Below are 68,789 nucleotides of genomic sequence, written 5' to 3'. Positions count from 1 at the left end.
ACACACACACACACACTCATACACACACAACACTCTCACACTTAGTCTCATAGACACACAACACTGTCTCTCTCACACACACACACACACACTCACAGTTGGAGATATTGTGCAGTGGGGGTTTCCAGAGGTGTAAAAAGTAGTCAGAAGTCATACTTGAGTAAAAGTTAAAATATTCTATCGAAACTTACTCCAGTGATAGTAAAGTCTCCCAAGAGTCTTTCAAGAGTACTCGAGTACCAAAAGTGAAAGTAAATTGTGATTTTAGTAATAAAGTGAATGTGCATGTGTTTGTGTGTGAGCCTAATGAAGAGGCACACAAGAAATTCATTTGAGATTTTAATCCAACATTTTATTTTCCATAAATTATCAAGGTATTTTATTTTTATGGTTTGTCAATTGTATCTTGAAGAAAACCACGTCCAACAAAAAAAAAAAAAGTTATTTTGGCACATATCTGGAAATTAATTTCATTTGTATTCAGTATTAACAAAGGGTAACATTGGGGGATTTATATAAGAGCCTATTTTGAGTTTTCTTAGCAAACTCACTGTTCACACACACACTAATGTTCAGACTGTACAATGCATTAGTAGAGCTCATCTGGATACTGTGGACAGTTCTGGGCTCCACACTTCAAGAAAGATATCGCTGCTCTAGAGGCAGTTCAGAGGAGAGCAACCAGACTTATTCCAGGTCTGAAGGGAAAGTCCTACTGAGAGACTGAGGAACTGAACCTTTTCACCCTGGAACAGAGGAGACTACGTGGGGACTTGATCCAAGTCTTCAAAATCATGAAAGGCATCGACCACATCAAACCAGAGGAGCTTTTCCAGATCAGCAGGGACACACGCACCCGGGGACACAAATGGAAATTGGGCTTCAAGGCATTCAAGACAGAAAACAGGAGACACTTCTTCACACAGAGAGGCGTCACAATCTGAACAAACTCCCCAGCGATGTGGCTGAAGAGACAATTTGGGAACATTCAAAAACAGACTGGATAGGATCCTTGATCACTTAGTTATTAATGGACACCAAACGAGCACGATGGGTCGAATGGCCTCCTCTCGATTGGACACTTTCTTATGTTCTTATGTTCTAGTTGTATGAAACTGTTGAGGTCGGAGACATGACCCACATTAGGGAGAGTGTAGCTAATCTCTTTTCGACAGGATGAACTAGCAAGGGGGCATCAGAGATGACTTAGGGGTCACAACTATTTTCGGTCGATGTTAGGATGTACAATAGTCGATATTACAATTACACACAATGTGTTTGCATAGCTCTCACATTTTCAAAACAATGCATGAGATTTGTCAACAATGTAAAACAATGTGGTGACTGATACTGTTGGCAAACAGGAGCCAGAGGAAGGTGGGCACAATTGTTTTGGGGGGGCAAATGCTTAAGATTTAAGGGGCAATGCGTGAGATTTGGAGCTATACCTGCCACAAGAACACAGGTCACTGCACCGCTTTACAACATGGACCATTCATTACCGGATTGAAAATACACATTATAACACGCTAAACAGCTACATGCACAACACCCATCGATCTAATGCGACACAAAACAGCTGCTAATTAGAACATAAGAACATAAGAAAGTTTACAAACGAGAGGAGGCCAATCGACCCATCGTGCTCGTTTAATTGCCACAATAACACTTCCCCATCCAACACAATGCATGTCCAATCCTGAAAAGCTAACCATACTGTCCACTGCACTACACGACTTACCGGAGCCCTGCAGCGCGGACGCAGTACGCATGCGCTGTCAGATCAACGCACCTCTGTGCTGTGCGGGCGGGTGTCCGTGTCCTGTTTCTCCCGCAACTCGTCAAACTCCGCAGTTTCCACGCACTTGTGAGCGCTGCTACACTATTCATTTTGCACCCATTATTAACGATATATTTTTTTTCTTGCTGCTGCGCTGTGAAAAGGCAAATAAATGGTCTAATTGACCCCGCCTTTCTTCTGTGTGAAGGCCAATCAAAATAGGTTTGTTGCACAACTGGTCAAATGTGTGTGACTGACGTGTGAATGGTGCGATGGAGCTGCAGAATGACACACAGCCGGGTTAATATTCGTATTAATGACCTACAGTAACGAGTCGTCTGTGGGAAATTAACTCGAGTGAAAAGTACATTATTTTGTTCATACAAAGTGGAGTAAAAGTAAAAGTAGCGACCAATAATAAATACTTAAGTGAGGTACAAATACTCGAAAAACGTACTTACAGGAACGAAGTATTTGTACTTCGTTACTTTACACCCCTGGGGGTTTCAGGGTTTCAACAAACTCACACACGCACATACTCTCACACACACATACAACACTCACACATACAACTCTCACACACACATACAACACACACACACATACAACTCTCACACACACATACAACACTCACACACACATACAACTCTCACACACACATACAACACTCACACACACATACAACACTCACACATACAACTCTCACACATACAACACTCACACACACATACAACTCTCACACATACAACACTCACACACACATACAACACTCACACACACATACAACACTCACACATACAACACTCACACACACATACAACTCTCACACACACATACAACACTCGCACACACATACAACTCTCACACATACAACACTCACACACACATACAACTCTCACACACATACAACACACACACACACATACAACTCTCACACATACAACACACACACACATACAACTCTCACACACACATACAACACACACACACACATACAACTCTCACACATACAACACTCACACACACATACAACTCTCACACACACATACAACACACACACATACAACACTCACACACACATACAACACTCACACACACATACAACTCTCACACACACATACAACACTCGCACACACATACAACTCTCACACATACAACACTCACACACACATACAACTCTCACACACACATACAACACTCACACACTGCAGGACACAGTATTGTCTCTGTATTGTTTGTCATATCGATCTATAGCCTTAAATGTACCGATACATTTCGCTAGGTCACATCTTTATATATATTATACAAGTCTAGGCTAAGTAATGAGTTATAATGATGTAAACAGTTCAAACTACTCGGTCGATTAAAATAAAAGTGTGTAGCTGGTAAACGTGCTATTGTTTGTTCTTTTACTAAGTATGATTGAAGTCTGAAATTTAACAGCATGCATTTTACACGTGAAAATTGCATTGTGAAATTATGAACGGGACCATAACTTTATTAATTATCCGAATTTTGCATTAAAACGATATCAATTTAACCGAAGCAGGTTTCCAGTCAAATCAGTGTATTTTAATACGAGACCGGTTATTTACTATGCAATCCGCAATGCGATTATATTGAGCTGAGCAGTACAGTCACAAATGCCGGCGTTAGAGGAGACAACTGGGCTGATGCAGAAATGAAAGCGCCGTTACAATGTGGATGAAGATGAAATTAAAACCGCAGGAGCGCAGCGCTGCTGTCTGACACTACAGACGCGTCACAGAGGCTGCTTTGCATGCACACGATTTCTTGTGATTTAATGCAGATGTGCTAATAAAGGTGCTTCTCTTTCCGGTGAATGTATAACAGCACTTTTAGAATTGCAGAACCGAAGATAGACATTTGAAAAGGGAAATATATGAATTAGATTCCCCATTGAACCAGCACATTTTAAATTATTTTAGAAAGCTTCAGCTGCAAAGGGTTAAGATTACTTTCAAATAAAATATAGAATCGATCAATAGCCAATCAATATTAATAAGTTGTGATTATAAATACAGCGCACACACCTGTAATCAGACCTAATGTCCTGCTTCACTGGATTGTTTGAGCAGATTTGTTTATTCCCGGCATGCATTTCGTTTAGGCCGCCTTTTCGCCCGCATATGTGGGGCACTGAAGTGTGAACAGGGTGTCTGAAAAAAGCCGGACTAAATTTGAGTCGCCCAGGGCCGGCCTAATAAGTGTGAACGGGGTTATATCACACACACAACACTCTCACACACACACTCACAGTTGGAGATATTGTGCAGTGGGGGTTTCCAGAGGTGTAAAAAGTAGTCAGAAGTCATACTTGAGTAAAAGTTAAAATATTCTATCGAAACTTACTCCAGTAGGTGCATTGCATTGTGTATAGGTGCACTATGTATACAGTATGTATAGGTGCAGTATGTATAGGTGCAGCATGTATACCATATGTTTATGTGCAATATGTATAAGTGCAGTAATGTATACAGTGAGGGAAAAAAGTATTTGATCCCCTGCTGATTTTGTACGTTTGCACACTGACAAAAAAATGATCAGTCTATAATTTTAATGGTAGGTGTGTTTTAACAGTGAGAGACAGAATAACAACAAAAAAATCCAGACAAACGCATTTAAAAAAAGTTATAAATTGATTTGCATGTTAATGAGGGAAATAAGTATTTGATCCCCTATCAATCAGCAAGATTTCTGGCTCCCAGGTGTCTTTTATACAGGTAACGAGCTGAGATTAGGGGCACTCTCTTAAAGGGAGTGCTCCTAATCTCAGCTCGTTACCTGTATAAAAGACACCTGTCCACAGAAGCAATCAATCAATCAGATTCCAAACTCTCCACCATGTCCAAGACCAAAGAGCTGTCCAAGGATGTCAGGGACAAGATTGTAGACCTACACAAGGCTGGAATGGGCTACAAGACCATCGCCAAGCAGCTTGGTGAGAAGGTGACAACAGTTGGTGCGATTATTCACAAATGGAAGAAACACAAAATAACTGTCAGTCTCCCTCGGTCTGGGGCTCCATGCAAGATCTCACCTCGTGGAGTTTCAATGATCATGTGAACGGTGAAGAATCAGCCCAGAACTACACGGGAGGATCTTGTTAATGATCTCAAGGCAGCTGGGATCATGGTCACCAAGAAAACAATTGGTAACACACTACGCCGTGAAGGACTGAAATCCTGCAGCCCCCGCAAGGTCCCCCTGCTCAAGAAAGCACATGTACAGACGTGTCTGAAGTTTGCCAATGAACATCTGAATGATTCAGGGGAGAACTGGGTGAAAGTGTTGTAGTCAGATGGGACCAAAATCGAGCTCTTTGGCATCAACTCAACTCGCCGTGTTTGGAGGAGGAGGAATGACCCCAAGAACACCATCCCCACCGTCAAACATGGAGGTGGAAACATTATGCTTTGGGGGTGTTTTTCTGCTAAGGGGACAGGACAATTGCACCGCAATCAAAGGGACGATGGACGGGGCCATGTACCGTCAAATCTTGGGTGAGAACCTCCTTCCCTCAGCCAGGGCATGGAAAATGGGTTGTGGGCCTAGCCAGTCTCCAGACCTTAATCCCTTAGAAAATCTGTGGAGGGAGCTGAAGGTTCGAGTTGCCAAACGTCAGCCTCGAAACCTTAATGACTTGGAGAGGATCTGCAAAGAGGAGTGGGACAACATCCCTCCTGAGATGTGTGCAAACCTGGTGGCCAACTACAAGAAACATCTGACCTCTGTGATTGCCAACAAGGGTTTTGCCACCAAGTACTAAGTCGAAGGGGTCAAATACTTATTTCACTCATTAACATGCAAATCAATTTATAACTTTTTTGAAATGTGTTTTTCTGGACTTTGTTGTTGTTATTCTGTCTCTCACTGTTAAAATACACCTACCATTAAAATTATAGACTGATCATTTCTTTGTCAGTGGGCAAACGTACAAAATCAGCAGGGGATCAAATACGTTTTTCCCTCACTGTAGGTATCTGGATAGAGACACGGATAAATAGTGTGTGTTAATTGTCTGAATTTAACTGAAATTATTTAATTGGACCTTTTGAATTATCACCAGCTGTAAATCCTTGACTGTGTCCAGATAGGAAATACACTGCTTAAAAAAAATAAGGGAACACGTAATCATCAACGTGTAACACCAAGTCAATTAAACTTCAGGGATATCAATCTGTCCAGTTAGGAAGCCTAAGAGATTGTGAATCAATGTCACCTGTTTTGGTGCAAATGAAAGTGACAACAGGTGCACTGCAGAGGCAACAGCAAGACAACCCCCAAAAAGATAATGGTTTTGCAGGTGGTGGCCACATACAATTGCTCTCTCATCCTTCCTGACTGATTCTTCTCTAGTTTTGCATTTTGCTAGTGTCCTTGTCACTAGTGATAGCATGAGGTGGTACCTGCAGCCCATTCAGGTTGCACAGGTAGTCCAGCTCCTCCAGGATGACACATCCATATGTGCCGTCGCAAGAAGGTTTGCTTTGTCTCCCAGTACAGTCTCAAGAGCATGGAGGAGATACCAAAAGATGGGCCGTTACACGATGAGAGCTGGACAGGGCTGTAGAAGGGCATCAACCCAGCAGCAGGACCGGTATCGATATGGTGCAGGACAATGCCCGGCCTCATGTGGCCAGAGAGTGTAGCCAGTTCCTGGATGACGAAGGCATTGATGCCATTGACTGGCCCTCATGTTCCACAGACCTGAATCCAATTGAGAACCTTTGGGACGTTATGTATCAGTGCATCCAAAGCCGCCACATAGCGCCATAGACTGTCCAGGAGCTCACTGATGCCCTGATCCAGGTCTGGGAGGATCCCCCAGGACACCATCCGCCGTCTCATCAGGAGCATGCCCAGACGTTGTTGGGAGTGCATACAGGCACGTGGGGGCCATACACACTACTGAGTCACATTATGAGTTGCCGTGATGAAATTCACACAAGTTGGAATAGCCTGTGATTTGTTTACTTTGATTTTCGGTGTGAGTTTGAATCCAGCCCTTAATCAGTTAGTGATTTTGGTTTCCATTGACCGTTGTTACGTCATTTCGTTCTCAACGAATTACACAATATACAGTAAAGATTTTGATCTTTAATATATTTCGTTCATCAAGATCCGATGTGTGGTTTAAGTATATATATATATATATATATAAATACAGTGTTCATGTCTTACTGATTCAACAGCTTTCTCTGGCTCTGACACACGACAAGGGAGGATGAGATTGAGAGATTTCACCAATATTCAACAACTGTTCATGTGACACACTGGGCATCTACGCCTCTTACTGGGCTGGATACAGACATCTGTGAGTCTGTGTGTGTGGCAATGTGTTTTGGGAAGTGAATCAAGTACAATTGATTAATTCATAAATATAATTGATTAATGCATTTAGGTATTTGAACAGCTCGGTCACTATAGTCCCTGTGCAGTCCAGTCCACTCACACTGCCGGTCACTATAGTCCTGTGTAGTCCAGTTCACTCACACTGCCGGTCACTATAGTCCCTGTGTAGTCCAGTCCACTCACACTGCCGGTCACTATAGACCCTGTGCGGTCCAGTCCACTCACACTGCCAGTCACTATAGTCCTGTGTGGTCCAGTCCACTCACACCACCGGTCACTATAGTCCATGTGCAGTCCAGTCCACTCACACTGACAGTCACTATATTCCTGTGCAGTCCAGTCCACTCACACTGCCGGTCACTATAATCCCTGTGCAGTCCAGTCCAGTCCATTTCCACAGTTCAGGTACCATACAGTATAATATATATTGTATATAGTGCAGGAAACTATGATGATGATGAGTATTTTTACAATACTATTTTTATTTTCTTAATCATTTTTGCCCGTGTTTCTGAGCTCTTCATATGTTTTAAGGAAGTGACAGGGCTGCGCCTAATCTGCCTGACCACAAACACTAGCACAGAGCTGCACATACACTTAGGGCTGAGCTGTGCACAGCCTTCGGTTTCAGCCACAGCTTCCAGTCACCCAGGTGCCTGAGGGGCCGGTGTGTGAGGCTGCGATTCCACCTGTATGTCAAGGGGAATCTGTAAGCTTTACCAGATTAAATGTACTCTGTTTTCTGCAGTCAATGTTGACCAGATTGATGAAACACACACAATGGGCTTGGGAAGAAAAAAAACACAAAGCAGTTCACAAACGTGTAATAACCAATCATTATTCTTTTAAACAGGACCTAAATAAAACAGGCCTGTGTGTTATAACAATGTAATGAATCACTAATACAGATCAGTTACTATGGGCTTACTGATGTACTCGGTCAGTAGACCCTCAGAAAACGACACAAACAGATTTGTACATCTGATGGAAACAGAGCTTTGTTATGTTTGTCTCTTCGGTTACTCATAGGATGTATACATTGTGTCCAAATTAACCTTGTTTTTATTTATTTCTCAGCAGGCGCTCTTCCCAGCAACAACTTACAGCCATCACAAAAATACACTTCACAAAACAATTTCAAATTATCACTTACTTAGCTAATGCAGTTCTGCCCAGATAAACTTATGTGCTTTAAACACTTTTAATAGCGTCTGTAACTGTAATTTTACCAACATCTTACAGTGTTTTCCAATGGGTTCAGCAGTCCTCAACGTGTGCTTTACTACACTGGACCATGGTAAAATCCAGAAATACCAAGATAAATATTTTTAAGACATATTTATTATATGTGACCATGTTTTCTTCATGATAGAGAGTATAAAAGTGAAATCCAGTCGGAAAACACTGCAAACACGTACAGAAATCCTATGGCACTTGAACAACCTTCCAGGCTAAACGTCCATGAGGGAATTCCTGACACCTGAGTCCTGACGCTCTCACTGACAGGTCCATTTCACATTGTTGAACTCCAGCAGTAGTAACCCTTTTCTCAGGGTTTGGCAATTAAACAACCCATTCTGTATCGTTCCTAATGCCGCAAGTATCACAGATCATGTCACTCACCCAGGCTGTCTCCCGTCTCACAGTACAGCAAGGTCAGCAGCAGAAGCAGAATGGGGAGAGAGCTGGCTCCTCTCATGCTGTCGGTGTCCAGTTCTCCCTTTTCTCTGCTGATATTGGACGGACACGCTGCTCCAAAATACTCTGCTGCTGCTGTACTAATACACTGTCGATAAGAGTGTCCCTATGCTGAAGTGTCACTGCCTGTACTGAGCTGACTCTCTGACACACAACTGACACTTCCGATTTCAAATCTCATAGGAGGAGGGGGTAGTTAGAGAGGGAGCTCAGAGACACACAAAGGGAAGACACACGGCCAGGAGCGAGCATTTCCTCTGTGCATCTGCGCAATCAAGCTTGTTTCCTGGTAACTTAAAAAATGAAGAAGTAGAAGAAGAAGAAGACTGATTTGATTGATTGATTGGATTGGAGGTGGAAATCAAACACTGGCAGGACTCAGGACTTCAAGGCATACACAACTACCTGCTACGAGAAGAACATTTGCCCTCTCGTGGGGCTGCAGAAAGGGGCTCTCCCTCAGCACCTCACTCCATTTGTGTGTGGAGCTGAAGTGCAGCTAAGGCTGAGGCACATGCAGAACAACTGACCCAGGCTGCCTTCTGCAGAAGAGTAAAAACTCTTGTGAGTTTGAGGAATTCATTTTCACCTTGACACTCCTCACAGTGCTTCTCCAGTGATGTGGGAGTACGGGAAATGGAAATATCACAACCATAGATTGATTGCAGATGGTGAGAGAGAGAGAGGTGAGGTGGGGTGAAAAGAGAGAGATGGGGAGTCTGTGGCATTGTGGGGAGGGGAAAAAAGAGAGAGACACACTGGGACTGACTGGACTGATTTTTCTTGTACACTATTTGACACAGTAATAATCACAATTCAGTAGCTCACAGTATGTATTGCAGCATCATTAAACCAGTAACTCAGCTCAACTTACAGCAAGAGTCTCCTCCTCACCTCAGGATGTCAGTATTACTCACTGTGTTCAACCCAACAAAACAGCAATGGTGCAAACCTAGACTGACCACAGAGGCTGAGAGAGAGTGAGAGAGAGAGAGAGAGAGAGAGAGGGTGTTGGGCTGTGGTGAGGGGGAATGGGGAAGTGGATGGTACTTAGTATTATTATTTATGTACAATAAATTATTAGTATTATTTCTTAGCAAATGCCCTGACCCAGACAGACACGTTGAGAAACCACATCACAGAGAGCAAGTAACTGCAATGCACCAATTCAGACGTCCTAATCAAAAAGCAAGATACAGTTGCTGACAAAACAGGGCTAATGGCCAATAGTGCAGATACAGCTAACAATGATGGATGGAATAAGTGCAGACACAGTGAGGAGCAGTCGTAGGGAGAAGCCAATCAGTATGAATGAAAAGTGCATGAAAGGTTAATTCTAGAAAAGGAGGGTTGAGGGGTTACAGGTCACAACAGGGAGAGACGGGAGAGTCTAGTGAGAGAGAGTTATGACGCAGTAGTTATTTTATCCTACTTTTCCACCTATATAATCACTTTATCATATTCTTCACTAACTCTGTACTTTTACTTAAATGTTTCTTTATTTTATTGTGTGGTTAAAATAGTTTTACTGAGGGGATAGAGATTCACTGAACGACAATCCTAGAAGCCATTTTCAGTGCTCTATAGCGCCCCTGCCTGTAGTGGGTGGTGGTGGTACTGCAGTCAAGATCATCATTGTCTATAAAATTGACTCTGATTCAGATTAAATCTTAGTGTACTAGAGGCACTTGTATTATAACAATAATAGCACTGTAACAATTTTTTTTTTTTGGTTCCTGGGTAGTAAGTGTTATTTCCTAATTGCTTATGCCTCAAAAGAATACAAAATGACTATTATTCCCCACAAACTTTGCTTTTGTGACCAGGACAGTGATATTTTGAAATTGTTGCTTGGAATTTTATATTATATATAATTTGTTGTTATTGAAAAAATATATCATATATAAAAAATGTTACGAGAATCTCTTACACATTAGTCATGGGTGAAATAAATGTATTTTTGTAGGATGGTACAGAGGGGAAAAGAGAGCCATGGAGTTCGCTATCCCAAGAATTTGGCGGGAACCCACTGACCACTCAAGCAACTGCTACTTCTGCATGGTGGACCCTTCCAAACGTCGGACTGGCAAGAATGCACCTGCTATCACGTATCTGGACCTTCCTTCATCCACCACCGCGAGGCCACACTGCCATGAGCTCCCCGTACCCACTCCTCTGGAGAGAGAGCAGCCATCTTTAGAAGACAACAGCAAGTCAGAGAGCAAGGAAGACGCTGTAGATCCAGATGACAATTTCAGAGGTGGATCTGAGGAGAGAAACCCATACTACCCCAACCACAAAGACCTCAACGACTTGATTAGAGATCTTGGTCTCACCAAGTTCAATGTTGAGCTTTTGATGTCTAGGCTCAAGCAGGGGAACTTGTTGGATGAAAGGCTGCAAGTCACAGATCAGAGGAAGCATCATCAACATTTTTCAAGCTTCTTCACCCGTCAAGTTGGGCTTCTGCCACAATGTGACTAGTCTGTTCAAGGCAATCGGAATCACCTGTAACCAGAATGAGTGCCGCCTCTTCATTGACAGCTCATCCAGGAGTCTCAAAGCTGTGCTGCTCCATAATGGAAAGAAGTACCAGTCTGGCTCACTCGGTGCACCTCAAAGAGGATTACAACAGCATCAAGACCTTGCTGGCCATCTTGAAGTATGATGAGTATGGCTGGGAGGTCATAAGAGACTTCAAAATGGTGGCATTCCTGATGGGTCTCCAAGGCAGTTTTACCAAGTTTCCCTGCTATGTTTGCCTTTGGGACAGCAGGGACACCAAGGTGCAATACCACAGGCGGGACTGGCCACAGCGGACCGAGTTCTCTGTGGGGAGGAACAACGTAAAGTAGGAGCCACTGGTGGACCCCCGGAAGGTGCTGATGCCACCACTGTACATCAAATTGGGCCTTATGAAAGAATTTGTCAGAGCTCTAGATAAGGAGTCAGCAGCCTTCACGTACCTTCAAGACTTCTTTCTTAAGCTGTCTGAGGCAAAGGTCAAAGTCGGTGTCTTTGTCTGACCACAGATGAAGAAGATCCTGGAGTGCAATGAATTCCCCAAGAAACTCACTAGTAAGGAGAAAGTGGCTTGGAACAGCTTTGTCGCAGTGGTTCGGGGCATTATGGGCAATCACAAGGCCATAAACTATGTGGAGCTGGTTGAGACTCTGGTGAAGAACTATGGCACAATGGGCTTTGATGCTCATCTTGATGAATTCAAGGAGAACATGGGAGCGTACTCGGAGTACCAAGGCGAGCACTTCCACCAGGATATACTGGACTTTGAACTCCGTCTACCAAGGACAGAATAACGAGAACATGATGGGAGACTACATTTGGGGGCTGATTTGTGAAAGTAATTTACAGTATAATTGTAAATCTTGAAAAACTACTCACTTCTAAATCTTTTGTAGTCATTTTTGTATTACTTTAATATAAATACATGTTAATTTGGATTTGTGGTAATAGCTTGTGGGGAATAATGGCCATTTTCTATACATAAAAGCAATAAGCAATTAGGAAATAACACTTACTACCCAGGAACAAACATTGTGTTACATAGTGTAATACTATACATGTAAGAGGACATTAAAAACCCACCTTCCACCTCTACCTGCACTCTCCAAATCCTACCATTTGATTAAAAAACAAAAAAACTAGGCTGCTTGATATTACAGAATAAAAGAGAAAGTGGAGGGTTTGGGGGTTGGGAGGGGAAGTATTTACAGGGACAGCGTTGCAGCATTGACCACAGGAAGTGAGCTATGAAAAGAGAAGGGTAGCAAAGTCTATATAATAATGAAGAAAGGAGAAGTGGTGAGATCAGGATGTGTGTTTGTCTGAAGATGGACACATATAAGGGCTGTACCTGCCACTGCCACGCTACCCTGCTGACACACATCATACCAGCCACATCGCGGGGGCTTGTAGTTTCAATAAACCCCTCCATAGATCAATCTGTATCTGAGTATGATTGTCAGACAGAACAACACAAACACTCACAGCAATTCTGTGTGTTTCCACAGGCCTATCTCTGGAACTTCAACACAAATCGAGGGCAATTGTATTAGTTTGCCAGGAGCAGCAGCCTGAATCACTGAGCACCAGGAAGAGGCAAGATATGTTGGCTATAACACTCTTATTCATGGTTTATTACACACTTCATTATTTTAAGGTGGTTATGGACTGGTTACAGTTCTTGTTTTCCTTTGAATACTTACACAAGTTATAGCCCAAGGGAACATGAAGCTTCAGAGCAGGAAGTGTTCAATTTATGTAGCGTTAACCTGCACTCCTACCTGACTCTCCCCTCCTGGCGTGACTTTGTACAAGCAAATGTGAACATAGCCTTTGACAGCAGAGCCTGGGCTTCAAAGCACACTATCAGCTCCACCACAACCTTCCTCATGACAACTCCACCACCCCCACCCCAACCCCTCCACATTAGGAAACACTAGTCTTGTGTCAGAGTCAGTTCAGTGCAGACCATCGGAACGGCGCCACAGAATAGGGCCACTCCTATAGACAGTGAATTAGCAGAACATCTAGTATCTAGGATTCATCTAATATCAGTAAGAACAGGGGAGAACTGGACACCAACACCATGAGAGGAGCCAGCTCCCTCTCCACTCTCCTTCTGCTGCTGACCTCACTGGGCTGTGAGAGGGGAGACAGCCAGGGTGAGAGACACTGTGATTAATACAGGAGTGTATATGTATTTTCATGTGTGTCTGATTTCCATGTTGCTCAAAGCCCAGCTGGGGAAAACTTCCCAGAACAAGGCTGTATGGACAGCAGTTTGTCCCACTCCTGCGTCAGCACTGAGCTGCATTATCAGTAAAGGAGTTTGATTCTGAAACTGGGCTGATCCAGGGAAACCAGTCATCAGCAATTAGTGCTCTGTATTATAAGGGCGGGGCTCAGCTGAGAAGAGGTAATTGATATTATATTCATGTGTGAGAAAATGGACACTAAGAAACTAACAAAATAAACATACATTTATATATATAAAACTTTTGTAGGTATTTTTGTGTAAGCTGTATTTGACTGGAAAAAAGTTTGATAAACTTGTCCATGCCTCAATGTTGAGAGCAGCCAGGTCGCTCAGTGTAATTGATGTTTGTGTGGTGTCTCTCACTCCACACTTTGCCAGCTTCCAAAGCCAGTGTGAATGGAGAGCAATAGGAAAAAAGCAGACAAACATTGCTTGCATTTTGCTGGCATTTCAGTGTGAATGGCGCTTTTGATGCGGGCAGCCTCAGTGACTTAGACTGTCCTTCTGAAAAGCTAACACTGAGATCTGTGTCCCTATTAATAAAACATCTCAGAGTTACTCCTAGGAATCATGCTAAAACTTAGTTTGGGTGTAAAATTCGTCCTCCCTAAGAGTAGGAGGTAGGAGTTACTTATAAAGTGTTTTACATCTACTTTTATCTGGCAGTAGAATCCAAATGTAGGAATAACTTTTTGCTAATTTTCACGACAGTTTAGGTGAGAAAATGTCTCACTGTGATGTATTTTCTTCATTTTTAAGAAAATAAAAAAGCATGATCACATGTATACAGGCACAAGAGAAAATATAAGTATATGAATAAGTTAAGGTAACTCAGGCTTTTATTTGTTTACAATTTGACACAAAATGAAAAGCTTTTCCCTCTCATTCCTTCATAGGACGTTAAGGTGCTACATGGAATTAAAATGCTAGATTCATAGCATTGCACACTCATAATCAAAATTAATAAATATACATAAAACATGTTAAAATGTAACTCTATTTATCCTTCCTTTGTACAAAGGAAATTGTCCACAGCTGGAAACACTGGGGTTTATTCATGAAGGATTTTACACAGGTTCGCCATTTCAGACACTTTTCCTGTATTGAATGAAATACAAGTTAAAGTTGGCCTGTCACTCAGGTATTCGTTTTGTTTTCCTGATTTCTATAAATAAACAGCTAAACTGCATTTGACAGGTGGACATATTTCAGCCTCACCTCCACAATATACAAGTGCATACACATGACCAGGCAGGGGGCTGGGGGGCTGTGGAGCGGTCATGGTGCCATATCTTGTATTCACCTAGAAACTCCTACATCAGCAGTGGAAATGGCTTATTTCCAATGAAGACGCATATTTCTAGCAACGCACAAATATAAAGTTGTGCATCCTCACTCGTTACAATCACAGAGCTCCACCAACACAGATCTGTGATTGACAAGCGCCGGAAACTGCGTCTAGTTTGCATGTATAATCTTGGTTGATATGTTATTTTTCGCTGCTGATATGTAGTTGTGAAGCAAAAATATGTTTGAGTCCAAATCTGCCTGATTTCATGGATTTCATGGAGATTTTGAGCTAAGTTGTTCGACTTTTAATGACTCATAATCACGCATTTCAGGTCTCCAGTATTCAAAATCGTCTGGGGGAGGACCCCCAGACCCCCCACCCTGAATTACTCAATCCTCTTTCCCCTCATTTTGCAACACTAATTTTCAACAGTGGACAGTGATGAAGGGACGTGATAAAGACTAGAATCTAATAAGCCACAAAATGCTTGAAAGTTTATATTATGTTGATCTATAACTACAATAATCTTTAACACATTAAAACAATTAAAAGTGGTGTGAAAGCGCTTTAATACTTATATTTACATGTATTTTAATGTTTTATTTTTGTACTTTGTCCAATGAGTGTACTAAATATAAGCTACGGGGTATATTACTAACTCACTACACTACACTTCACTACACTACACTACACTACACTACACTACACACTGCACTACCCTACACTACACTTCACTACACTTTTATGGTTTGATTCTGACACAGTGCTGGAGTTTCTAATCAGAGAACAACCCAGAAGACAATTACAAGTACTAATGAGAACTTTCTATAATAGCATTGTCTCCTACAGAGTGTGCAAATAGACGAGAGAGAGAGAGAAAGAGAGAGAGAGAGAAAGGGAGACACAGAGAGAGAGAGAGTTTGGATGAGTTAGAAAATAAAAATGTTCTAAGAACAGATCAGGGCTTTTGTTCCGTGAAACACTGTGTCTGTCTGTGTCCCCCTCTGAACTCAACTCTACCTGTCCTGCTTTCACTGTTTCAGATGTGTGTGTGAGTGTGTGTTTGTGATTGTGAGTGTGTGTCTATGTGAGTCTGTGTGTGTGTGTTGTCTCTGTCACTGTATTCACAGTCCAGCTCATGTCTTCTGCAGCTCTGAGCTCCACCCTCTCTGACTGAAATGGTTTTGTGTTTTGTTTTGCCATTTCAGCCACAACCTCCAGTTTTACTGAATCCCAGACTCCATCCTCCCCCAGCACCCGTGAGTATCACTGACTACACTGCACTAGACTTCGCTACACTACACTACACTACACTACACTACACTTCACTACACTGCACTACACTACACTACACTGCACTACACTGCACTACACTGCACTACACTACACTACACTGCACTACACTACACAACACTGCACTTCACTACACTTTTATGGTTTCATTCTAACACGGTGCTGGAGCTTCTAATCAGAGAACAACCCAGAACACAATTACAAGTACTAATGAGAACTTTCTGTAATAGCATTGTCTCCTACAGAGTGTGCAAATAGACGAGAGAGAGAGAGAGAGAGAGAGAGAGAGAGAGAGAGAGAGAGTTTGGATGAGTTAGAAAATAAAAATGTTCTAAGAACAGATCAGGGCTTTTGTTCTGTGAAACACTGTGTCTGTCTGTGTCCCCCTCTGAACTCAACTCTGCCTGTCCTGTTTTCACTGTTTCAGATGCAGCCACCAGGACTGCAGCCTCTTCCAGTACAGGTGAGTGAGACCCATCTGTGGCCCATTTTCCAGCTCCTGAGCCCAGAAAAGCTGCACCGATTCTCCTGCAGCTCCCAGTTCACTGAGATACTGTCAGTGCGGTCAGAGCCCCATTGTGTGTGTGTGTGTGTGTGTGTGTGTGTGTGTGTGAGAGAGAGAGAGAGAGAGACAGTGTGACTGTTTGCCTACATGTGTGTGAGTGTGTGTTTGTGATTGTGAGTGTGTGTCTATGTGAGTCTGTGTGTGCGTGTTGTCTCTGTCACTATATTCACAGTCCAGCTCATGTCTTCTGCAGCTCTGAGCTCCACCCTCTCTGACTGAAATGGTTTTGTGTTTTGTTTTGCCATTTCAGCCACAACCTCCAGTTCTACTGAATCCCAGACTCCATCCTCCCCCAGCACCCGTGAGTATCACCCCTCTCTAATGCTCAGAGGCTGGTCAATGTTGTGAAGCCCTTGGTTTCTGTCCCACACTGTGGCACTCTGAGTGCTGCACCCTCTGACTGCTCTGTCTCTCCTGTCTGTCTGTTAGCTCTGAGAAGTGCATCCAACAATTGTGTGGGTTTTGTTTTAGTTGGCGTTTTAATTTTGGTTTCCAATCCTTCAGGTCCAGTCATAATGAGCAGACTACACTATACTACACTAAACTACACTACACTACACTATACTACACTAAACTACACTACACTACACTATACTACACTAAACTACACTACACTACTCTGCACTACACTGCACTGCACTACACTACACTACACTGCACTGCACTACACTACACTAAACTGCACTGCACTGCACTTTTATGGTTTCATTCTAACACGGTGCTGGAGCTTCTAATAAGAGAACAACACAGAAGACAATTACAAGTACTAATGAGAACTTTCTATAATAGCATTGTCTCCTACAGAGTGTGCAAATAGACGAGAGAGAGAGAGAGAGAGAGAGAGAGAGAGAGAAAGGGAGACACAGAGAGAGAGAGAGTTTGGATGAGTTAGAAAATAAAAATGTTCTAAGAACAGATCGGGGCTTTTGTTCTGTGAAACACTGTGTCTGTCTGTGTCCCCCTCTGAACTCAACTCTGCCTGTCCTGCTTTCACTGTTTCAGATGTGTGTGTGAGTGTGTGTTTGTGATTGTGAGTGTGTGTCTATGTGAGTCTGTGTGTGTGTGTTGTCTGTGTCACTGTATTCACAGTCCAGCTCATGTCTTCTGCAGCTCTGAGCTCCACCCTCTCTGACTGAAATGGTTTTGTGTTTTGTTTTGCCATTTCAGCCACAACCTCCAGTTTTACTGAATCCCAGACTCCATCCTCCCCCATCACCCGTGAGTATCACCCCTCTCTAATGCTCAGAGGCTGGTCAATGTTGTGAAGCCCTTGGTTTCTGTCCCACACTGTGGCACTCTGAGTGCTGCACCCTCTGACTGCTCTGTCTCTCCTGTCTGTCTGTTAGCTCTGAGAAGTGCATCCAACAATTGTGTGGGTTTTGTTTTAGTTGGCGTTTTAATTTTGGTTTCCAATCCTTCAGGTCCAGACATAATGAGCAGACTACACTATACTACACTAAACTACACTACACTACACTATACTACACTAAACTACACTACACTACACTACACTGCACTTTTATGGTTTGATTCTAACACGGTGCTGGAGCTTCTAATAAGAGAACAACACAGAAGACAATTACAAGTACTAATGAGAACTTTCTGTAATAGCATTGCCCCCTACAGAGTAAGCAAATAGATGAGAGAGAGAGAGAGAGAGAGAGAGAGTTTGGATGAGTTAGAAAATAAAAATGTTCTAAGAACAGATCAGGGCTTTTGTTCTGTGAAACACTGTGTCTGTCTGTGTCCCCCTCTGAACTCAACTGCCTGTCCTGCTTTCACTGTTTCAGATGCAACCACCAGGACTGCAGCCTCTTCCAGTACAGGTGAGTGAGACCCATCTGTGGCCCATTTTCCAGCTCCTGAACCAAGAAAAGCTGCACCGATTCTCCTGCAGCTCCCAGTTCACTGAGATACTGTCAGTGCGGTCAGAGCCTCACTGTGTGTGTGTGTGTGTGTGTGTGTTGTCTCTCTCACTATATTCACAATGTTTAAATTCCTATCTGCTCACACAGAGACAGTGGGGGTTTGTCCGGCTCCCTCTGCTAATCCGCAAAGCCAATCAGTAGTCCCCTCCGCCCACTGTGGTCCAGTGATGTGGGGGAGGACACTGACTGATAGACTCTGGCAGGGCTGTCACTCAGCCACGTGTAAAGGGTGTTCAGCTGCACACTAGTCTATAGTTGAATTAAGAGTAGCGGTGTCTGCAGTCCAGTCCTGTCTGTCTGTCTGTCTCTGTCTGGCAGGAAGTCCTGGGAACCCCCGGAGAGAGAACTGCAACAGCCCTCTGTCCTGGAGTATCAGACTGACTCTCACCGCCGTCTTCAGCATCATGGTCACAGCGCTGCTGTACAGAGCGCACCGAGGTGAGAGGCTGTGTGCACCGTGCTGCAGCGCAGGGCTGTGCATTGTCGTACTGCACTCTGTTGTGTGTTGCATGTCGCATACTACACTGTGCTGTACAACAATGGAGTGAACCACACACTGAACCATTTCAGGCTCTCATGAGATGAAGAGAATCAGTCCACTCCCGGTTACGTATTTAGTAGACGTGCCAGTGTATACAGACAGTGCAGCCCTGGATGCGAATCGTGTTCGACAGCACCTCCCCTCTGTGAAGCGACGTATCGAAGTGGATTTAAGATCTCGCCCAGCTGGGCTGGCTGTATTTCCGTGGAGATTGAATATAGTGCTGGCTAGATTGACTCCATTCATCATCTCTGCATAGATCAGTGTAGAGTCCCTTTTTTAACTGTGTACCTAAAGTCTCCTATAATTTTACTTCTGAGACTACAGGAGATTTGTTTCAGGACTACTGTACCCTGTAGCATAGTGTCGAGTCATTGAATGCACTTTACTGTCCTGTAGAGAACTGCATTGTAGTGCACTGTGCTGCTCTCTGCTATAGAGATGTTTTACACTTTAGTCCTGCACTACATTTTACTGTTCTACTTGTTACTGAACCTTTCTACTCTAAACGGTATAGTGTACTCCACTTTGTGACTATTACCCATTTATACAGCTGCAGTTTTACTGGTGCATTCTGGGTACAGTGCCTTGCAGTACAGCAGCAGTGTCGCTCATCTGGGACTGACTCCACAACCCTCCACTCAAGTCCAGAGCTCCACACTGCTGTCTACTGCAGGACTATCGATTTAAAGTGTAATATACTGTACTGGAGATTACTACGCACCGGCTGCAGTGCATTGGGACAGAGTGTGTGTGTGTCAGAGCGCAGTGCTGTGGGTCAACAAGGGTCCAGTACTGACCGTCTCTGTTCCTCTTGCCTCACAGACGACATCCACCAGTGCAAGGGGAGGAAGCGTCCCCCAGACTCCAGCCTGGACTACGAGAACGTCAACCGAGCCTCTACAGCACTCTGAAACCCACCATCCGGGCCCCAGCCCACCCCAAATCACCAGAGCCCCCACAGTCCAGCCCATGAGACAAGAATCAGCCCGCTTACATTTGCATTATCTTTATCTTGAGTCTTGCTTTGGGGAAAATGGATTTTAAAATTAAAAATACTAGAATCATCGTTCGTCTGCAGAATTGCTTAATAACGTTAGAGGAGCTCCTGAAGACATCACATGCTCTCTATGATCTGCACTCCTGTACTCGCTGTAGCAGCGAGTGGGTTTGTTGAGAATTCCTCATCTGATGGAGATGCTTGCTCATGTTTGCGATGCCTCAGTTTGTAAGAGTGTTGTCCACTGCCAACACTTTTCCCTGGAAGATCATGGGATAGGAGAGTTGTGTGAAGTGTCTTAGGATCACTGTTTTCAAATGCTCATGTGTGTAAAACCCAGGAGTGTATCATTGAAATGCTCGTTGAAAATTGTAATACTGAAGACTAAATAAATACTCTGCAACCAATTCCTCTAGTCTTCTTCTGCACCACATGAGCAGCTTTCAGCGATGTAGTCGTCTGCTCCTATAACCCAGCCTCCCCACTGGTCTAACTTTCCACACAAAAAAGGTTCCATACGTCACAAACAAAGTTTCATCTTAAATTAATCTATAGAAGCAGACTGTTCTGTGGTGTGCATCATATTTTTATATGTGGAGTATATTGACAGCCTCAGAAGCCAGTGAGGAGCGTCTACAGTGGCTATGCGTTATAAATATTCCAATGAGAAACATACAAAAAGCTCTAACATTTTTTTTTGCCTATTTAGTTTTCCCAATTATGTCACCAAATCTGCCTACAGATACTGGTGCTGTATAGTACCCCCCACTACAGACAGGGGTGCTAGAGAGCACTAGAGGTGAGTACTGTAGTTCTCCCTAATAAACTAAAAATACAAAAGGCTGAGACAACTAAAATAAATAAAACCAGTTAAAAAATAAAAGCAATTAAAATAAATAAAAGCTGCTGCACTTTGGTTCCAGCCTGCCTGTCCACCGTCCTGACAGAGTTCAGTCCAATAATCTTTTCTTATGGCTTGCTCTTTCCACCATAGGGCATGGGTCAAAGTGGGATCAGCAAGACTCGGCACACATGTGAAGGCTCACAGTATAACAGCAACACAGCGACACAGCCAGGACAGGACAGGAACCAAGAACCTTCAATATAAAACATGCAGTCTCAGACAGGCAGCTTTCAAGTTATTTGTCAATTAAAACCCCCACAAAACCCTGTATAACCCCAAACCAACCTTCAATATAAAACATGCAGTCTCAGACAGGCAGCTTCTACTAACTGAACTGGATCTGCCTTTTTAAACCCTGCTAGGTGTGTTTAGGGGCGGAGCCAGTTCTTTTCAACCAATACTGTTCTTTCCAACTCATCAATAGAGTCAAATTGCTGTTCACAACTATCCCCAGGTGAACCCAATCCCCAATTCAAAAGTCTAACAAATTAAATAAAAACCAAATCAGTGAATAAAAGTGCAAAAATAAAATGAAGAATAACACAATAAATCAACAAAATGAACACTAAAAGTGACTGTGTTACACACACATGACTGCCAGACCAGGGTTACTGAGAGTAATATTCTCTCAGACCTGCTTGAGATTGTGCACAAGGAAATGGTCCAGACACCAATGTTTGTTTGCGATTGCTGAAGGGACATTCTGCAAGAACTGTCTATTGCAAATGAAGGCTGGATGGCATCTACACAACACTTATCCCATCCAACAAAGGCACTGTCCATGTTTGTGCTGCCTGATCCTGCCAACATGAACAGCAACGAGGTGTGCACATTTCTGAAAATATGTGAAAGAGTTGTATTTCCCATGACCAATGTAAAGTTAGCCCTTAGCTGGAGCTCTGATCTAAAGAAGACTTCTCACCCAAAGTTATCAGAATTCCTGAGCTCATCGGCCCATGAACTGTTCTACGTCAAAGTGACAGCCTTGGGAGTCAGCTGACCTAGAATGGGCCAAATGGCTTGGAATCCCTGCTGTGAAAATGTCTAGGGAATATGGCTTGGAAGTCATAAATCCCTTTGAAGCAGGAGCCGAAATCTTGAAACAGAGCTACAAACCGAGGCAAAACGGCATTTCCAAAAGATGGCATGGATTGACATCAGGCATAAGTCGAGCCTCCTCTAATAGGAGACTGGGGGCTGGCACTAGAATATTTCTCGGCACCCAAACGGAAATGAGACTGATATACACTCACCTAAAGGATTATTAGGAACACCATACTAATACTGTGTTTGACCCCCTTTCGCCTTCAGAACTGCCTTAATTCTACGTGGCATTGATTCAACAAGGTGCTGAAAGCATTCTTTAGAAATGTTGGCCCATATTGATAGGATAGCATCTTGCAGTTGATGGAGATTTGTGGGATGCACATCCAGGGCACGAAGCTCCCGTTCCACCACATCCCAAAGATGCTCTATTGGGTTGATATCTGGTGACTGTGGGGGCCAGTTTAGTACAGTGAACTCATTGTCATGTTCAAGAAACCAATTTGAAATGATTCGACCTTTGTGACATGGTGCATAATCCTGCTGGAAGTAGCCATCAGAGGATGGGTACATGGTGGTCATAAAGGGATGGACATGGTCAGAAACAATGCTCAGGTAGGCCGTGGCATTTAAACGATGCCCAATTGGCACTAAGGGGCCTAAAGTGTGCCAAGAAAACATCCCCCACACCATTACACCACCACCACCAGCCTGCACAGTGGTAACAAGGCATGATGGATCCATGTTCTCATTCTGTTTACGCCAAATTCTGACTCTACCATCTGAATGTCTCAACAGAAATCGAGACTCATCAGACCAGGCAACATTTTTCCAGTCTTCAACTGTCCAATTTTGGTGAGCTTGTGCAAATTGTAGCCTCTTTTTCCTATTTGTAGTGGAGATGAGTGGTACCCGGTGGGGTCTTCTGCTGTTGTAGCCCATCCGCCTCAAGGTTGTACGTGTTGTGGCTTCACAAATGCTTTGCTGCATACCTCGGTTGTAACGAGTGGTTATTTCAGTCAAAGTTGCTCTTCTATCAGCTGGAATCAGTCGGCCCATTCTCCTCTGACCTCTAGCATCAACAAGGCATTTTCGCCCACAGGACTGCCGCATACTGGATGGTTTTCCCTTTTCACACCATTCTTTGTAAACCCTAGAAATGGTTGTGCGTGAAAATCCCAGTAACTGAGCAGATTGTGAAATACTCAGACCGGCCCGTCTGGCACCAACAACCATGCCACGCTCAAAATTGCTTAAATTACCTTTCTTTCCCATTCAGACATTCAGTTTGGAGTTCAGGAGATTGTCTTGACCAGGACCACACCCCTAAATGCATTGAAGCAACTGCCATGTGATTGGTTGGTTAGATAATTGCATTAATGAGAAATTGAACAGGTGTTCCTAATAATCCTTTAGGTGAGTGTATATTATGAGAAGTTATTTGACTTAAATACTAACCTGCATTAGTTATTTAATCTCCAACTAACAATACTAATGAGAGACTCACCTTTGTCTTTTTAACCGGTATTGCAGTCAATGTGTTTGTAATTTTGTTTAACAATTTGTGTGTTATCATATGCGATTCCATGTTCTTTCATTTGGTCACGGAAGTGATTTGTCTTTGATTTGTTTTTAACAAACTTGAGAATTTATATCTTTTTATACCTTACGCTACACCAATGACATTGGTACCAATGATGGAGTTTGAATGAAGGCATACACTGCACGTAACAAAATGTATATATATCCCAATATCCATACAAATTAAATTGTTCATCCGCAGAGAAAAATATGTTGATTTTGAATGTCAGTTTATATTAAGTTTTTGTTCAGCAATGTGTCAATGCGTGTCAATGTAAAGTTTTACACGAAACAGAAAAGTTAGGCTGCAATTTTAACACAAGACAATGCACTCACCAGTGAACAAATAAACAGCTTATTCCAGATGGGGGTATATGCAACAGAAGGGCAAATGTACTACAGGCCAGTATCCATACAGGTTAGCCTACATATTCCTGTTCAAATATATTCGTATGACAGCAGTTCTCAAGTTAAGGATTTCCTAGTTAACACTTTCTTACAGTGTATCAGTACCAGTGTAGTTACTTAGAACCACATCAAGTAACTGGACTTAATGTGTATTCTAATATATGCATTCTGTAATCGAAGTTTGGATATATCAGTACAGATTTTCAATAATCCATGCACCTCTCTCTTTCTCTCTCTCTCTAACTTTTAGCGTTTAACATTTTTTATTGGGTAACCGATCTCAGTGAACTGGGAGCTGCAGGAGAGTCGGCGTGGCTTTCCTTGGCTTAGGAGCTGGAAAATGGGCCACAAATGGGTCACGGATGGGTCTCACTCACCCTGTAATCCAAGCTCCTCTTAAACAGTAAAAACAGGATGGGTATAGAGTTGAGTTCAGAGCACCTTAGACGGATTTCTGATAACAGTACAGACAGTGAATTTAGTGCTGGGAGCTGCAACCTCACATGTTTTAGCCACTGTGACACATGCTGTTACTGCTGACACTGATCAGATCACATCTGCTGATTGACTGATTGAAGTGACTGGTTTAAACTGAAATAAACAAGTCTATTTTTAGTAGTCTTGCTGTAGTCCTTTATTTTTTCTCCTGACTGAAGTTTGAGGGAAGTGAGTTAGTTTTGGTAGCTTTGATGGCACAGTTCAGTCACAGACTCTTTCACTCAGTGTCGTCCCCCACATCACCGGACCGCAGTGGGCTGAGGGGACTGCTGATTGGCTGTGCGGATTAGCAGAGGGAGCTGGACAAACCCCCACTGTCTCTCTGTGAGCAAATATACTCACTTGCTGATCTAATAAAGATGGCTGCTTCTGGTATAAAGGGAAGCACGGTTCAGCCGGAGAGTTTAAAACTGCACTAAACAGATGCTACCTCATATTGTATATTGTAGTGTGTCAAAGGGGTATGCTCTCATCTAGTATGATGTTTTAGGGCAAATTGTATGGGATTAGTCCTGTTGGGGACTAGTTCCTCTTGCATATCAGCGTAGGGATACGTTGTGTGCAAGACACTGTGCATGTGATTGTGGGAGGTGTGTGTGTGTGGATAGCATCTTCTTGCTTTTACAATAATCAAATAACCAAATATAAATATATATAAATGTATGTTTATTTTGTTAGCTACAGCTTTAGTAATAATATTATTATTATTATTATTATTATTATTATTATTATTATTATTATTATTATTATTGGTAGGGTTCCAGCTTCTGCCTTCCTGCTCCTTTGTCCAAGAACTGCCCATAAATATAACATTAATCACCTTTTCTCCGCTGAGCTCCACCCTTATAATACAGAGCACTAATTGCTGATGACTGGTTTCCCTGGATCAGCCCAGTTTCAGAATCAAACTCCTTTACTGATACTGCAGCTCAGTGCCGAGGCAGGAGTGGGACAAACTGCTGTCCATACAGCCTTGTTCTGGGAAGTTTTCCCCAGCTGGGCTTTGAGCAACATGGAAATCAGACACACATGAAAATACATATACACTCCATTGTATTAATCACAGTGTCACTCACCCTGGCTGTCTCCCCTCTTAGGTCAGCAGCAGAAGGAGAGTGGAGAGAGAGCTGGCTCCTGTCATGGTGTCGGTGTCCAGTTCACCCCTGTTCTGACTGATATTAGATGAATCCTAGATACTAGATGTTCTGCTAATTCACTGTCTATAGGAGTGGCCCTATTCTGTGGCGCCGTTCCGATGGTCTGCACTGAACTGACTCTGACACAAGACTAGCGTTTCCTAATGTGGAGGGGTTGGGGTGGGTTTGGGCGTGGTGGAGTTGTCATGAGGAAGGTTGTGGTGGAGCTGATGGTGCGCTTTAAAGCCCAGGCTCAGCTGTCAAAGGCTATGTTCACATTTGCTTGTACAAAGTCACGTCAGGAGGGGAGAGTCAGGTAGGAGAGCAGGTTAACACTGTGTAAATTGAACACTTCCTGCTCTGAAGCTTCATGTTCCCTTGGGCTATAACTTGTGTAAATATTCAAAGGAAAACAAGAACTGTAACCAGTCCATAAACACCTTAAATGAATGAAGTGTGTAATAAACCATGAATAAGAGTGTTATAGCCAACATATAAAGATGTGCCCATTGTTTATAATATGTGGTGCCGGATGCTCAGTGATTCAGGCTGCTGCTCCTGGCAAACTAATACAATTGCCTTCGATCCGTGTGGAAGTTCAAGAGTTGGGCCTATGGAAACACACAGACTTACTGTGAGCAGTTGTGTTGTCACAGAGCACATCACAGTCTAACATAACAACTTTCATACTCAGATAAAAATGTATCTATGGATTGAAACTACAAGCCCCCGCGATGTGGCCGGTACGATGTGTGTCTGCAAGGCAGCGTGGCAGTGGCAGGTACAGCCCTTATATAGGTTGCGTCCATCTTCAGACAAACACACATCCTGATCTCACCACTTCTCCTTTCTTCATTATTATATAGACTTTGCTACCCTTCTCTTTCCATTGCTTACTTCTTGTGGTCGAAGCTGCAACATTGTCTCTGTAACTATTATCTGAATCAGAGTCAATTTTTCAGCCAGTGGTCTTGGCTGCAGTACCTCCACCCCCCACTACAGACAGGGGCGCTACAGAGCACTGAAAAAGGCTTCTAGGATTTTCATTTAGTGAATCTCTATCCCCTCAGTAAAACTATTTAACCACACAATAAAATAAATAAAAATAAAAAGTAAAAGTAAAGAGTTAGTGAAGAAATCGATAAAGGGTCAGGGCATTTGCTAAGAAATAATACTAATAATTTATTGTACATAAATAATAATACTAAGTTCCATCCACTTCCCCATTCCACATCACCGCAGCCCAACAACCTCTCTCTCTCATTGATTTTTTGTTGTGTTGAGTACAGTGAGTAATACTGACATCCTGAGGTGAGGAGGACACTCTTGCTGTAAGTTGAGTTGAGTTAGTGTCACAGCTCAGGGTGGCCAATTTAGGAGGAGCACTGTATCGACCACGCCACACAAGGGAGGGAACTCGTGCCACCAACCACACCCCATGTAAGAAAGTTGTATTTATTCCAATGAACAGAAATTAAAGCAGGGCATGAAGTCTGCAATCATTAAACAGTTTGAAAAATAATAATCAATAAAACTTAACTAAAATCGCCTTACAATGTTCCTTCCTGTTTCTTCCTGGTTTCTCTCTTTGCAGGTTTCCAGCTGCCCTGCCGACTGCATGGAGAAACACCCCACAGCAACACAGCCTCCAGGTTAGTAAGTCCCGTATGCAAACACTCGGTTCCTGTTCAATGTCTTTCCCCAATAGATTAAGCCCAAGGGAGAGAGGGGGGAGAATGGCAGGAAATCAACCTGGCAGCTTGGCGTTTTAAGCTTCCCTGTACTTCCACACTCCGTGGAAATAATGAAACCAAAAGTGCACTCACTGCAGCCTGTGGAGGAATCCATCCCTCTCTGCCATGCACCATGTCTGTCTTGTTGCCCTTCCGTGCCGTGGTGACCCTGCTGCCCCGCCTCCCCTCCCGTCTGCCAGCCGGCTCGCCTGCTGTCCTGTTTCCAATGCAGGGAGATGTCCCATGTTCGTATCCGATGCTCTGTTTGATCCTCTCCCAGGGCAGGGTGATTAGTGAGGACGTGTGGTGATGGAATGCAGGTGGAGTTGTGCGGCGGTGATTCGCTCAAAGGAAACCAATTACACACGTGCAAACAATCATAATAATAAAAATGAATACAAAATTTAACAATAAGGTGAAGATAAATACTAGCAAAATACAGGTCAATATAATTATCAAAACAAAATACACACAACTATCTTAAATAAATAAAGTGAAAAATAAATGTAATAGTGATTAAAGAGCTCATTAACACCGTCCGTGACACTACTGGTTTAAAGATGCTGCAATACATACTGTGGGCTCCTGAATTGTGATTATTATTGTGTCAAATAGTGTACAGGAAAAAACAGCTACAGTGTCCAGTCAGTCCCAGTGTATCTCTATCTTTTCTTCCCCTTCCCTCCCTTCACCACGATCCGACAATCTCTCTCTCTCTCTCTCTCTCTCTCTCTCTCTCTCTCTCTCTCTCTCTCTCTCTCTGTCTCTCTCTCTCACACTATGCGGTCTATCTACGGTTGTGACATTTCCCTTTCCTGTGAAGCCACATCACTGGAGAGATCAGGCCGGGCTTCTCTGAGAAGCACTGTGAGAAGTATTAAGACGAAAATCAATTCCTCAAACTCACAAGTGTTTTTACTCTTCTGCAGAAGGCAGCCTGGGACATTTGTCCTGCGTGTGCTTCAGCCTCAGCTGCACTTCAGCTCCACACACAAGTGGAGTGAGGTACTGAGGGAGAGCCCCTTTCTGCAGCCCCACGAGAGGGCCAATGCTCTTGTCGTAGTTGTCAGCTGTGTGCCAGAGAGTCATCTCAGTACAGGCAGTGACAGTTCAGCATAGGGACACTCTTATCGACAGTGTATTAGCACAGCAGCAGCACAGTATTTTGGAGCAGTGTGTCCGTCTAGTATCAGCAGAGAAAAGGGAGAACTGGACACCGACAGCATGAGAGGAGCCAGCTCTCTCCCCATTCTGCTTCTGCTGCTGACCTCGCTGGGCTGTGAGAGAGGAGAGAGCCAGGGTGAGTGACATGATCTGTGATACTTGCGGCATTAGGAACTATACAGAATGGGTTGTTTAATTGCCAAACCCTGAGAAAAGGGTTACTACTGCTGGAGTTCAACAATGTGAGATGGACCTGCAGTTGAATCAGTGAGAGCGTCAGGACTCAGGTGTCAGGAATTCCCTCATGGACGTTTAGCCTGGAAGGTTGTTCAAGTGCCATAGGATTTCTGTACGTGTTTGCAGTGTTTTCCGACTGGATTTCACTTTTATACTCTCTATCATGAAGAAAACATGGTCACATATAATAAAGGGTGAGTGACATGATCTCTGATACTTGCGGCATTAGGAACTATACAGAATGGGTTGTTTAATTGCCGAACTTACATGTAATCCCTGAGAAAAGGGATACTACTGCTGGAGTTGTGAGGAATCAGGTGTCAGGAATTCCCTCACAGACGTTTACACTGGAAGATTGTTTGAGCGCCATAGGATTTCTATACGTGTAGCACACTGTTTTATTGTGGTTGTACCATAGAGTTTGCAGTGTTTTCCGACTCGATTTCACAGTGCTTTTATACTTTAGGACTGCTGAACCCATAGGAAAACACAGTAAAACTACAGTAAAGCCACATTAAAAGTGCTCAAAGCACATTATCTGGGTAGCACTGCATAAGGGAAGTAAGTGATCATTTGAAATTGTTTTGTGAAGTGTATTTTTGTGACGGCTGTAAGCTGTTGCTGGGAAGAAGCGCCTGCTGAGAAATAAATAAAAACAAGGTCACTTTGGACACAAAGTATAGATCCTATGAGTAACTGAAGAGACAAACATAACAAAGCTGTGTTTCCTTCAGATGTACAAATCTGTTTGTGTCGTTTTCTGGGGGATATTTTGTAGAGTTATTTGAAGCTCTGACAATTGCCAACCGCATGCCCTCTTTAACGATCCATTTTTCTATGGCTAATTTGAACACTTTTAGGCTCGATAACCCGATCATTGTTATGACAAAAAGGATTCGTTGTATCAGCAGCCGAGCTCATAGATAATGCAGCTCTTGTTGTAGTAACCTTTCGTAGCATTATCTTTCATCTGCAATATATACATAATTGAGCATTGAGCCCATAGTAATTGATCTGTACTAGTGATTCATGAAATTGCTATAAAAACACAGCTCTGTTTAATTTAGGTCCTGTTTAAAAGAATAATTCAGTTATAAGAGCTTGGTTATTATATGTTTATGACAAGAGGTGGAAAGAGTACTTAAAAATTCCTACTCAAGTAAAAGTACTGTTACTTTGATTAAATGTTATTCAGGTAGAAGTAAAAGTACTGGTATAGAAAACTACTAATGTAAAAGTAAAAAGTAGCTAATTTAAAAAGTACTCAGAGTACAAGTTACATAGTTACTTTGAACAAAGCATTGTCACATGATCTCCAAGCAAACACTAACACACACACACACACACAAACATATATATCTATATAAAGATATTTGTTTCCCCCAATCATGGCCACAGTACAGAGCTATGTAACAATGCTATGTAGAAAATTGTTATTATTCCCCACAAACTTTGCTTTTGTGACCAGGACAGGGATATTTTGAAATGTACCTATTTTCCAGAACATTCCAGATAGATTCAGTGCTGAGTAAACTTGGGGTAACTTCTAGAACTTTCTAGAACTTTCCAGTAATATAAATAGTATTACAGGGGCCTTAAGCCCACTATTTCAATTTATTTCCAGCTGCCTAAGTGGATACATATCTGCATTTTTCTGAGATGGCATCAAGAGGCTGCAAGCATCCGGCAGACTCATTTTGCTATGTCTGCGGCCAATTTATCAAGATAGGAGCGATAAAGTACTCAGTGGAAGCATCTGCTAAGAGGCATATTTCGACATCCCTGTCGGGAATCAAGACAAACCCTGGTCACCTCATTTCACTTGGGAGCACTGCAAAAAAACTCTGGAAGGTAAGATGGACAATTGTTGCTCAGAATTTTATGTTATAAAATTTGTTAAAAAAAATTAATTGTATTTTTTTTTATTTTAAAATGTTTTGCAATTTTCAATGTTATTGAAAAAATATGTATGAAAAATGATACACATTAGTCATGGGTGAAATAAATGTATTTTTGTAGGATGGTACAGAGGGGAAAGAGAGCCATGGAGTTCGCTATCCCAAGAATTTGGCGGGAACCCACTGACCACTCAAGCAACTGCTACTTCTGCATGGTGAACCCTTCCAAAACGTCGGACTGGCAAGAATGCACCTGCTATCACGTATCTGGACCTTCCTTCATCCATCACCGCGAGGCCACACTGCCATGAGCTCCCCATACCTACTCCTCTGGAGAGAGAGCAGCCATCTTTAGAAGAGAGCAGCAAGTCACAGAGCAAGGAAGAGGTTGTAGATGGAGCTGAGGAGAGAAACCCATACAACCCCAACCAAAAAGACCTCAACGACTTGATTAGAGATTTTAGTCTCACCAAGTCCAATGCCAAGCTTTTGACATCTAGGCTCAAGCAGAGGAATTTGTTGGATGAAAGTGTGCAAGTTGCAGATGAGAGGAAGCGTCACCAATGTTTCTCCATCTTCTTCACCCGTCAAGATGGGCTCTGCTTCTGTCACAATGTGCCAGTCTGTTCAAGGCAATCGGAATCGCCTGTAACCTGAATGAGTGGCGCCTCTTCATTGACAGGTCATCCAGGAGCCTCAAAGCCATGCTGCTCCATAATGGTAACAAGTACCCGTCTCTTCCCCTGGCTCACTCGGTGCACCTCAAAGAGAATTACAACAGCATTAAGACTTTGCTGGACGCCTTGAAGTATGATGAGTACGGCTGGGAGGTCATAGGAGACTTCAAAATGGTGGCATTCCTGATGGGTCTCCAAGGTGGTTTTACCAAGTTTCCCTGCTATCTTTACCACAGATAAAGAAGGTGCTGGATTGCAATGAATTCCCCAAGAAGCTCACTAGTAAGGAGAAAGTGGCTTGGAACACCTTTGTCGCAGTGGTTCGGGGCTTCCTGGACAATCACAAGGCCGAAAACTATGTGGAGCTGGTGGAGACTCTGGTGAAGAACTATGGCACAATGGGCTGTAGGATGTCCATCAAAGTCCATATCCTTGATGCTCATCTTGATAAATTCAAGGAGAACATGGGAGCGTAGGCGAGCACTTCCACCAGGATATACTCGACTTTGAATGCCGCTACCAATGACAGTATAATGAGAACATGATGGGAGACTATATTTGGGGGGTGATTCGTGAAAGTGATTTACAGTATAATCATAAATCTCGAAAAACTACTCACTTCTAAATCTTTTGTAATCATTTTTGTATTACTTTAGTATAAATACATGTTCATTTGGATTCATATGTTGTTTTTTTCTGACTTTATGTGAACGAAAAGACACAAATTTGCCCGTTTTCTCATTGGAAATAGGTACATTTCAAAATATCACTGTCCTGGCCACAAAAGCAAAGTTTGTGGGGAATAATAGCCATTTTCTTTACTTTTGAGGCATAAGCAATTAGGAAATAACACTTACTACCCAGGGACAAAAAAATGTGTTACATAGTGTTATTATTTCTAAATGGCTGTTGCTGATATTTAACTACATAAATATAAATACAATCACAATGCCCATTTACCTAGAACACAAGTAAATGTTGATGTAACTATATTGTCAGTTTATTGTGGGGGACATCACGGGTCAGGACAGGAGGCTGTATTTGGGACAGAATAATGAATGACATAACGGAATACCCATTTGCTATAATGGGGAGTGGAATGCCCAATAGACTACAATGGGGAAAACAGAAGGAAAACAGTAATCCTAAAATCCTGAATACACTTTCTTTAAAATAACCTTATATAATACATAAAAGTGGAATGGTGTGGAATGACAGTTGATTTCCATGAAATGGCAGGCCTGGAATAGTGAAAAAACACTGAAAACATAACAAATTGGATTGACTGTCTATATATATATATATATATATATATATATACACTCACCTAAAGGATTATTAGGAACACCATACTAATACTGTGTTTGACCCCCTTTCGCCTCCAGAACTGCCTTAATTCTACGTGGCATTGATTCAACAAGGTGCTGAAAGCATTCTTTAGAAATGTTGGCCCATATTGATAGGATAGCATCTTGCAGTTGATGGAGATTTGTGGGATGCACATCCAGGGCACGAAGCTCCCGTTCCACCACATCCCAAAGATGCTCTATTGGGTTGATATCTGGTGACTGTGGGGGCCAGTTTAGTACAGTGAACTCATTGTCATGTTCAAGAAACCAATTTGAAATGATTCGACCTTTGTGACATGGTGCATTATCCTGCTGGAAGTAGCCATCAGAGGATGGGTACATGGTGGTCATAAAGGGATGGACATGGTCAGAAACAATGCTCAGGTAGGCCGTGGCATTTAAACGATGCCCAATTGGCACTAAGGGGCCTAAAGTGTGCCAAGAAAACATCCCCCACACCATTACACCACCACCACCAGCCTGCACAGTGGTAACAAGGCATGATGGATCCATGTTCTCATTCTGTTTACGCCAAATTCTGACTCTACCATCTGAATGTCTCAACAGAAATCGAGACTCATCAGACCAGGCAACATTTTTCCAGTCTTCAACTGTCCAATTTTGGTGAGCTTGTGCAAATTGTAGCCTCTTTTTCCTATTCGTAGTGGAGATGAGTGGTACCCGGTGGGGTCTTCTGCTGTTGTAGCCCATCCGCCTCAAGGTTGTACATGTTGTGGCTTCACAAATGCTTTGCTGCATACCTCGGTTGTAACGAGTGGTTATTTCAGTCAAAGTTGCTCTTCTGTCAGCTTGAATCAGTCGGCCCATTCTCCTCTGACCTCTAGCATCAACAAGGCATTTTCACCCACAGGACTGCCGCATACTGGATGTTTTTCCCTTTTCACAGCATTCTTTGTAAACCCTAGAAATGGTTGTGCGTGAAAATCCCAGTAACTGAGCAGATTGTGAAATACTCAGACCGGCCCGTCTGGCACCAACAACCATGCCACGCTCAAAATTGCTTAAATCACCTTTCTTTCCCATTCAGACATTCAGTTTGGAGTTCAGGAGATTGTCTTGACCAGGACCACACCCCTAAATGCATTGAAGCAACTGCCATGTGATTGGTTGGTTAGATAATTGCATTAATGAGAAATTGAACAGGTGTTCCTAATAATCCTTTAGGTGAGTGTACATACATATATTCCATCATCTACATTTATGTACACTGCAAGTTCAACCTTATCTGAAAAAATAAACTGTGTAAATAGGCAACTGTATGTAAAATAATGTCATATCTTGAAACAATTGTAAATCACCCCCAATAAAGTGTCTAAATCCAAGTGCATAGAAATATTATAAAGACTATTAATAAGAAATGAACAGTGATAAAGGCATGGACAGCATTACGATAATTAAGTGATTAATGATCTTTATTTGCTTTTCAAACTACAGAAAATTATATTGTTAATCCATTCCTTCACAGTAATTGCCAATCAAGAAATAATTTCTATTTTATTCCATTTTTAATATTAAAGCAATAGGTTCTATTTAATCAAATATGTTATTTTTTTTTGCTGTAGACAAGGTTTGTTTAGTAAATGAACCAATCAAATGAGAGAGGGCATGGTTTTCTGTTGTCAATGCAGGAAGTGGTATCATGGAGCTTGCCTTTCAACAAACATCATCAAACCTCCAAAGTATTTCATTTGTGAAACCTGCTTGAAAATCAAAATATTTCTGTTTTGTGACAACAAGTTTTCAGTGCATGTTCGGTATTCCAGGCCTGTTATTCCATGGAAATCAGCTGTCATTCCATATCATTCCACTTTTATGTTTTATATGAGGTTATTTTAAAGCATATTCAGGATTTGAGGATTCCTTTGGGGGATTTGGAGATATAGACTGTCCTCCTGTTTTCCCCATTGTAGTCTATGGGCATTCCGTTTTGTCATTCGTTTTAGTCTGTCCATTTATTTCACAGAAACATCACTTTCCAAAGATTAAGTATGGGTTTGTAATGTGTGATATTGTCTGATATTTCGTCAACATTGCTGCATGATGTATTCATTGTGATCATGTCAACATTCACCGTTTCAGAGGTCAGTGCTAAACTTAAATCGAGCGCTAAGCTGATTGGCTAAAATGTATATATTGCGTTTTCATATAATTCAGTCAAAGGTCAAATTTCATATTTTGGAATAAACAAAATACACATTTTTCACATTGAATTACAAGACATAACACATTTTAGATTAAACTGTGTATACTAAGTGAAAAGCGATACTCTTTAGGAGTATATCCAAATAACTTGAATTATATGTGGAATTGGCTTAAGTATCATGTTTTGCCACGAAGCTCTTCAAATTAGCAGAATTAGAAACAAACAAATCACCTGGTCCAGATGGTATATAAAATTATTAGACAGAAAACAGAGGAGCATCTTAATGAAAACCATATTCTTGGTGATAGTCAACATGGGTTTAGACGAGGCAGATCATGTCTTACTAATTTATTAGAATTTTTTGAACATGCAACTGCAGCTGTAGATCACGTGAAAGCATATGATATGATATACTTAGATTTCCAAAAAGCTATTGACAAGGTTCCACACCAAAGACTGATCCTCAAATTGGAAACTGTAGGCATTCAGGGTAATGTAAGTAGATGGATTATGAACTGGTTGATGAATAGGAAGCAGAGGGTGTCGATTAGAGGAGTCGCTTCTAACTGGGGTGAGGTTGTTAGTGGAGATCCACAGGGATCAGTACTAGAGCCTTTGCTTTTTCTAACCTATATTAATGATCTGGACTCTGGGATAGTTAGCAAACTTGTCGAATTTGCAGATGATACTAAAATAGGTGGCTCAGCAGATACAATCTTGGCAGCACAGGCTATTCAAAGGGACTTAGATAACATTCAGTTGTGGGCCGACACCTGGCAAATGAAATTCAAGTTCAAGGTATTACATGCAGGTAACAAAAATGTCCACGATAATTACACTATGGGAGGAATAGAACTAGAGGAAGTAATACATGAGAAAGAACTAGGAGTCCATGTTTAGTCCTCACTTTCTCCATCCAATAAAAAAGACAAATATTGTTACAGTATATTGTCAAAAGCATAGAATTTAAAAAGCTCTGTGAAATACTCATTTAGAACATTTGCCACATCAGGTTTGTTTTCATAGATACTTCCATTTTTTATATTTATGTTTCACTTCCTCCTATATTGACCTCTTGCTGTTGTAGTATTGAAAAAAGCTCTTTGCATTAGTTTTAGCTCCAAGAGCTATGTTTCTTTCACATCCTTCTAAAAGGCTCATCCTGCGTCAGACATGAATATAAAGTCTGAACTACCTGTATTTCAATAGGAGCTCCACACTGCTTTAAGACAATTAGCATCGCTAAGATATAAATTGTCTACCTTCTTGAATTTTTCACCGGGACTGGAAAGAATCTGACCAATCAGAAGTGACGTCAACCCACATGGACACATGCACAGTATACGCATGCACCCCATGACAAACAGCGTGGACGATGAGAAGTTAATGATCTACAGCAATATCCATTACTGTAGCATTGTACAATAAGACAAACATCCCCATTAAAAAGACAATGTGTGGGTGAACATCACAGCAGCTCTACTTTAATCACAGTTGTCCATAAAAGATACAGTATTCAAAAATATGCATAATTAAATGATTTTGTACATATTAACATTCATATCATGAAGTGAATACTAGCACAACTGTATATGAGAAAAGGTCCCAAAATCATGTCCATGGTGATGTTTACACTTTATATAAAACAAAAGTTTTTAAGATGGCATGCATAAGGACATCACATTTGACTTTATAATTATATATATAACGAAAGAGTGTGGCTACAAAATCAATTTTTAATTATATATATATATATATATATATATATAGTAACATCCTGGGGAGTTTTGAGATTCAAACCCAGTCTCCTGCACCACAGTGCACTAGATTACATTATAATAAATAAATAAAGGTGCACTAGGAAGGGAGTTTAACCTACTCAGATTGAACTCGGGGTTATCAGGGAAAGTCAGGGCTGACAGTCTGGTTGTTAAACTGTGTTAATCGCACTGCGACGCTGGTTAAGATGGCGCTCAGTTGACTCGGTGTGACTGAACTGCAAAGAGGCGTGTTGGGCAGCGCATGCGCAGTGTGTGCGCGGTGTCTGTGCGCCGCACCGCCCCGGAATAATGCGGCTGATAATGTCAGATATGAGGGTTAAAGAAAGGCTAGCGGATAAATGTAATACCGTGGCGACAACAAAGAAAGGGAGGCCTGTTGGCAGCGCATTGCAGACAGAGTCAATTCGTATCATATGTTCTCTATTTTGTCTTACGGACAAAACTTCATTCTAACACTCATTTCAGCTGCAGCCCCAGTGGAAACGCACCTGCAACAAGTCCGGATGAAATATACAAATATTCTCTCAGGTGGTGTGTATTAATAATACTCATCATTAATACACAGTACAGATGTGGTGTGTAGCCTACACTTATAATAGCCTATTCATGTGTTCACAGCCACAGTTCACAATCAGTTCTGACCCTGGTGGCAGCTTGATGTCCACCCTTTATGTACAGGGTAATATCATATAAATTGTTTTGATTTCCCAGTTTAAAATAATTGTATTAGTAGTTCACATGCCTGTCTTATGTACAGTTCAGGGGATTACTATTGATCTGCTCCAGCCACCAGCATGTCCCTCATCTGACTCTCAGGTAAGTGTAAGTGTGAAAGTGTGTAAGTGTGGAAATAATTGAGGAGTTTAGTGGATTTTTCAATGCTGATATGTTGACACAATTTAACAGCTTTTCTCTTAAATTGTTTTTCAGGAGGACTTGGGTGAGGAGACCATGTCTGACACACACATCCAGGTTGACCCATTTAATCACTTGTACTTTCATGTCTATTTAACTGTGACTAACATGGGATAATACTAGGCTATGTATGGCAAATTGTAATGAGCTGATATTTCCATTCATACATCTATTTAATGAGAGTGAACCTTCGCATTATTGTCTTTCAGGAGGAGCTAAATCAACCACTCTCCCCACCCATGGCTACCTCCTCTCAGGCCTCACAGAGAACCCAAAGGGTAGCTTTTTCTTTGCTATTAATATAAGTATTCATACTGACAATATGAAACACAAATGATGTCGAATCCTGCATGCCATGTTCATTCTCTCAATGTGTTTTGCAGTGCAGACTGGATCTGACAATGTACACTCGCTGTATAAGCGTGCGCTTGAGCTCGACTGCCAGATAAAAAGGCTACAAATAAAGAAAATGGAAATCGAAAAATTGGAACATAACAAAAAGGTATCGGTATACATTGCCCATTGCTATACAGTGACCATCCTTTCATCAATCTACCATCTGTAACTTTTGTTTTTTTAATTTTCAGGAAAGGGAGAATGCCAATAAATAAATACACATATCAATAAATAATGTTTTCTTATTGGTTGAAAAATTGATTTGTGATGGCCTCTCTGATGGCTCTTCTTGTCCGGTGAACCAACGTCACTGGGTCCACTACATCTGGTGGCATCGGCAGCTGGCATGGTGCTCTTTCTTTTCTAATAGTGGCAATGTTATGGAGCACCACACATGCTTCCACCACCTCACATGCCCGCTCCACACACACCCGTAAGCCTTGCAGGCAAGCTTTGATGACCCCAAATGTCATCTCTATCCTGACCCTTGTGTTACTGTGAGCCACATTATATTTTGTTCCCTTGTTTGTGGGTCAGGATAGGGGGTCATCAGGTAACGCAGACATGGGTAGCCTCTGTCCCCAAGCAGCAGACCATCAAAACGCCCTTTGAATGATAGAAAGAAATTGTCACAATACAGCATGATGTGTGAAATATAGGGTGGTGGTTGTCTTACCTTGTTCAAATCTCTGACCAAGAGTGGATTCCTGAAATATGCGTGAATCATGCACCGACCCCGGCCACCTAGCCTCCAGACTGGTCACCATTAAATGGTGATCGCATGTCATCTGACAAAGGAATTCAGGCCATTTTAACATACTACCATTGTTAAAAAATCACCATCTAATGTGTCTTTAATTGTCTTGAATATAAGTAGAAGTTTTGAGGACAAAATAATGTAGACTAGCCTACATGTCAGTTCAAATACGATATGATCAAATACTTGAACATTGATGCTGTGAAATTACTTCCTATTCACATAATCCTCCTCCCAGGGGTGCTCTAATGGGGATGTGCATACAGTTAATCACACCAATCACCCTCAGGATTCCTATGGAAAAATGTGTTCTGTATATAGGCCCAGCCTGCATGTTAAAAATAGACCAAGTAATTTTATATTGCAAATTAAAAGCCTCTTTGATCTTTAGAGGCTTAAACGGCCAGGGACACAACACACGCATCAGCAGTAACAAGTAAAAGAGACCCCCGTTCACTACAATAGTGTTTATTTTGTTTGGTGTTTTATTATACAACTGTGTGTGTGAACAGTGAGTTTGCCAAGAACTCAAAATAGGCTATTGTATAAATCCCCCAATGTTACCCTGTTAATATTGAATACAAGTGAAAGTAATTTCCAGATCTGTGCATAAATAACGTGGTTTTTTTCGAGATTAAATTGAGGAACCATAAAAAATAACAAAATGCGTTGATAATTTATGGAAAATAAAATGTTAGCTTAAAACCTCAGATGAATCTCTGGCGTGCCTCTTGATTAGCTTCACACACGAACACATGCCCATTCGCTTTATTACTAAAATCACCATTTACTCTCACTTTTGGTACTTCTGTACTCTTGAAAGACTCTTTACTATTACTGGAGTAAGGTGTCTTTTTTTTTTTTTAAGAATATTTTCACTTCTACTCAAGTATGACTTCCGACTAATTACACCTCTGGAAACCCCCGGCACAATATCTCCGAGTGTGAGTGTCTGCGTCTGCATGTGTGAGCTTGAGTGTGTGAGTGCCTGTGCATTTGCGTGTGTGTGTCTCCAACTGAATCTGTTTATTTCAGGTGAAGATGATGATGATGATGATGATGACGATGACAATGACGACAACCATTCAAGTGAGTAGCTTCTAGGTTCAGTTTTGAAACCCAAGAAATAATATTGATTTTCCTGAAGCCCCCGCACAATATCTCAAAGTGTGTGTGTATGAGAGTATGTGCGAGTGTGATTTGTGCAAGTGTTTGCATGCCCATGTGTTTTTACGGATGGTTGGCAACCCTGCCAGAACCACACTGTGGCAACCCCTCCCTCGGACCGCACTTTACTGGGATTCAGCTGTCGCCCCCCTGCATAGAGTGTGTGTCTGTCTTTTACAAAATAAAAACAGACGACATGCCACAGTCCAGTCCAGTCAAACCCTAAGAGAGATCAGGATAAATGAGAAGGAGGTACTAAAGGGACTAGCAGAATTAAAAACAAACAAATCACCTGGGCCAGATGGTATATTTCCAACAGTACTTAAAGAAATCTAACTCAAATATTCCAAATGGCATTTAGAACAGGGGATGTGCCCACTGACTGGAAGACAGCAAATGTCATACCAATCCACAAGAAAGGGGACAAAACCAGGAAATTACAGACCAATCAGTCTCAACTGCATCACCTGCAAAATGTAGGAGAAAATTATTAGACAGAAAATAGAGGAGCATCTTAATGAAAACCATATTCTTGGAGATCGTCAACACGGGTTTAGACGAGGCAGATCATGTCTTACTAATTTATTGGACTTTTTTGAACATGCAACTGCAGCTGTAGATCACGTGAAAGCTTATGATATGATATACTTAGATTTACAAAAAGCTTTTGATAAGGTTCCACACCAAAGACTGATCCTCAAATTGGAAGCTGTAGGCATTCAGGGTAATGTAAGTAGATGGATTATGAACTGGTTGATGTCTAGGAAACAGAGGGTGTCGATTAGAGGAGTCACTTCTAACTGGAGTGAGGTTGTTAGTGGAGTTCCACAGGGATCAGTACTAGGGCCTTTGCTTTTTCTAATCTATATTAATGATCTGGACTCTGGGATTGTTAGCAAACTTGTCAAATTTGCAGATGCTACTAAAATAGGTGGCTCAGCAGATACAATCTCGGCAGCACAGGCTATTCAAAGGGACTTAGATAATATTCAGTTGTGGGCCGACACCTGGCAAATGAAATTCAATGTGGACAAGTGCAAGGTATTACATGCAGGTAACAAAAATGTTCACTATCATTACACTATAGGAGGAATAGAACTAGATGAAGTAACGCATGAGAAAGACCTAGGAGTCTATGTGGACTCCTCACTTTCTCCATCCAAACAATGTGGGGAAGCAATATAAAAGGCAAACAGGATGTTAGGGTATATTGTCAAAAGTGTAGAATTGAGAACAAGGGCAGTGATGTTCAGACTGTACAATGCACTAGTTAGAGCTCATCTGGATACTGTGTGCAGTTCTGGGCTCCACACTTCAAGAAAGATATCGCTGCTCTAGAGTCAGTTCAGAGGAGAGCAACCAGACTTATTCTAGGTCTGAAGGGAATGTCCTACTGAGAGACTGAGGAACTGAACCTTTTCACCCTGGAACAGAGGAGACTACGTGGGGACTTGATTCAAGTCTTCAAAATCATGAAGCGCATCGACCACATCAAACCAGAGGAGCTTTTCCAGATCAGCAGGGACACACGCACCCGGGGACACAAATGGAAATTGGGCTTCAAGGCATTCAAGACAGAAAACAGGAGACACTTCTTCACACACAGAGGTGTCACAATCTGAACAAACTCCACAGCGATGTGGCTGAAGCTGAAAATTTGGGAACATTCAAAAATAGACTGGATAGGATCCTTAGATCACTCAGTTATTAATGGACACCAAACAAGGACGATAGGTTGAATGGCCTCCTCTCGTTTGTAAACTTTCTTATGTTTGCTCACTAGGGGTATAACGATTCCACACATTTTCGATTCGGTTCAATTTTCGATTTTATTTGTTATTTTCTTCACACACTTGTCTAAATTAATAACCTTTCACTAACAATTACACCATGCAACACAATTTTTGTTCCTGGGTAGTAAGTGTTATTTCTTAATTGCTTATGCCTCAAAAGTTTAGAAAATTGCTATTATTCCCCCCAAACTTTGCTTTTGTGACCAGGACACTGGTATTTTGAAATGTACCTTTTTCCAATGAGAAAATGGTTCACATAAAGTCAGGTCGCTGCCATATCCACTGTCGCTACACTTGGGGAGAGTGAGGAAGTATGACTGGGATCCTCCAATCCCAGTCACCCACTGGCAGATCCAAGGGGTGGCAAGGGGTGGCAACTGCAAGAAAGACTTGCCACCCCAGTCTCCCCATGCCAATATATGCCAATTTTTTACATTATACTACATTTCATTCATTAATATTACTATTATTATTATTGGCATTATTTAAATTATAATGTTATCATAATTTATGGTGGCATCGGTCACACGGTCCCTCCAATTTCACATCGAATAACTCACTGACAGATAATCGCAGCAGCTTTCTAATGGAAGGTGCAATGTATTTTCTCAACCATGAGGAGGCAACATTGAGCTCCGCAAGCTCTCAACATGACATCCTGCAGACGGGCTAGACTCTATGGTTCAAATCAGAGAGGTGGGTCTAATATTTCTTTCATGCATTTTTCGTTGATATTTGTATTTAAGGTGAGTAAATAAGTGTACCTTCAAAGCACACTTTGGAATTGTAAAAACATCATTAAGTGTACACTGTTGTTCTAATTGAGTTATTGTCATTTGACTATATGTTTATTAAGTGTCACAAGTGTGCATGTCGTTGCTGTTAGGCTAATGTTACTCATATGCTAGTGCCAGTGAAGCAACAGTACCGCCGCTCTTATTATACATCCATGGGAGATACATTAGGGTTAGATGTCTGCCCTAGTTGACTGATTTATGTACAGCAAAGTGTTGCTTTACTAGTAATTAGACCTTGATTGCCTTACTTAATCAAAAAGGCTATCTTATGTTTGAAGAAAACACTCCTATCTGTACATTTTTTCATGTATATAAAATCTGATTTAATGAGTTTTAAAAGGTAATGTATGCTACTTTTGCATGCATTCTACATACCATTGTATTTCAGATTAACTTTATTACACTGTTTTTTTGTCTAAAAAATAAAAATAGGCAAATGAACAACATCCAGGCAGTAATTGTTCAATATTCTTTAATCACCATCATTGGCATACTTGTGTGTCCTTTAGAGCACATCGTCCGTTGTCCAGCAGATATTGTAGCTGCATGAGGCATCAATCCAATCCAACAATATCTGGCAAATCTATTTTCCAGTATGTATACTGATTTACATTTAGGCTGGCTGTTCTGTTTTTGGTTAATCTCCCTTCAGAAGCCACCAAAGTACATTTTATTTGGTTTGTGTGTTTTTTTTTTTCCACGGCTCCATGCCAGCCTACAACTACCTCCTGCCACCCCCTTGCCACCCCAGGTGAAAATGGCTACATCCGCCCCTGCAGCCACCCATCATCTGATACACTGCAGACTATACACCCCACATGTAGCTGGCAGGGGATGCTTGTTAGTGATAAGCCCAGACGGGCTCTGCCGGTTTAGCCCTCCCCGGCCCTGGCAGCACTCGCCAATTGTGCAACACCACTGAGCACTCCTGGTCACAATCGGCAAATGACCTTAGCTGGGATCAAACCAGCGACCGACAGCTCATAGGGCTCAGTCTTTTAATGACTGAGACACTCAAGTTGTATGTTTTGATGGAGGTAGTTGATTTCGTGTATCTAATGTTTTGAGTCTTAGTGCATTTTGCAGATGAAATGGGTCATTTTGGCCAAAGTATTTCAGTTAAGGGCCTGTTTTCAAAAGATCAATTCTGCTTGGATTCAAGCTTGGCAGTTAATCAGCAGACACAGTCTCTTAGCTGTGTTCAAATCAAGGGTCATTACCAGCTTCAAGCTTCTTTTCCAGTTATTATTATTTTTATTTCTTGGCAGATGCCCTTATCCAGGGTGACTTACAAAATATAAGCGCAATACAAAATGCAAGAATACAGTTCAGTACAAGGCAACAAAAATTACAAATTCAGATTGACATAATACATCCAACAAGTGCTGTCAAGATGTAGGGTCACAGTCAAGGGCTATGGGAAAGGGAGCAAGGAGGAAATCAATCAATAATACAAGTATTCGTAACGCAAGAAGCATGATAAAATGTTGTGAAGTGTTATCTTACAGAGGGGTAAATGACTAAATTACAAGTACTGTCTGAAAAGATGTGTCTTGAATAAGTGCCAGAAGGAGGTCAAGGACTCTGCTGTTTTGACTTCGGTGGGAAGGTCGTTCCACCATTTAGCAGCCAGGGATGAGAAGGAGCGGCTCTGGAGGAAGGAGAGTGGAGAGGAGGCAGAGTTAATCTTCTGGCGCTGGAGGAACGCAGTGGTCTGGAGGGGATGTATGGAGAGACGAGTGACTGAAGGTAGCTTGGTGCAGTGTGGTCGAGACAGCGGTAGGTGAGGGTCAATCTCTTGAACTGAATGCGTGCCGCTATCGGGAGCCAGTGGAGGGAGTGGAGCAGTGGAGTAGCGTGTGCGAATCGGGGCAGAGAGACACCAGACGAGAGTTCTGGATGAGCTGGAGTGGCGGGTGGTAGTAGAACGCTGCACCCTCTGACTGCTCTGTCTGTCCTGTCTGTCTGTTAGCTCTGAGCAGTGCACCCAACAATTGTGTGGGTTTTGTTTTAGTTGGGGTATTAAATTTGGGTTGCAATCCTTCAGTTCCAGTCATTATGAGCAGACTGCACTGCACTACACTACACTACACTTCATTCTGACACGGTGTTGGAGCTTCTAATCAGAGAAAAAATATTTTCCATGTTTGAATAAAGGGTCAAAGGTCAAATTTGTCTATCCAGCTCTTGTTAACCTAAATGTTTTGTGTATCCTGTTTAAATGTTTGAGCTCCATTATTATTAACATCAAAAACAATAATAATGTAGTGATCTCGAGCCTCGCTAAGAGGAGTGGGCCTTTTGGTGATGCGGTAAGATCGCTACATTGTGGAGCAGGAGAACAGGGTTCGAGTTCCTGTTGTAGCTAGATCCCCAAAGTCATTATAACAATTTTAAGGTACTGATTAAATTACATTCAGTCAGTGTTGTCAAAATCCCACTGTGGGCAGACCAGTGATGTGTGTGTGTGTGTGTGTCTCAAGACTGAAACTGATTTCATTATTTCAGGTGAAAGCAGTGGTAATGGTAACCATGCAGGTGAGTAGCTGCTGTGTTCAGATTTGAAACCCAAGAAAAAATACTTTGATTTTCCTGACACCCCCACTGCACAGTTGATCCCATTGCTTGTGTGTGTGTGTGTGTGTGTGTGTGTGTGTGTGTTGTCTCTGTCACTGTATTCACAGTCCAGCTCATGTTTACTGCAGCTCTGAGCTCCACTCTCTCTGACTGAAATGGTTTTGTGTTTTGTTTTGTCATTTCAGCCACACACCCCAGTTCTACTGAACCCCCGAATACAGGAACCCCCATCACCGGTGAGTATCACCCCTCTCTAATGCTCAGAGGCTGGTCAATGTTGTGAAGCCCTTGGTTTCTGTCCCACACTGTGGTGCTCTGAGTGCTGCACCCTCTGACTGCTCTTGTCTGTCCTGTCTGTCTGTTAGCTCTGAGCAGTGCAACCAACAATTGTGTGGGTTTTGTTTTAGTTGGGGTATTAAATTTGGGTTGCAATCCTTCAGGTCCAGTCATAATGAGCAGACTACACTACACTACACTACACTACACTACACTGCACTGCACTACACTTTTATGTTTTCATTCTGACACGGTGTTGGAGCTTCTAATCAGAGTAAAAGGTCAAAGGTCAAATTTGTCTATCCAGCTCTTGTTGACCTAAACTTTTTGTCTATCCTGTTTAAATGTTTGAGCTCCATTATTATTAACATCAAAAACAATAATAATGTAGTGATCTCGAGCCTCGCTAAGAGGAGTGGGCCTTTTGGTGATGCGGTAAGATCGCTACATTGTGGAGCAGGAGAACAGGGTTCGAATCCCTATTGTAGCCAGATCCCCAGAGTCATTACAATAATATTAATGTACTGATTTAATTGCATTCAGTCAGTGTTGTCAAAGTCACACTGTGGGCAGTCCAGTGATGTGTGTGTGTGTGAAAAGTAGATGGATCCAGCGACCAAGGATGGTGGAATAAGTGGCAAGGAGAGCAGAGTTTGTCACCAAAAAAATGTCACGTTTATTAATTCAGAGAGTCCACCTGAGCAATCAGGTCTGTGCAATAACTTCAGGATGCGAAGCACAAGAACAGGAACTTTGCACATAAAAAAAAAAAAAAAACTTGCCAGTAAAACTAGGCTTTAAGTAAACAAAACAAAAAACAGACAAAGAATACAGCTAACTCCAGGCTTACACAATTAAGACAGTCAAACAGCTAACATAAGCTTGCTTTACTTATTCAATGCACTGGCTGTGAGCAGCCATTACCTTACACAGGCTTCAACAAAACAGAAATGACCACAGGTTGAGGTAAGGCCTATTTTATCCCCTTCCTGAAGCTCCTCCCCTGATTGGACCGGTCCACTTTCCTAAAAATACAATTAAGGATAAATGTTCTATAACCTTAATTCTTATGCATAAGCTTTTAGTTCCAGAGTAGTAAATTACCAAAAAAAAAAAAAAAACATTTCTGCATGACATGACAAGAAAAAGAAACAAACAAACAAACTATTGTCATACACAGGGATGGGCAAAGATACATCAAAATGTATTTTAAAATAAGATACCAAATACCTTAATTTTAAGTGTATCAAAATAAACTACAAAATACAGCAGCCACACCATGTATCAAAATAAACTACTGTATTCTTGTATTTTAAAAATACTAAAAATACTTTTACAAGGGAGCGTGAAATCACTTTGCAAACCTTCCTTCTATCAGCCCTATCTACCCCTTCACCAGTAAACTGACTCAGTTGATTAAGTAGACGATGTTTGATAGCAACAGCTTTCCTCTGCCTAACGAGTCGTGTGATAAATCTGATGTATGCAACCAGTTAACAGATCAAATATTCACATATCCCTGTGATCACCCAGATGAAGGTTAGTTTTGAAGTAACCAACAGTTTAATGTTTAAGTAACAGTTTGCTAATGACTCATAATTGTATCCTAATTTAGTTACTTGGTGTTTGGTAATGAAGGGCCTACTTTGCATCAGCAACACTGACTCAATGACAAACAAGTCATTCATAAGAAGACAACTGATGGCACCTTTATTAATTGCAACTAGTTTCTAAGTAATGAATCATTTGATTGTTAATCATAAATATAGTAAATTGTGTGTCAGGCAGTCATTCAAGCAATGGTATGCAAAATCATGATCCTACTAAACATCTACTTCAATTAGAATACAATCATTTAGCATTCAATTATTTATTTATCAACCATTGGACACCTATTTGTAGGTTGAAAACAAACATTTTAGCACTTTGTCAACAATTATTAAATTATCAATATGTTTTGATTTTAAATGTAGCCAGAAACATAATCAGAAAGTAGCAACAGAGCTTGCCAAGGAGTGGTGGATGGGTTGACAACCTGCACTTTAATGGCATTGCAGCACAACATTGTTAATGACAATAAGGCACACGTGTGTGCCAAATAGTTAGCTAGAACATTACGTAAATTGGTAAACGATTTAGCCTAGGCTACTAAAACGAACACCAAAACTTAACATGAACTGTTGAAAATTGTAGCAATTTATGCTAAAAATCGATGGAAAGCTGGCAACCTACACGTTTCTCACCTTGACCTTCTTCTTCAGGTATGGATCCATTTTCTGTTCTGATCTCAACACATCTGGGCAAATTAGGCACCAATCAGAGGCAGCATTTTTGTGATGTCATCATGTAGACTTCTCACAAAGTATTTTATAGTATTTTTAAACTACAAAATACAAAACACTAAAGTATTTTAATACAAAATATGAAGCCATTTTCATCAACCCTATCAAATACAAATTACAAAATCCTATTTTGTATTTGAAATACGTATTTTAAATACATGTATCATAAATACTGCCCATCCCTGGTCATACATCTACATATGAATGGCTGCATTAAGGAGAAATTGACAGTGCACTCGGTACCCCCTGCTTCTGCATGTATTGGTCCAGAACACTGTCTGGAAGCAACCACTAGGTGTCGCTCACTAGGAGCGAACACAGCGAAACTCAAACCCAGGAGCAATGAGCTCTGCTGCAAGCCTATAGCGTTTACCTTTCCTAAACAGATAAGAAAACAAGAAGGTGTTACAAAACGACAGGGAGCTTAAAAGATTCACAAAGCGCAAAGCACACGTATAAGCACCTAGAAAGTGTCTTTTCCAGTCTTTCACCAAGATTGACTATGGGTGTGTTTACCTACATGACGTTACGGGGTCTTGAGTGGTTTATGTTAAAGTGAAATCGCAATTCTGCGGCAATGTCTTTAGCATTAATAGCATTAAATGACAGTGTAGGTCTAATGCATCCATCAGTGTGCGCTGGTTGTCATTCAAAACACTAATGTTCGTGATGAGGTCGGGACAAATGCATCATCACAGTGTGTGTGTGTCTCAAGACTGAATCTGATTTCATTATTTCAGGTGAAAGCAGTGGTAATGGTAACCATGCAGGTGAGTAGCTGCTGTGTTCAGATTTGAAAACCAAGAAAAAATGCTTTGATTTTCCTGACACCCCCACTGCACAGTTGATCCCATTGCTTGTGTGTGTGTGTGTGTGTGTGTGTGTGTGTGTGTGTGTGTTGTCTCTGTCACTGTATTCACAGTCCAGCTCATGTTTACTGCAGCTCTGAGCTCCACTCTCTCTGACTGAAATGTTTTTTTGTTTTCTAGCCATTTCAGCCACACACCCCAGTTCTACCAAACCCCCGACCATAGGAACCCCCATCACCGGTGAGTATCACCCCTCTCTAATGCTCAGAGGCTGGTCAATGTTGTGAAGCCCTTGGTTTCTGTCCCACACTGTGGTGCTCTGAGTGCTGCACCCTCTGACTGCTCTGTCTCACCTGTCTGTCTGTTAGCTCTGAGCAGTGCACCCAACAATTGTGTGGGTTTTGTTTTAGTTGGGGTATTAAATTTGGGTTGCACTCCTTCAGTTCCAGTCATTATGAGCAGACTACACTATACTACACTACACTACACTACACTCCCCTGCACTACACTACACTATTATTATTATTATTATTATTATTATTATTATTATTTTTATTTCTTGGCAGACACCCTTATCCAGGGCGACTTACAACATAAGTGCAAAAATACAGAGAAGTACAAACCATCAATCATTACAAATTCAACTTAGCTAAAACATAGCAATTCAAAATAATACATTTTACGAATTCCAAGTACAGTAAGAGACTTCCTACATCCTGGACGGTGAAAGCTAAGTGCTGTCAAGATGTAGGGTTACAGACGAGGGCTACGGGAAAGGGAGCAAGGAGGAAAACAATCAAGAACGCGAGGAGCATAATAAGCTGAAGTGCTATCTAGCAGGGATAGAGGACTAATATTACAAGTGCTGTGGGAAGAGATGTGTCTTGAGTAAGCGCCGGAATGAGGTCAAGGACTCTGCTGTTTTGACTTCGGTGGGCAGGTCATTCCACCACTTAGGGTTCAGGGATGAGAGAGAGCGGCTCTGGAGGAAGGAGAGTGGAGAGGAGGCAGAGTTAGTCTCCTGGCGCTGGAGGAACGCAGTGGTCTGGAGGGGATGTACGGAGAGATGAGTAACTGAAGGTAACTTGGTGCAGTGTGGTCCAGACAGCGGTAGGTGAGGGTCAAAGTCTTGAACTGAATGCGTGCCGCTATCGGGAGCCAGTGGAGGGAGCGGAGCAGTGGAGTAGCGTGTGCGAATCAGGGCGGAGAGACACCAGACAAGCCGCAGAGTTCTGGATGAGCTGGAGCGGCGAGTAGTAGATGCAGGCAGGTCGGCCAGGAGGGAGTTGCAGTAGTCCAGGCGGCAGAGGACCAGTGACTGGACGAGTAGCTGAGTTGAGTAGTCGGTGAGGAAGGGACGGATCCGGCGTATGTTGCTCAGGAAGAATCTGCAGGTGCGCGTCAGCGTGGTGATGTGCTGGGAGAAGGAGAGCGCAGGATCGAGGGTGACTCCTAGATTTTTAGTGGAAGAAGGAGAGAGTGTGGTGGATTCCAAGGGGATCGAGATGGGGAGGCCAGCAGAAGGTGAGGAAGAGTGGGGGAAAAAGAGGAGATCTGATTTGGAGAGGTTGAGCTTGAGGTGGTGCGAGTGCATCCAGGCGGAAATGGCAGACAAGCAGAAAGAGATGCATGAGGGGATGAGAGGGTCAGAAGAGGGAAAAGACAGGAAGATCTGGGCATCATCAGCGTAGAAGTGGTAGGAGAAACCATGGGAAGCGATGAGGGGGCCCAGGGAGCGAGTGTAGAGAGAGAACAGGGCCCAGGATGGAGCCTTGGGGAACACCTGTGAGGAGAGGTTGGGGGGTGGATGAGGAGCCTCGCCATGTCACTTGGTAGGAGGAGAACCAGGTGAGAGCAGTCCCAGAGATTCCAAGGTCAGCGAGGCAGGAGAGGAGGATAGAGTGATCGATGGTGTCAAATGCTGCAGAGAGGTCAAGGAGGATGAGGACTGAGGAGAGGGAGGCCGCCCGAGCGCGGCTGAGGGAGTCAGTGACTGCCAGGATAGCCGTCTCAGTGGAGTGAGCTGTGCGGAAGCCGGATTGCAGAGGATCAAGGAGTGAGTGTTGGGACAGAAAGTCCGAGAGCTGACGGTGGACCGCCCGCTCGAGAGTCTTGGAGAGGAAGGGAAGTAGGGAGACAGGGCGGTAGTTCTGAGGAGAGGTGGCATCAAGGGTTGGTTTCTTGAGCAGTGGGATGACAGCAGCTTGTTTAAATGTAGAGGGGAAACAGCCAGAGAGGAGGGAGGAGTTGAGGAGGGAGGAGATGAAAGGGAGAAGATCAGGAGCGGTTGCTTGGAAGAGACGAGAAGGGAGAGGGTCCAGGTCGCATGTTGTGGGTTTGTGACATAGGAGGAGAGCAGAAACTTCAGCATCTGAGAGAGGTGAGAATGAAGAAAAGGAAGCTTGATCAGTGGGAGGTTTCGGTGTGATGGGAGATGAGGGTGGAGTATTGAAGAGCCTGCGGATGTCTGCAATCTTGGAGGAGAAGAAGGAGGCGAAATCTTCAGCAGTGAGAGATGGGAGAGGAGGAGGGGGAGGGGGAGGGGGAGGGGGGGCAAGGAGGGAGGAGAAGGTGGAGAAGAATTTGCGAGGGTTGTTGATAGTGGATTTGAAGAGAGATTGGAAGTAAGACTTCTTGGCTGAGGTGAGAGGACGAGAATGTGGACAGTAGGGAGCGGTAGAGTTCAAGGGCAGCTGGGAGTTTGGTCCTTTTCCACTTCTGTTCGGCGGCACGCAGACTAGTTCGGGTTGCATGGAGAACAGCAGAGAGCCAAGGCTGAGGAGGGGAGGGACGGGCAGGACGAGATGCGAGAGGTCAGAGAGAGTCAAGGGAGGAGGTGAGGGAGGAGAACAAAGAGGAGGTAGCACAGTTGAGATAGATTTGAAAAACAATCAATGGAAGGCAAGAGAGTGAGGGCAGTGGAGGCAAGGGTGGAGGGGGAGACAGAGCGGAGATTACGGCGGAAGGTGACAAAGGGAATGGGTGGAGAGGGGAGGGAGGGAAGGGAAAGGGAGAAGGAAATGAAGTGGTGGTCTGAGATGTCCATGGGTGTCACGGAGAGTGTCGAAGGGGAGCAGCCTCTTGAGAAGATGAGGTCTAGCTGGCAGCCAGCCCTGTGAGTGGGGGGAGATGGGGAGAGAGAGAAGTTAAAGGAGTGAAGGAGAGGAAGAAATCTGGCACAGTGGGAAGGGTTGGAGAGGTAGATCTTGAAGTCTCCCAGGAGGATGGTAGTTGAGGACAGCGAGGGGAGAGAGGAGAGAAGAAAGTCGAGTTCATCCAGGAAGGAGGTGAGTGGACCAGGTGGACGGTAGAGAACTAGAAGGAAGAGGTGAGAGGGAGAGGTGATTTCCATTGCATGGAATTCAAAGCTGTGGGTTGAGATAGAGGAGAGAGAGGGGGGGACAGAGAAGAGGAGAGAAGGGGAGAGCAGGAGCCCTGTTCCTCCTCCCCGCCCAGTAAGACGAGGGGAGTGGGACAGGACAAAGAGAGAGGATAAGGCAGCAGGGGTGGTAGAGTTGTCTGGGGAGATCCATGTCTCGGTGAGAGCGAGGAAATCCAGAGACTGTTGGGAGGTGAAGACAGAAATGAAGTCGGCCTTATTGGAAGCTGAGTGGCAGTTCCACAGGCCTCCAGAGAGTGGATTTCACAGTCCAGCTCATGTCTTCTGCAGCTCTGAGCTCCACTCTCTCTGACTGAAATGGTTTTGTGTTTTGTTTTGCCATTTCAGCCACAAACTTCAGTTCTACTGAACCCCCGACTACAGGAACCCCCATCACCAGTGAGTATCACCCCTCTCTAATGCTCAGAGGCTGGTCAATGTTGTGAAGCCCTTGGTTTCTGTCCCACACTGTGGCACTCTGAGCGCTGCACCCTCTGACTGCTCTGTCTCTCCTGTTACAGCTGAAACGAGTGAATATGGTCTGTATCTAATTACTGCATGTGTATGTGTATTACTGACTGTATTATTATTAATAATAATAATAATAATAATAATAATATTATTATTATTATTATCGTAGGCGTACATGCTGTCACTCTACAGCCCTGTCTACTCCCCTCACTCTCTGAATAAAACATTATTGAATATAATGGATGATTTCTTAAAAAAAAAAAAAAAAATGCATGTCAGTTCCAACGTCCAGACCTACATACTTTCCCAGCCCTAGTGAATTGACCCGGCTCTCACTCTCTAAACTCCTATCTGCTCACACAGAGACAGTGGGGGTTTGTCCGGCTCCCTCTGCTAATCCACACAGCCAATCAGCAGTCCCCTCCGCCCACTGCGGTCCAGTGATGTGGGGGACGACACTGACTGATAGACTCTGGCAGGGCTGTCACTCAGCCACGTGTAAAGGGTGTTCAGCTGCACACTAGTCTATAGTTGAATTAAGAGTAGCGGTGTCTGCAGTCCAGTCCTGTCTGTCTGTCTGTCTGTCTCTGTCTGGCAGGAAGTCCTGGGAACCCCCGGAGAGAGACCTGCAACAGCCCTCTGTCCTGGAGTATCAGACTGACTCTCACCACCATCTTCAGCATCGTGGTCACAGCGCTACTGTACAGAGCGCACCGAGGTGAGAGGCTGTGTGCACCGTGCTGCAGCGCAGGGCTGTGCATTGTCGTACTGCACTCTGTTGTGTGTTGCATGTCGCATACTACACTGTGCTGTACAACAATGGAGTGAACCACACACTGAACCATTTCAGGCTCTCATGAGATGAAGAGAATCAGTCCACTCCCGGTTACGTATTTAGTAGACGTGCCAGTGTATACAGACAGTGCAGCCCTGGATGCGAATCGTGTTCGACAGCACCTCCCCTCTGTGAAGCGACGTATCGAAGTGGATTTAAGATCTCGCCCAGCTGGGCTGGCTGTATTTCCGTGGAGATTGAATATAGTGCTGGCTAGATTGACTCCATTCATCATCTCTGCATAGATCAGTGTAGAGTCCCTTTTTCAACTGTGTACCTAAAGTCTCCTATAATTTTACTTCCGAGACTACAGGAGATTTGTTTCAGGACTACTGTACCCTGTAGCATAGTGTCGAGTCATTGAATGCACTTTACTGTCCTGTTGAGAACTGCATTGTAGTGCACTGTGCTGCTCTCTGCTATAGAGATGTTTTACACTTTAGTCCTGCACTACATTTTACTGTTCTACTTGTTACTGAACCTTTCTACTCTAAACGGTATAGTGTACTCCACTTTGTGACTATTACCCATTTATACAGCTGCAGTTTTACTGGTGCATTCTGGGTACAGTGCCTTGCAGTACAGCAGCAGTGTCGCTCATCTGGGACTGACTCCACAACCCTCCACTCAAGTCCAGAGCTCCACACTGCTGTCTACTGCAGGACTATCGATTTAAAGTGTAATATACTGTACTGGAGATTACTACGCACCGGCTGCAGTGCATTGGGACAGAGTGTGTGTGTGTCAGAGCGCAGTGCTGTGGGTCAACGAGGGTCCAGTACTGACCATCTCTGTTCCTCTTGCCTCGCAGACGACATCCACCAGTGCAAGGGGAGGAAGCGTCCCCCAGACTCCAGCCTGGACTACGAGAACGTCAACCGAGCTTCTACAGCACTCTGAAACCCACCGTCCGGGCCCCAGCCCACCCCAAATCACCAGAGCCCCCACAGTCCAGCCCACGAGACAAGAATCAGCCCGCTTACATTTGCATTATCTTTATCTTGAGTCTTGATTTGGGGAAAATGGATTTTAAAATTAAAATTAAAAATACTAGAATCATCGTTCATCTGCATAATTGCTTAATAACGTTAGAGGAGCTCCTGAAGACATCACATGCTCTCTATTATCTGCACTCGCTGTAGCAGCGAGTGGGTTTGTTGAGAATTCCTCATCAGATGGAGATGCTTGCTCATGTTTGCGATGCCTCAGTTTGTAAGAGTGTTGTCCACTGCCAACACTTTTCCCTGGAAGATCATGGGATAGGAGAGTTGTGTGAAGTGTCTTAGGATCACTGTTTTCAAATGCTCATGTGTGTAAAACCCAGGAGTGTATCATTGAAATGCTCTTTGAAAATTGTAATACTGAAGACTAAATAAATACTCTGCAACCAATTCCTCTAGACTTTTTCAGCCCCACATGAGCAGCTTTCAGCGATGTAGTCGTCTGCTCCTACAACCCAGCCTTTCCACACAAAAAAGGTTCCATGCGTCACAAAGTTTCATCTTAAATTAATCTATAGAAGCAGCCTGTTCTGTGGTGTGCATCATATTTGTATATGTGGAGTATATTGACTCAGAAGCCAGTTAGGAGCGTCTACAGTGGCTATGCGTTATAAATATTCCAATGAGAAACATACAAAAAAACATTCATAGCAATACAAAATTCAGTAAATCCCCCCCCGTATGTTGGCAGGTCAAACATCTACTCTGTAACGTTTTTGAGCCGGCTGTAAGTGAACATATGATGTGTTCTAGAACACGATGTAAACTAGGAAATGTGATCTAGAACTAGCTTACAAAGATTCAATTAGGTGAATTCAACTAAGTAACGAGGAGCACAGCTGCATTACCTCTACCTCCCACAGAGGCACGTTAACCTTCGACCCCTCACACTGTACACCAGGACCACCATCTCCATAGATTTGAAGGTCTGTATTCGAAAGCGTTGTCAGCATTTTCTTTTATTTTTTCTTCCTTTTAAAACATCTCTCAAAATAAAAACACAGAAACAACACTTCGGAGAACAAAAAGGAACACCGACCTCAGTCAATAATATTAACATTAGTAATAATCACTAGAATGAACGGGGAAGAGATTCCGTCTTTTCCACTGTGTTTTTCATATCGTTTTCTTTTTTTTTTTTTACATTCTGATCGACGTTTTCAAATTCCCCCGCCCCCCCCCCCCCCCAAGACTATCCATAGCGAGCACCGTTCAATTTCGTTGTAGTCTTATATAATTTACAGAACCGAAAAAAAAAAATCCCCCTAGAGCACTGAGTATAGGAGTTACAGAGACAGCATTCTGAGTGAGTTGCCAATCAGGAGGCAGGAGATTCTGATTGATGGGGCATGCAGCCAGTAGATGTGGAGAAAGGGAGGGACAACAAGGGGCCTGTGATTGACAGCAGAGGCCGCTGGGGTGATATTGGACGTGCCTGTCCAATAGGGAGACCGGGAGGTGTGATGGACAGGGGAGCCCCGGCCAGTGGCTACAGAGGGGTGGGGGGGATGCGAGAGGTCCCTCGGGAACCGGCGAGCTTCACCGTGTGTCCACCGAGGGGAGAGGCTCAGAGGACGTGCGTCTCGAGACTGCGGGGAGACGGGGGCGGCCGCGGTGTTAGGAGTCCGGAGAGAAGGCGCGGTGCGTGTTGGGGAAGCGCTGTGTGCTGTAGTCGGGGTCGTCTCGCAGCCGCTTCTTGATGTCGGACTTGACCTGCGAACGTAGTAGTTCAACATGCGTATTTTAATGGAGACTTTACTGCACTACCACCTGCTTTACTGCAGTACACCGTGTTGCACTGGCACGTTTGTTACCCATCGTCTGGCTGTTGGACATAGCCGCCCTGTATGTGGTGCCACTGCACATCACTGGGGAGTTCCATGCTCGTGTAGCTCTACTGTTCGATACTGAAGTTGTCGAGGTGCCCCCCCCCAACCCCGTACCTGCTCTGTATAGGCCTCCTGCAGCTCCGGCCGCTCCAACTCCCCCTGCAGGCTGTCGGTGCTGGTGACGGGCTTCACCCCGGCTGAGCGGGCCGCCCTGCCCACCGCCTCCGACAGGGTCAGGTGTGGCCCCTCGCTCTGCACAGTCTGAGAGGGAGGGAGAGAGGGGTTAGTGCAGGACATGAACACAGCGCTGCGAGAGGGAGGGCGCTGCGAGAGGGAGGGCGCCGTCTCACCTTCCTGCGCTTGGCCGGCATGCCGCTGAGGTAGGCGTCACTGAGGGGCGGCTGGGACTTCATCTTCCTCTGGGACTGCAGGTCCTGTCTGATAATGGGCACCCACTCCTGCGAGAGAGGAGAGGAGGGAGGAGAGAGTGGGTAACAAACACACCAGCTGGATATTGCAGTTCAATAACAGAGGGAGAGAGGGAGCAAACAGGGACACTGCCAGCCAAAAGACTAACACATTAACACTGTATACAGAGACCAAGACCAAGGTTAATGCAGACACGGGACACACACACAGACAGACTGCCTATTGGCTGCAAGTCAGTCAGCCAGACAATATGAAGGCACGCTGGGGGCGGGGCTAGGCTCACCGGGGGGACGGCCGCTGCCCAGGGCTCGGACTCCGCCTCCTCCCTCTGTGCTGCCATTGCGACGGTCTCCCCCGCCGATGCCATGGCCTCCTCAGCAGTTGTGGCTGGAGTGGGGGACGCGGAGGACTCCTCCATCTGGACAGACTGAAACCCCAGACAGACAGACAGACAGCGTGTTCAAGTGTATTCAAGTGTGCATCAGTGTCTGTCAGTGTGCCAGGAATATGACTGTCAGTGAGTCGGTGACACAGCGTCCGAGTTTCACTGTGCCAGAGTGTGATCATGAAGCCGTGCCAGCGCGCTGCTCACCTCGGTGCTGGGGGGCTCCTCCTCAGCGGGGGGCTCTGGCTGCTCCTCCTCGGCCGGCTCGCTCTGACAACACGGGACAAACACGTTAGTCTCATCACTGAGATCTGTGCAGCACTGGAGCAGAAACACCCTAGGCTGTAACTGCGTGTGTGCGTGCGCATCTCAGTGTTACAGAGCGGTGGCCGTATCTGCGTATGTATGTATGTGCGTGTGTGTGTGTGTGCGCGGGTGTGTGCATCTCAGTGTTATAGAGCGGTGGCCTTACCTGCGTGTGCCGGATGTAGTGCAGCACCTGCTCCTCGGTCACAGGCATGTGCTCCAGGATCACCTGCAGCCTCATGGCCATCATGGTGGTCAGCCAGTTGACCAGAGAGGGGTTCACCTCTGCAGACATCCTCCTCTGAGAGAGGGTCAATAAAGAGTGAGGGAGGGAGCTACGCAGCGACAGTGTAGATGCAGGAGAGAGAGCAGTGCGGAGCGAGTGAGGCAGCGACACAGAGCGGACGGGGACAGACAGCGCACTCACGATCCGGTGGTTGATGACGGCGGTTAAGGCGCTCTGCTCCCCCCTCAGACAGTACAGGTTCAGGGCCAGACACTCGAACAGGCCCTGGTTACACAGCTCCAGCAGCCGCTGCCCGAAAGACTGGTCTGCAGGGACAACACAGCGTCACAACTAGGCACAGCCACCGCAACACACCTGACTCTATAACAGCCCGTATCAGCTCCCCTTCCTTTGGAAAGCAAAGGACGAAGAATTAAAAGAAAATGGGTTACAATTACTGTCCACATCCACCTGCTACCAGATCTCAAGCGCCATCTGAACCACTGAGTGCCGGAGACAGCGCTCGAGTATTCGAGCAGTTAAAACCGATCCACTGACTTCATACAGAAGAGACACACACGTGTACTGTGTTTAACAGCTGTGGGCCCTACATGGGAAAGCATACTGTGGTACAGAGAGGCTTTACTACCCTGCTGATCTGCCCCCCAGGTAAAGCTCAACAGGAATGTCTGTGTGGAGCTCAGTGTCTCACCAGAGCAGCGCAGGATGTGTGTGGCGATGCGTGTGAACTGCTCCGTCAGGAACTCCATGTTGGTCTGAGTGATGTTCACCCCCTCACGCACACTGACTGTGGACTGGAGAGAGAGAGTGAGAGTAAACACACACTGACTGCAGAGAGAAGGTGGGAGAGCGAGCGAGGGCACGTCAGTCCACTTACGAAGCTCTCTGTGATGTACTCCTCTAGTCCATTGATGAGATCCTCCGCAGCCGCCTGCAGAGAGAGAGAGAGAGAGGACGGCTGTCAGCGATGCGCTCTCTAACCTGGGGGCCGTCAGAGGGCTCTCGCTCCCGTCGAATATCGCATCGCTGTTCGGACAGTGTGCAGTATGTAGCTGCCGTTTCAGGGTGCAGTACAGTGTGCGGTACACAGTCTACAGTACGCACAAGGTGGCGACCATGTCTGGGTGCTGTACGCAGTCTACAGAACGCGGTCTGCGGTACACCGTGTGCGGTACGCGGTCCGTGTGTGCGGCGGCCCGGCGCTGACCCGGATGTTGGCGTCACTGGGCTCGCGCTCCTGCAGATAGTGCTCGGTGAAGAAGGCCCGGAGCTGCGGCTGGATGCGCTGCAGGGGCTGGTGCTGGCCGTGGAGCAGCATCACCATGTCCACCATGGAGAAGCTCTGGCAGATCAGAGACAGCAGGTCCCCGAAGAACCCTGAGAGGAGAGGAGAGAAATGGTTAATGCCCAACTGGAGCAGCCCCGAGGGACAGAGAGCGGCGGGGCGGGGGGGCAGATGTGACGCACCTATGGCGGCACCGGAGCCGGGCTCGAAGATGTTGCTGGTCTGGGACAGGCGCTGGATGAAGTCGGCGATGCTCTCGCTGCTGCCCTGTGGGGAGCCCAGGGAGCCCATCATGGAGGACAGCACCCCCTGCACGATGCCCGTGAACACCTCGGGGCTCAGCGACTCACCCCCTGCACCCACGCCCAGGGGGGGGCCCCCAGGGGGAGCCTGTGCCTGGGGTGGGACCACGGCCGGGGGGGGTCCTGAGGAGGGAGTGGTGGCGGATGAGGGGGGGGGAGGGTGGGTGTGAGGGGTGCCGTGCTGCGGATGGGGGGGTTGGTCGGGGGCCTGGGAGGGAGGAGGGGGGAAGACGGGCTGGGCGGCCTGCAGGGGGAGAGAGTGGAAGAAGGGAGAGAGGGAAAGAAATGAGGGAGGGAGAAGAGAGAACATGTAAATCTCATATCAACCTTCAGACATTACAGACCCCCCTCGACTGACTTAAATTATATAGCGCCTTGCATAAATAAAGATCAGTGAATCTCTGAATGGAGAGCGAAAGCCTTTTTCATTAATCATTGTATTCAGCTCTACAGTCTGTCAGATATTACCACTGACCTGTATAGCCCTGGACAACCTCAAACCCTTCAATTAAACTCCAGTCCATCAGATGATGTCCTGGACACCTCCACAGTGCATCAGTAGTCATTATAACAGCATGTGAACACCCTCCATGTGTCAACCCTGCATAAATTAAACTACACTCAATCAGACTTAATTATAACCCCAGAGAAACAGCCCCATGGCCCCGCACAGCCCTGGCCTAAATGAATAGACTGAGACCCTCCATTAGGGCTGGGTATTGGCACTGATCTCCGAATTCGATCAGATTCACAAGATCCTGATTCGATTTAGATTTGATTTGAATTAGATTCAATTTAATGTAGTGATGATTACAATACAACATATTGCTCATGAGAGAGATCCTCTGAGAATGAATGCTATGAATTGCACAGGGAACCCTCTAACCTGTCTAACGTGGTAGATTAATGGTAAACATGAAGCAGCTCTGACCTGGATGAAGTCCGCCACTCCCTGGATGAAGGCCGGGACTCCGGGCATGGTGACTGTGATCGAGGGGGGGACTCCTCCCGCTCCCATCCCGGCACCCGCCCCGGCAGCCGCCACCCCGCCGGCTGCCCCCCCCAAGAGGGAGCCTAGCAGCTGGGCCAGGTTGGCCTGTGGGGGCTGAGGGGCGCTGTCCGAGGGCGGGGGGGGCGCGGTGGGGGAGGGGTGGCCGGTGGAGGCCGTGCTGGTGGTGTTCGTGGACGTCTGACCGGAGGTGCTGGCCGAGGAGGGGGGGGGAGAGGACGAGGAGGAAGGGGGCGGGGCAGCGGTGCCAGAGGAGGATGAGGAGCTAGAGAAGGAGAATGAAGAGGAGGAGGAAGAGGAAGAGGAGGTGGTGTGTTCACCTGCGGTGGCTGGAAGAAAGAGAAAGAGGGTGTTAACAGCCTTGACTGGACAATGAACTGTCACTCGTGTCAGGCGGCAGCAGCATTGTGTTGGACTCACTCATGTGGACCGGCATCAGCAACTGGCCCACCAAGCCATTGATCATCTGAGAGAGGGAGGCGTGAGGGATGGAGCCGGCCTGAGGGACAGAGAGGGGATTTTACAGACACTGCCTGACTGGACACTACAGCACATCACTACAGAGAGACGGAGACACAGAGAGAAGTCCCCAGTCCAGTACCTGCACTCCAGGATGTCCTGGCACCGAGGCCCGGAGGTTGATGGAGGGGCCGCGGGGGTTGAGGTTGGGGGGCCGAGGGGTGAAGGAGGGCCGGGTGATGACCACTCTAGCCTGGGGAGGGGGGAAGGGGCCGGGCATGGGGACGCCACCCTGCTGCTGCTGCTGCTGCTGCTGCTGTCCCCCCTGGCCCTGCTGCCCCGGAACCGCACCACCGCCGGGCACGCCCATCCCCCCCGTGGCAGCCGTCGCCATGTTGAGGGCCTGCTGGGTGATCTGGTGCACGATGGCCTGCATAAACTCCGGGGGCAGGCCAGGGATCTGCAGGGGAGGGGCGCCACCTGCAGTGCAGCGGAGGAAACACAGGCCGGTCAACTCGGCTCACGAACTGACCAACCAACAGACACACCGACCGACAAATAGCAGGAAGACGTTATAGACTGACCGGGAGACTGACCAGGGGCGCCTGTAGAAGCTGATCCTGTAGTCTGAGTGCCTGTGCCAGAGTCTGGGGCAGGAGAGAGAGGCAGTTACTCACACTGACAACTACAATCACACCCCCAACACTCTCCCCCAGCAAGACAAGACCACAGAGCAGACGAGCAGCACAGGAAAAAAAGGGGACAATAAGAACTAAAAGATGAAGAACAAAAAAGCAACAATATTTCCCAATGAAATAGAGAAGAAATTGTCCATCTCTTCATATTTTCAACAAAGTAATGAAAGAGACCCCGTCTATGATGCACTGAATTTCCCAGCCCACCCTCAATCAAGAGGGAGCGCTCTGGCAGTTGGCAGACTGACCGTCGATGTTCATTTGCATCATGACCATCGGCTCCATGGTCTGGTGAGTGATCCGGATGACGCGGGGCTGCGTGCCGGGAGGGGGCTGTGCCTGCGAGGTGGGCTGGGCCTGGGAGCCCGTCTGATTGGCCTGGGAGCCCTGTGCGGGCGGGGTCTGTGACTGAGGCCCTCCTGGCTGCTCCGAGGACGTGCTGGTGGGCGTGGCTCCGGGAGCGGCCTGCCCCTCGGCCGCCTGTCTGCCGTTGGCGGTCATGGTTACCGTGGTGCCCAGGTTTATCTGTAAGGGAGAGTGTGGTCACTGAACAGCAGAGCCGCCACGGCACGGACACTGAACCGCAGAGCCGCCACGGCACGGACACTGAACCGCAGAGCCGCCACGGCATGGACACTGAACCGCAGAGCCGCCACGGCATGGACACTGAACCGCAGAGCCGCCACGGCATGGACACTGAACCGCAGAGCCGCATCAATAAGCAGACCTGTCACCTATCTCACGCATCTCGTGTCAAACTCTTGTGTTACTGTTCGTCACCACTTTTTTTTTTTTTTTTTTTAACCACAATTTTAAATGAACTATAAAGGCTGTGACTGTTTGTTTATAAAGGAATTTTGTAATTACAGCTGTAACTGACCAACCAAAATGTTCTTTCCATTTTTATTACATTTAATTAATTAAATAATAGTTTAGCAATGTGAGCTGCAACGAAAATACCTGAACATTGGTGTTGATTTTGGCAATGTTTTCCAGTCATAATAGTCCAATACATTTTGTATTTCGCTATCTCGCTAATTTATACAATCTACGTAACTAAACGATTCACGTTTCCAAACCACACAGACTGCCGGTCTGCGTTGGGAAACACCCGAGGGCACGAGCTCCAGCGAATATAAAATTTAATTTCTAATGTATAACTTTTCTTGGTTTTCACTTAAACGCATGAAACTCTGAGGCACGGACAGCCCAGAGGGTATAGATCTCCTGTAGGCGCTGGCCATGACTGACCTGGATGGGGATGTTGGGCTGGCCAGCAGACTGAAGCACTACAGGGGAGGCATAGTGAGCCATGGGCCGAACCACGTGCAGGTGGCGGGGGGGGGTGGACGACAGGTTGCAGCGCAGGTCACTCAAGGCCACCAGAGCATTGCCCAGGAAGCGCAGGGCCTCCCCCACCAGGTTCAGTGTGAGCTGGTCCTCTTCACGCTCTTGAGTCTGACAGGGAGAGATAATCAAGGACAAATAAAACACCGTAAAGGAGCGCAGCCTGCGTGTGTCGCAGAGAGAGGGGATTCAGTTACATTGTTGTTGTAGTCGGCGCTGGTGGCAGAGCCCAGGATCTGGTGTGTGCGCTGGACGAAGGGCTGCAGCCGGTCCTCCACCTGCCGGAGCTCACACAGCACCTCCATGAACTCCACCGGGGATGGGTGACTGTGGGGGGAATTAAAGATGCAGTCACTCACACATCATGTGCACAGGTGAACATGGCACTGAGATAGAGCGAGACACGTAGTCTTACTTGGGTCCGGAGTGGGGTGGTCCCTCAGTCTGTGTGGAGGAGGAGGAGGAGGAAGAGGAGGAAGGTGGCGGCGGGGGGGAAGTGTCCATGGGCTGAGCCCCACCCTCACTGTCGGGGGTCGGCGGCTCTGTGGGGGAGGACTGCGGGGGCGGGGCAGTGGGGGTGGTCTGCGTCTGGGACGAGGGGTTCTCTGTGGACTGGGGCTCCTGGTCCATACCACTGGGTTGACCCTGGGGGGGAAGGGGGGGGGGGGAAGGGTTAACAATCAAGCAAGGAAAACACTGTACTGTAGTTTACTGCACTGAGTGCTGTACTGCAGAAGTGCACTGTAGTGTCTCTGTGCTGTGGAGCACATATGAATTGTTCACATTATGCAGGGCTCTGTATTAGTGTGCAGCGGGAGCCACGCCATACTGCATCACAGCACACCAAGGGTCCGGCGGCATCCTCACCTCCAGCCTGTCGATGACGTGATGCGTGTCCCTCAGGAGGTTCTGTGCCAGAACCAGGCGCATCCGGGGCTCGCTCTGCACAGACAAACAGGGCAATAAGGAGGTTATCTGGACGAGCAACACCGTCGGCACCGAAAGCAACGCCTAACCCTTAAGAACCCAGTGTGAGTGAATGCATCACAAACAGAGGCCTGAGGACCATGTCTTACACTCAAGCCTGCTAAAGGTTTGTGATGTCTGTGTATGCATAGGAGAGTGTGCACGAGTTTGGGGGTCTTAAAGGGTTAAAGATAACAGTTCAGACGAGCAATGGGTTGGATTACGATTGTACTTTGTCATTCATACAAGTGACCTCCCACAATCCACTGCTCTGCGTCACGTCACGTCACTGACTCTACAGCTCGACTGGAATCAAGCAACACGCAACTGAATCACAGAACATCTCAGGGCACCTAGGGCTGAATGAAGCACAGGGGTGCGCTGGGGACTGGGGAGAGGTGAGGACACTCACCTGAATGGCCTGCTCCACATCTATATGGACATCCACTGAGCCATTACTCTACAGAGAGAGAGAGAGAGAGGCAGAGGGGGTGAGGGAGAGAGGCAGAGGGACAGGCACTGAGGCAGCCAGTCAGACAGACGACACGTAACCCACGGCCCCAGGCTGAGTCACGGGGGGGGGACAGTGCTGCAACCCGCATCTGAACCGTTACGCTCCTGTCCTCCGCGCCTCCCTCTGTCTCGCTCACTTCTCCCCCACTCTCCAGCCTTCTCTTTACCCCGCCCACCCCCAAATGTTTCTCCCAAGCTCCCCCTTTTCCTTCCCAAATTGTTCAGTGTGCCCCTCCCCATATCCTTCCATCTCCAGTGTGACTCACTCCAGTGCTGGTGCTCACACGGGCGTTTCTCCCACCCTCCCCCATGCCGGCCATCATCTGCTGCACGGACATCTGACAGGGGGAGAAATAGAGAGAGAGAGGGAGGGAGGGAAAGAGAGAGAGAAAACATTGTGAAGACCCAGACCAGAGGAATGTAAACAGCATTTGGGCATTTAAGAGTAGACGGAACATAATTTACACAAAAATGGCAACATGACCTACACACTTGCACAATGTAGCAACAATGTATTTGACCCCAGTCCTTGGTGGGGGGTGAGAGAAGGGCGACCCGGGTCCTTCAGGTGGAGTAAGAGGGTGAGGGGGTGACCATGGCCATAGGGGGAAAAGTGTGGAGGAGACGAGGAGATGAGTGGCTTCCGTTTGAGAAAGGGCTTAAAAAGAGGGTGGGAGGAACGGGGGGAGTTTACCTGTATCTGCTGGGGGTCCATGATGTTGACAGGCAGGTTGAAAGTGCCCAGCATCACGTAGCTGTTGGCGTTGCGGTCGTGGGGGGGGCCGGGGGGGGCTGTGGAAGAGGAGTGAGGGGGGGGTGACACCCCCGTCCCGGAGGTGCCGCTGCCCCCGGCTCCCCCCGGCTGCGTGGTCTGGGGCGGGGCGCGTTCCACCAAGTGAATCACCTTCCCATCAACATCTGCACAGAGAGGGGGAGAGAGAGGGGAAATAAAAATGAAATCAACATTAAAATAAAATAATCTGTGAGCAAACATGAATCCTGCATAGTCATATTTTTTTGTGAGAAATTACTTGGTGCCTCAGCTTTATATTCTGCAGTAAAAGTCCCATTAGCAGGCTAGAGCTCACATGCTCTCCAGACCACAGAGGATTTGTTTCATTTCACCGTTATTTAACCAGATAAATCTATTGAGAACCAATTCTCATTTACAATATTGACCTTGCCAAAAGGTGCAACAGTGGGGGGAGGTAAGCAGTGGATGCAGGTGGCGGGAGGGTGGGTTAGATGGATCAGTCCTTTGTTTTTTTTTTTTTTTTTTTTGTATTGTGGATTGAGGTTTGTTTTATTGGCATGTTTGCATAATTGTTTACAAAAATTACCGTTTAGGCCCTGTATGAACTTTTACATCCCTAATTTATCATTGGCACCCAAACAAACCAGTCATTGGGCACTCAAGCCAAGAAAGGTTCACCACCCCTTCTCTAGAGAATCAGAAACCGTGTCACTCACTGTACTCTCCGAGTTTCTTGTCATCCTGCAGAACGCGGCCCTGGTAGATCAGTCTCTGCTTCTCCACAGGAATCCCCACGGAGCTGGCTATGTGCTCCTTAAACTCCTTCACTGTGATCTGGGGGGGGAAGAGGGAGTCGAAAGAGTAGCATGAGTGTACAGCACAGTACAGCAGTGTCAGTCAGCAGGTGCTACACATCAGGCTCACAGTACAGCACAGTGTCGTTCAACAGCGCTATATGCTCACCTCTTCCCCCACGTTGTAACTGCGGCTCTGGGAGTCCAGTGTCTTCACCGTCACATCGATTTTCCCCGGCTCCACCATCCTGCCCTGAGGAGAAACAGCAGGTTGACTAATAATACTAGTGAGATTTATAATAATAGGCAAACAACAAAAGCAGCCATGTTGAGCAGCGATCAGGACTCTCGACTGTATAGCGGGTCGTGGGCACAATCCCAGGTGGGATTATAATAATAAAAGTTAGAAACCAGAGACTCAATGTGAAGCTAGCTTTTATACAGACTGTACCGAGAGCAGAAACAAAACATAATTCAAACACAGGTTCTGCCACTGAAAGGACATTCAGAAACAGAGGAGTTTTGGCCAAAGCTTTCAAAGCAGTTCACTGAGATTGCGGTTTATAGCTGGACTCAGGCCCACATTGACACCCGTCAGCCTCTTAGCATCATACTGTGAAGAGGCCCCAAATTCCTCACCCGTACATTAAAAAGGGGATTCTTCATACTGACACCAGCAACATCTGATTAGTACGCTGTTCCCAACAGACTATACATTCATTTCGGGGGAGGGACCATGATACAAAATGTAAGTATTTAATGCATGTATAAAGCCTACCCCCTCAAAAAAGGAGAGGAGATGGATTTATGTTGTTGGTGCACACGTGATTTAGAAACGAAACAGAATAATCTCTGTGGGGCAGAAGTTTGAATTATCTCCCATAGGATAATAGGACAAGATATGAAAAACGACAAAACTGCTCTTTATCTACCAATTGCCACACTATACCAACATCAATAACAAATGCGTGCGTGTAGGCCTCGGTGCTAGAAATATGAAGTGCATGTATTTATGTCTACAGTTAGAAGCACACTTCTACAGTTACATGAGCAGAAGTAAACACACCGGAAGATTAGGAAACTGGCATCTTCATTATCAACTGCGTCACTTGTTGAATTACAGCTCTGGCACTGCACTGTGCTCCACTGTACCGTCAGGCAGCCGCCACTGTCGTAACACGATGTGCTTTAGAATTGGAATGCAGAACAGCCACGACACTAACCTACGCCTTCCAGCTCAAAATCAATGGTCACACATACAGACAGGCCGTATTAAAGAGCAGACTGAGTGGTACCCTTAAAGCGCCGGTAAAAAAAATAACAGAGGCAGGCAGCGAAACACAGAGAGGGGGTTTGGCCCTAAAAAAAGACGCAAAGCAGGCGAACAAGGTGGTGCTGTATATGCGGATTAGGCAGGGCGTTTTCGCGCACAACAGGCCGAAACGCCGCTGTAAAGACGTGGATGTTTGTGTGCGTTTTGTCCCCTGGTTGAATCCCCAGGGTTTATTAATCAGACCGGCACGTCAACACGACTCACCCCTCCGTACAACTGCGCTGCTACTCCTCAGCCCAGACCCGCGCAGACGCAACAGGACAACAGAACAGCGGCGTTTCTCCTTATTATCTCCCCTGTCGCAGCCGGGCTCCGCTAGTTAAGGCCGTGTCGACTCCGCTAACGGGGGCGTTTTGGGGTTTCGTCCGTAATTAGTCGGTGGATTGTTTCTGCGCCGTCTCGCCCCCTCTCTCGCCGCCCGTCTCCAAAGGCCGGATACTCAAACACAGCCACAGCGCCCAGGACCCTGGAACTTCCTACAAACAGACCAAGCGGGGCTGTCTTCGTCAAACGCCTGTATCCCTTATATGTGACTTGTTGTGCGTGGTCGCTGTCAGCTTAATGCAGACGTGTGTTCACGCATCTGTCTGCCAGTCTGAGTAACGTATCGTGACCCAGTGGCACTACTTGGTGTTAAAAAGCCTTCATGACAGCGGTGCTGCCTCGGTGTCTGTATTTGAGTCAGGCGAGGCGCGGCACAGCTGCCATCGCTACCGTATGATCAGGATAGCAGCGCATCAGCGCGTCTCTGTTTGCTTGAAGATGCCCGTATATTCGCGAATAAAACAGTGTATTCATAAAGCTCCTGTTTAATTGCGGCATTTCAACTCGCACTGTCAGTTTCAATAATATGAACAGATATACATCCACCCCCATCCATATACATCGTGTGGCTGCCGGAGTAACATACTCACATAGACACAGAAAATGAATAATAAAACAAACACCCATAAACACACACTCCCTGGGAAATGATGACCTTGGACTTGTGTGCAGGTAGACAATCAGTAGTAGTTATAGTAGTGTGGTGCAGTACAGCACACTATACTACAGCCTACAGTATATTACAGAATAATACAATGAGCTGTATTACACTACAGCACAACATATTACAGCCTACAGTATATTGCAGTACTATGGTAAGCCATATTCTGATAACAACAATTGCAATTGTTGATATCAAAGAATATATTTCTGATATCAAACTTTTAATTGTTGATATCAGCAATTAAGTGTTTGGACATAATAGTTTATGTGAAAAATAGAATTATTGATAGCAATTCAATTATTATTAATAATAATAATAATAATAATAATAATAATAATAATAATAATAATATCATAGAGGCAATACAGTTCTGTTGTCGCTCTGCCTCTCACAGCCACCTCACAGTGACAGGAACTTGAATATTACATAATGAATGACAGTTCACAGGAAACACCAGTGTTTAGACTTTTGTATTTAGAAATTTGTAGGCCTTTAATTTGTGTATATATATATATATATATATATATATATATATACATACACTCACCTAAAGGATTATTAGGAACACCATACTAATACTGTGTTTGACCCCCTTTCGCCTTCAGAACTGCCTTAATTCTACGTGGCATTGATTCAACAAGGTGCTGAAAGCATTCTTTAGAAATGTTGGCCCATATTGGTAGGATAGCATCTTGCAGTTGATGGAGATTTGTGGGATGCACATCCAGGGCACGAAGCTCCCGTTCCACCACATCCCAAAGATGCTCTTTTGGGTTGAGATCTGGTGACTGTGGGGGCCAGTTTAGT

General features: G+C 44.8%; 2 protein-coding genes and 2 long non-coding RNA genes across 7 annotated transcripts in view; 2 read left to right on the top strand and 2 right to left on the bottom strand.

The window, feature by feature from the left end:
- LOC136771606 (uncharacterized) overlaps nucleotides 1-8,987 on the bottom strand; it is a 9,539-nt gene extending 552 nt beyond the window's left edge. The window contains exon 1 of the long non-coding RNA XR_010822346.1: nucleotides 8,780-8,987. This is a non-coding gene — a long non-coding RNA (uncharacterized LOC136771606). The remainder of the gene's footprint in view (nucleotides 1-8,779) is intronic.
- A 4,355-nt stretch (nucleotides 8,988-13,342) lies between these two features.
- LOC136771410 (mucin-21-like) lies at nucleotides 13,343-21,330 on the top strand. Of its 2 annotated transcripts, XM_066723706.1 has the most exons (8): nucleotides 13,343-13,539; nucleotides 16,134-16,184; nucleotides 16,646-16,681; nucleotides 17,034-17,084; nucleotides 17,951-18,001; nucleotides 18,574-18,609; nucleotides 19,030-19,149; nucleotides 20,078-21,330. In XM_066723706.1, the coding sequence occupies exons 1-8, from the start codon at nucleotides 13,464-13,466 to the stop codon at nucleotides 20,164-20,166; spliced, it is 510 nt and encodes a 169-aa protein (XP_066579803.1). In that variant the 5' UTR covers nucleotides 13,343-13,463; the 3' UTR covers nucleotides 20,167-21,330. The 2 variants fall into 2 exon arrangements, with proteins under 2 accessions (XP_066579803.1, XP_066579804.1); XM_066723707.1 differs by lacking the exon at nucleotides 17,951-18,001.
- Nucleotides 21,331-37,704: 16,374 nt separating this feature from the next.
- LOC136771346 (uncharacterized) lies at nucleotides 37,705-38,239 on the top strand. Its single transcript, XR_010822311.1, has 3 exons — nucleotides 37,705-37,798; nucleotides 37,951-38,019; nucleotides 38,125-38,239. It is a non-coding gene; the product is annotated as an uncharacterized LOC136771346 (long non-coding RNA).
- A 17,043-nt stretch (nucleotides 38,240-55,282) lies between these two features.
- On the bottom strand, nucleotides 55,283-67,675 carry LOC136771341 (large proline-rich protein BAG6). 3 transcript variants are annotated; one of them, XM_066723591.1, is made up of 26 exons: nucleotides 67,199-67,675; nucleotides 65,831-65,914; nucleotides 65,584-65,701; nucleotides 64,808-65,031; nucleotides 64,380-64,451; nucleotides 64,013-64,060; nucleotides 63,502-63,576; nucleotides 63,050-63,279; nucleotides 62,832-62,961; nucleotides 62,539-62,745; nucleotides 61,536-61,812; nucleotides 61,189-61,239; nucleotides 60,735-61,072; nucleotides 60,554-60,632; nucleotides 60,056-60,462; nucleotides 59,005-59,368; nucleotides 58,745-58,914; nucleotides 58,415-58,468; nucleotides 58,229-58,331; nucleotides 57,718-57,842; nucleotides 57,457-57,591; nucleotides 57,192-57,254; nucleotides 56,883-57,026; nucleotides 56,521-56,628; nucleotides 56,285-56,431; nucleotides 55,283-56,054 (listed from the first exon to the last, which is right to left on the bottom strand). In XM_066723591.1, the coding sequence occupies exons 2-26, from the start codon at nucleotides 65,906-65,908 to the stop codon at nucleotides 55,959-55,961; spliced, it is 3,843 nt and encodes a 1,280-aa protein (XP_066579688.1). In that variant the 5' UTR covers nucleotides 65,909-65,914; nucleotides 67,199-67,675; the 3' UTR covers nucleotides 55,283-55,958. The 3 variants fall into 3 exon arrangements, with proteins under 3 accessions (XP_066579688.1, XP_066579687.1, XP_066579689.1); XM_066723590.1 differs by having other exon boundaries at nucleotides 61,177-61,239; nucleotides 67,199-67,674; XM_066723592.1 differs by lacking the exon at nucleotides 64,013-64,060 and having other exon boundaries at nucleotides 61,177-61,239; nucleotides 67,199-67,674.
- Between the last annotated feature and the right edge of the window lie 1,114 nt (nucleotides 67,676-68,789).

Source organism: Amia ocellicauda, chromosome 15, assembly GCF_036373705.1.
Source record: "Amia ocellicauda isolate fAmiCal2 chromosome 15, fAmiCal2.hap1, whole genome shotgun sequence".
NCBI classification, from domain to species: domain Eukaryota; kingdom Metazoa; phylum Chordata; class Actinopteri; order Amiiformes; family Amiidae; genus Amia; species Amia ocellicauda.
Note: the sequence above shows the minus strand (reverse complement) of the source record. Positions and strands in the feature narration are given on the sequence as shown.

Bases quoted from the DNA above. Each gene is read 5' to 3' on its own strand.
- LOC136771410 (XM_066723706.1), top strand. From the start codon at position 13,464: ATGAGAGGAGCCAGCTCCCTCTCCACTCTCCTTCTGCTGCTGACCTCA. The intron at 17,085-17,950 runs GTGAGTATCACC...TTGCCATTTCAG, and splicing joins TCCATCCTCCCCCAGCACCC to CCACAACCTCCAGTTTTACT. The intron at 18,610-19,029 runs GTGAGTGAGACC...TCTGTCTGGCAG, and splicing joins TGCAGCCTCTTCCAGTACAG to GAAGTCCTGGGAACCCCCGG.
- LOC136771341 (XM_066723590.1), bottom strand. From the start codon at position 65,908: ATGGTGGAGCCGGGGAAAATCGATGTGACGGTGAAGACACTGGACTCC. The intron at 65,032-65,583 runs GTGAGTGACACG...CTCTCTGTGCAG, and splicing joins CAAGAAACTCGGAGAGTACA to ATGTTGATGGGAAGGTGATT. The intron at 57,592-57,717 runs GTGAGTGCGCTG...ACCCTCTCTCAG, and splicing joins CCGTCATCAACCACCGGATC to AGGAGGATGTCTGCAGAGGT.